Source organism: Crassostrea angulata, chromosome 1 (assembly GCF_025612915.1).
Source record: "Crassostrea angulata isolate pt1a10 chromosome 1, ASM2561291v2, whole genome shotgun sequence".
Taxonomy (NCBI): Eukaryota; Metazoa; Mollusca; class Bivalvia; order Ostreida; family Ostreidae; genus Magallana; species Magallana angulata.
Window position 1 is genome coordinate 19,534,801 of NC_069111.1, and position 56,567 is coordinate 19,591,367.

Here is a 56,567-nt window from a genome sequence, read left to right on the forward strand (position 1 = left end):
CAGTGTCGTCTGCATATAGAAGTACAAGCAGTTTTATATATTACATAATTCATTTTCTATTGATGTGGTAAAACTTTGCAGACCAGCAATATTTTTTTCAACAAGATAATTTTCTAAATCATTTATGTACAATGAAAACAAAAATGGTGACAAATTTTCTCCTTGGCGGACTCCAACATTAAAAGAAAAAAGTCAGACACCGTGCCATTCATCTTGATGAGTGATTTAATACCTATATACATATTAGTAATATGTTTAAAATATTTACCATTAATACCATAATTTAAGAGCTTGTACCATAAACCATTTCTCCAAACTGTGTCAAACGCCTGTTTGAAATCTATAAAATGGCAGAACAGTTTTTTCTTACACTTCATCAACGTATTGGATAAAAATTGTAAAGTGAGAATGTGGTCTAAAGTAGAAAAACCTTTCCTGAAACCCGCTTGGTTATTATAGATCAGTTCTATCTTTTCCGAATACAATTCTAAACGCTTACTAAAAATGGACGTGAATAATTAACCCAAACAGCTTAGTAACGTGATGGACCGGTAGTTTTCAGGAGAAGTGGGATCACCTTTGTTCTTATATACTAGACTTTGACCCGTCCGTGCACAGGTTGACATTGCATATCGGACATTTAGGAAATAGGTATATCGACACACCTTATTATTGACATTTACATAACAAAGCTATCAGCCTACAATAATGCTATTAATTTCACTACACTTTCCTTAGTTTGAATAATCTAACTGTGTCTCGGGAAAGGCTTTCACCACAGTTATAATGCCTCCCTTATACCCGTAATGTAGCAGAAAATTGAAGAATCGCTCCGGAACGATTTTGGAGAAAGATAATGAAGTTGCCTTGAAAATAACAGTCAAATTCATCACAACAAACCTTTTTGAGACTGCAAATACCTTTCAACTAAAAGTTTTAATCCATAGAATGGAAGAATTCAACACCTTTTCACCAACATACACGCAATTTCTTTGTAAAACTGGGTCCGTAGGACATTATTTTTTACGATAAAACATATTCTATCTTCACACTCATAACAAATATAATGTAACTTTTTTGCATGTAATCAAATATTTTTTGTCATCACGAAGACAAAAGTAAGTACTTAGTTGAAATGTTTATTGTTATTTTCTACTTTCTCTCATAAGAAATCATAAATATATATGAACAGACTATAAAGCAAAAGTCCAATGAAAATTTACCCGTATTTGTATTATCATTTCTGAGTTTATTCATGCAGATGTGATATTTTGGAAACATAAACTAAAGATCCCGTTAGCGTGAATGTATTGCACAAGCGCAAGATTGTAAAATCCAAAAAATCCAGGTGATTTCCGGGATTTTTTAAGGAGTTTTCGTTGATTATTAATTAGCGAAGCTTAACTGAGAAAAAATAAAATCAAACTGGTAATCTTCAAGTACCATTGATGTTTAAAATATATAAAACAAAAGACAGTATTTTTCCGATTTCTCGGTATTAAAGACCAAAAATTCGAGTCTAGTATTTTAATATAGTAGTATAGATAGGTTTAATAATACTAACTAGCCATTCCTCTGGTACCAGCCCACTATCAAATACAACAATAAAAAACAACTTATAAATTGTTAGGAATGTATTCAAAGTAGAGGCAATGTGCTCATTAACAATATTATCATAGCTTGGAGAGATTTTACCATTTTTTAGTTTCTTTATAGCGTCGTTTATTTCCGACTCGTTAATTTCGCAGTTCAGTAATTCGTTAGAGCTTCCATCTACCTGAGGTTCGTGAAAAGTAACGCTATCAGAGGACAGATTACCTTCATTTATATTTTTAATGAAATCAAACATATCTTTGGTATTTACCGGGCTCTTAGAATCCCTTTTTGAAGAGTTCAGGATATTCCAAAAATATTTTGTATTTGTTGATTGCAATTGCATAAGTTTACGTATTTTATGTTTTTACAGCATTATTCATGTGCAGTGTATCTCGGTACAATTAAATGGCCTCAAAAACGTTTGGCCGCGAGGAAGGGTACCCAAATGGTCCCACTAAATGCTAAAAGAACAATAACCAAACTACAATGGTGCAAAATCAGAAATTTATTAGAGAAAGAACTTATTTCACAGCGTTGAAATATTTCATTAAAAATAAAGAATAACAGTAAAATGCGATAAGAGTTCACTTAGTTTTGCGTTCAAGTTATTTTGCTCGTCATCTCCTCCAACTAAATGACTTTATACAGAGCTTCGTATTCCTTTGATTGGTGTTCTTTACCGGCGAAACCCATGTAGGCAACCTTGAAGCCGGTATGGATCTTGCAAGGAATCAGACTTCCGGAGTAAAGAACCCGTCCTACGTAGATGCCGCTGGCTGTGTCGATGGCGTTACCCGGCACGTCACCATTGGATGCCTGTTGCCAGTCTAAGAACCCCAAGGCGTTGATCGGGTAGACTAGAACCTCGTAATTCTGGATAATATGCTCTTTGCCAGCGAAAGGAATGTGTGCCCCTTCGAGGTGGGTTCCGCATTTTCCGGGGGTCATTTCGCCCGAGACTACAGCCCGGGCAATAAACAAAGCCTTTTTGTTAATATCGTACCCAGCACGTATCGCATTATCTGGGATTGTATTTCCAGTCGTTGATACCCACTCTGCCATCAGGATGCTCTAAATGATGTATAATTCTCACTTAATATTAATAAAGCAGCAGAAATTCGTTCACAAGAAACATCAAGAAATTATGAAAGCTAATACGTCAATAAGTAAATTATGTCAATGCTACATATCTATAACTTGTTTGTTTTTAGATTTATCATTTTTTCTTAAACTTATCTAATTTCCAAATCCCAAATCCTGATTAAATGTTTATATTAATAATAACTGATTTCTTTGTGTTGTCGTCTAAAAGAATAAGATATAATAAGATATTCAATTTAATTTTACCTTCATTGATTAAATTTTTTTTAGTAAATACAATTTTTCAGATGTGATGGCATCTACTCGTGAATGCATTAAGAAAAAAGAGAAAAAACTGGTTAATTCTCGAAAGTTTATCTATGTTTCGTAATGGATTTTGCAATAAGACTAAGTAAACAGTAATTATTAGAATGACTTACCTCAAATTATGTGCAAAAGTACGAAGGTGAAGTTGCGAAGGAGCTTAAGTCAAGCACAACAAAAAAGACGCCTGTCCCTTACAAACAAAAAAGGAACACTATCCTCATTCAGTAAGTCGCCCGAGTTTTAACAAAACAAATGTAACATGTACTTCCTCTGTAAGGGCTGAATCAGCAAGTCGCCTGATTTTTAAGAAAACAAATGCATCATGCACTTTCTCGGTCAGGGCTGAATCAGCAAGTCACCTGACTTTTAACAAACCAAATGCAACATGCACTTCCCCTTTCAAGGACTAGTCAGCCATTCACCTGATTTTTAAGAAAACAAAATATTAATGCATCATGCACTTCCTCGGTCAGGACTGAATCAGTAAGTCGCTCGAATTTTAACAAGAGTCCGGTCGGTGTAAAGAAGAATAATGACGCTTGTAGATGATGACCGGGGGTTATTTTTCGACGTAGAATAATGACCCCACCCCTTTGCTGTAGAATAATTGGATTTTTCTGAAGAAAAAAGACCCAGGAGTTTTTTTCTCATGTTTAAAATGAAGAAAAATGACCCCCGTAGAAAAAATGACCCCTGTTGTAAACAAGAATAGAAATGGTTTACCCTGTATTCAAGATATGTGACATTGCAATTACTTGAATTTCCGTCTGTTCGGCTGATTTTGAAGTTATGAACACCGAACTCGTAAAAAAAAATAGTTGTACATAATTTTGCATATCCGTAGCAAACACACACAAACAGTTTTATTGATTGTCAACAGTTACATCTCTTCTCTCGTCGACTTATGGCGGGAAATGACGCTGCTTTTGTGTAGAAATCTGCTAAACCGTACTTGATACTTTACCATGAATAATTCTTAACAACATTTTATATAACTTTATTATTTAAAAACCATATTTGATTTACAAAATTTATGCACAGCCTGCTGACTTTATTTATAGCGATTTTACAATTGCATCGGCAACAAATTGCCAGGTCTACACGTGTGTGTTTAGAAATCTGTACAGATATTGCTACTGTTGCAAAGCCATTCCGTAATTAAAAAAAAAGAAAACAGAAGAAAAACAAATTCATACACAATGAGTAATTAACATTCTCTCTCAGAGGATATTGTGTGATAATTGACGAACAATAATCATGAAAGAATATTTGTTAAAATCAAAGTACTGAAGTACTGACGGGAGTTGATTTTATCGATTATTATCTATCTTAAAATCAACGATATGTTATTTTGCTTGGCAAGTAGTTTATAATCTATACTATGGATTCTCGGACTTTTCCGACAGGAATTTCGAGAAAACCTCTTATGAATCATGTTGTGTAATATTTAAAAATAGAATTTATTTCATCAAACTATCTATCGGTATTCGAAATATTCCAAACAGTGTATGGATCCAACCAATAATGAACTCTAGTCTCGTTCAACCAGGTGCTCGGCTGTCTCCGTTAATCTCCGACAAGTAAGAGATACCAGGTCACGTGATAGCTCGATGATGCGACCTCTAAATATAGACTGACTCTCTGGTTGTCGGAGATGTACGGAGACAGCCGATTATTTAACTCTGGCGTAGGAATACATACGACAGCAAAAAACTTCAAAATTGTTCGTACTATTTAAAATCTGACTATTTCTTAGGTATTTAGAAATAGGTTTCCTTTAAAAAAAAGTGCTTCAGCGTACATTACATCGAATTTATCGATTATTTTCCAAGAACTAACTCTTGTCAGCGGTGATGATTTGTGCTTAGGTCCAAACACTGTTTCAGTTTCGGTTTGCCAGAGTAACTGCATAGGAGAGTTGATTAAAATCAACTCCCAATGATATAAGCAATATTTATTAGTGAATTAAGTGTCAATATTTCGTGAAAAAGACTAAGGAAGCAGATAACTAAGGAATGTGAATACTTCTTTTTTAAATTTCTGGGAGAAAGTGATTTTTGACAAAAAATAATTTGACGTTAATTTTGTTTTTTTTTTCTACGTAATACATATACATCGATGTTCTAAACATTTGTTGTATTGTTGAAATTGTGATCATGAATGGACTTTCTTTAGAGTAATTGGTGAAGAGTACTAGTACCTCACATCATAGATATATAATTAACAATAATTGAATATAATAAAAGTGAAAAGCTGTCATTGTGACAGCAAACCCGGTTTTCTTTTTTTGTAAATTGTATCTATAATCCACGTCAACCCTGAATTGATAAACACTACCTATCGTATCCAGAGAAATAGAGTATCTTATATGCAATATTTTGCCCAAAAATGACTAAGTGTTAAAGCTGGTATTTTTTCATTGATAATCAGAAATCAAAATCCGAGTAATATGCACGCCTCTGATATATGTACAATTGATCTGCAAAAGAACAATTTCCTATCTTTAAAACTGTAGGGGTACTCTTATGGCGCCCACCCGCCCGCCCGCAAATCCACCCGCAATTTTCACAATTTCAATCACCAGATTTTTTCGTTGCAAAGCCTGGTTAAAAAGAGATTATTTCTAAAAGCGTTGAGGGGTTTATACCCCCTAGCTTGACTTTGATCACACGAACTTTCTAGTATCTATTTATAACAAGCGTCTGAGGTATCATATCTAAATGTGTATGTTCAACTCACTAAAACTTTGTCATTTTTTTTCAAAGTTTGCACAACAATATTGTAGTGAATGGTGGGCCGTTGTCTCCCTTTTTCTTTATGTACATCAACCGAATTACAGCGCAGTGCAGGAGACCTATAGGGCTAGTATTTCCAGGTCTCAAAGGGCTGTACAGGTATACCCAGGTGGTTCCGAGGGGTTTATATCTCCCTTGATTATGATCACTAGACGTATTTTTATTTCTTATCTAGCCGATCTTTAGCACCTCCGAAATTGTCAATGCTCCTACAAATTATTGATGCATTAATCATCTTGATATTAATTAAAGTATGCCGATGATAAAGTAAAATATATTTTCTGTTCGAGTACTCTCAGTGCTTTGATGATTTTCCTTATTGGCCGTTAGCGTAATGGCTGCGAACTTCGGCATGGTTATAATGCCTAACAATGGAGTGAACTTTTCATAATTTTGGTTTCATCATTAAAGGAAGTGAACATGAAAAAATTATCAAGGGCTCAAATGTGTCTGTTTGATGTGTATAGTGATATCTGAAAAACGTTTAGACACAGCTTTCCTCAGTAAGAAGATATCACTTAAAATAAGTAATGTATGTACGCCGGTTCTGTTTATGCTGTCAGAAGAATAACAGACCTAAGGCACTTTTTAAAAACCAGGATGCTGATCAATGCACCTTGTGTGCTCATTTATGTTGCACACACAATGTTCAAACTCATAAACAAGAAATTCCCGAGTGCAAGAAAAAATAGGTCACAATAATACTGATCCATTGACATTCCATTCTAGTTACATGTCACATTAACTGCTGGTGGGAATGTATGGGCAGCGGAAAGGGCATCAACGATAAACTAAATTCAGCAATCTAAAATAATATTATCATGCAATGACCGTAAGTGCAAAACCAACAGTCTTCTTTGCAAAATAAATGTACATAAAATCAACCAAAGATATTTAAATACAAATCAAACACAAAAAGTAAAACCAACAGACATAAATGTAAAACGGACATACATTAACATGAAACAAGCGGACGCACAAATAAACGCCAGGTGGCGTTTTTTGGGAAGCAATATGCGTCATTGATTAATGGAACCCGGGATGGTTTGCACCTATTCTGTTTCTCCCTGAGATGTTTCGCACCTTGATGTTTCGCACCTGCCTCGGAGCAAAACATTCGACTGTATTATAATGTAATGTATTATTATGCCTTCTGTCGGTTTGTCACTATTACATTCAATACTCATCTTTTTTCGCATAGTATCAAAGGAGTTATATAGACGACTTTTTTCAGTTATTTCCCCTAGTAGAATTTCATCCCGATAGGTGTCGCGGAAAACAGCCGCCATTGTCACAAATCCTAATTCGTCCGAACAAATCCTAATTCGTCCGAACAAATCCTAATTCGTCCGAACAAATCCTAATTCGTCCGAACAAATAGCTATTGCGGCCGAACAAATAACTTATTTGTCCGAACAAATCCTAGTTCGTCCGAACAAATCCTAATACGTCTAAACAAATAACTTATTTGTCAGAACAAATAGCTTATTCGTCCGAACAAATAACTTATTTGTCCTAACAAATTGCTAATTCGTCCGAACAAATCCTTATTCGTTCAAACAAATAATTTATTTGTCCGAACGAATCCTAATTCGTCCGAACAAATCCTAATTCGTCCGAACAAATAGCTAATTCGTCCGAATTTTTTTTTCATCTGGCCCTTCCACGCCGCCGTAATTTAGATATCTTTTCACGACAAAAATAATCAATACGTCGTCTTGATACAGATAGCTTTCCTTGTACGGATTTTCTATTAAAATCAGGTTCGCTCGATTCATCTAAATCACAGTACAAAATGCACTCCAGGTCAATTATGACTGTAACTTAAGATAATTTGTTTGCACACACCGTTGCAGTTATGAGACCACATCTTTTTTTTTTAAATAATGTATGCTTATATTTACGTTTTTAAAATTTATTTCCTTCCCGCAAATATCATTTGTTTTTAAAAAGCTCCGACTTATTCAACGATTATTGCGAAATTAACGGAAGAGCCATTGGAACAGCCGAATTATGCTGACAAAAATAGTGCACGGCGTTTTAAGGTAGTCCTATACTCGGCACTAAATGGGCTCAATCATTAAAAGCTTAGCTTTAAATGATAAATATACATTCTAGCAATACATATACAAAAGAAAATATGTATATTTACATGCTTGTTTGTTTGTTATCAACTTTCAGACGGGTACACCCCCTTGCGAAATTTATTGACAATTATGAAATTTGCCAGACGTCCGTTTTTCCTAAAATTAATTACCAACTTTGGGAAAATTAGAACTGAACATACAAAATAGAGTATAAATATTTATTTAAGCCATATCTTATCAATAATTTTGCGCAATTTTTGTAAGTAAGTACGCTTTATGGACCTGATGTATCAAAATAGAATACAAAAAATGCAATGCTAGTATCGCGTTTGGTAATTTTTTTACTATTTTACTATTTGACTCAAACTTAAATTCATGGTGTTTATTCTACAGATTGACATCTTAAAAAAAAGATTTGGTAAAATAAATTATATGTTGACGGAATACTTTTCACGCTATAAGCTCTAAACCAAGTAGACCCTGACGAAAAAACTCGTAAAAATCACATTTTGCTACAGTTTTCTGCACAGATCTGTCAACAATGTTAGATATCATTTAAACATTAATTAATTGACGATTGATTAAATTCGAAATAGCCTCTGTCTCTAAATTTAAACCGGTTTTAGTACAAGAAAAAGAAAAATTCGGGGGGGGGGGGGGTCAAAGCAAAGAAGATATAAGCATACCTGAGATCCTGGTTAATCAGAAACTTCGTTTTTCATTTTTCTTTAACAGAATCGAGTTTCTCAACATTAATCATTTCTATCTCTCAGAGAATACATATATTAGAGGGCGAAGCCCTCTCACGGGCCCGAAGGGCCCGTGAGAGCGAAGCTCTCCCTATAGACAACACGTGTACATATGTCTAAAAATAGAAATTACACTCTAAACCTATGAAGTTGAAAAACTTTTCCAAGATGGAGGAAAAAAGAATAACTTCACGCGCAGTGACATCACCGGAATCCATGTTGAATTCGAATCTCGTACTAACTTCACGTTTGGTGATGTAATGTATTATTATGCTTTGTTTAATGAGTGATAAATACATTCAAACTTACCTAGTGTGTTCTTGAAAAATTAATTCCTAATTAAGAAAACAAATTTTCGTTTCCTACAACTTTCAACAGTTGCATAAGATCCGATCAAATGAATTTCAGGACATCTGATTTGACAAAAAGCATGTCTCAACAGTGAAGCAGTTTTAATTCATTGTTATTAAATATAACATCATGTATTTGAATTAAATTTGCTTTCTGATTACTATTTTAAAACACCAAATACAATTTTTCTCCAAATTTCAATTTGAAAATTCGTTTTTAGTTTTCATCTCAAATCGTAGCCTAACATACTCATACCCAGGTCATTTCGTACCAAGAATTCAAATTAATTATCAAAATCAAAAAAAAAGTGAAGTTACGACCAATAACTATTTCAATATAAAACAAAAGATAATCAAAATTTAATTTTGTAGACATCCTAATCTTTGACAGACACACTGTAAAATATTTCCCCATTCTTATTCACCCCCCCCCCCAAATGTGTAAACTATTTGTATATGATTAAAAATACAATAAATGTTCAAAGTACTCACAAACCGCCATAAAAATAAAGCAAATAGGGAAATCATTTGGAGTAATATGCATTATAAATACTTAAAATTATTTATAATAGAGAGTACTGATCTGCATTCACAATCACAATTTATATGCATTGAACACTAAATGTAAGACATTTGTCAGCCAAAATCAGATTAAATTATACAGCCCGGTATGTACAATATACATGAAGGTCATCATTTGCACCTTATGATGTGAATTAGCTAGGGTACTATCTCAATTCTCTAGTTTTAATGCACAAATCAATCATTGAATGTTTAATAATTCAGTGTTTGGGTGACAAATTTTAGTGAAATTAGGGACCAAAAATAATCTTAATATCTGTCCATACAAGTGAAATATTCTCAAGATAAATTGATTTTCTTATTTTTTTTTTAAAAATACGTTATTACTCTTTAATTCATGTTTTATGCATACATTTAAAATAAGGGAGTAAAAAGTTAAAATACTTCAAGCTGAGAAATTATCCAGAGATCTGCGATGTAGACACTACATGTAGCTGCAGCCAGGTATTATCCAATATATGTATAATTACTTCAGACTAGTCAATAAGACATCAAAATAATACACAAGTATAATGATAGAATCAAAATAACAACAACAACAAAAATGCAGCTAAAATCTGTCCCAAGATTTTTTGCTTCATTATTAGTTATTCATAAATACCTTCGCTAGCCAAGGGTGTGTGATCTGCAGGAGCGGCGCGGATCAGAAACCCTTGGCTTACAAAGATGAAATATTTCAGTGTTTAAACAATATTTATTTACATACTGGTTCAGAATGAATATTTGTTTACAGGTTTTTATATTTGAATACCCCACTCTCTCTCTCTCTCGCTCTCTCTCTCTCTCTCTCTCTCTCTCTCTCTCTCTCTCTCTCTCTCTCTCTCTCTCTGACTTGTTCGGCTAAAAAAAGCGGCTGTTGAAATAAAAATCTATAAATATTTATATTAAGCAATTAATATAAAATAAGATTTGGATGATAGCATTTGAAAATTGTGTGAGGTGTTCCAAGAAACTTCCAAATGAAAAAAAAGATAATCAAAATCTCCATAAGAAGTTAGTTTTTCGTTCCTGTGAAAAAAAGCGATAAAGTTTTAATTAATGAAGGATGTACTTTTTGTTTAGCTGAGTATGTTTCCATAAAAATTGTCAACATGTGATGGAAACAATAGCTTGGGACAGACTATAGTCTATAGCATATCAGGGCTTGTATATGAAATGACAAACCAGAGATAATGAAAGGGCATATCTAGCCTCATTGATATTGGCTTCGCCCTCCAAACTGTTACACCGTAAAACATATTACCATTCTATTATTGCCATTGTTTACAACAGCGATGTAGAGCAAAATCAATACCGGGTATCAAAAACGCTTTGTAAAAGTCGAACCAACATTGTAAAATCTGTATTATGACGTAGTGCGATATCGGACGACTTTAAATTCTAATAACACAATTTTTTTTTTACTTTCTGTGATTTAATGAATTTACTTTTGGTACACTAAGAAATTAATCAATTGAATTCAATGAACCGTCAAAATTTATTTACATTAATGAAATATTAATCAGTATAAGTATAATATCAGGTCGTGATCCGGTTTGAAGTCGCGAGAAGAGTCTTCTTCGAGGAAAACTGAAGGAATACTGAATGTATTCATACGCACCAGATTTGGTGAATGGGTCTTATGTGTTATGCGTAAATATCACTCAAATCAACCAATGCAATTTAATAGAGGGAAAGAAAGTGAATGCAAATATTGGTTCTTGACCCCGAGGGGTTCTGAAAGCCAAGGAAGAAGTTAAATTGTCCCGGCATATAGATCTTTGTGGTTGCTATTAATAGCAATTAAGAGAGCTCGATGGTCGCGGCCATTTTTAGACTGTGTTGATCTCCTTCAGAAGAAGAGCTTTTTATAAAAATATACGAAAATACCCACAATTAAAAGGTAAAATAAATGGATTTTTTCTTTACTAAACAATAGTTTATGGAAAAATCGATCATATTTAAAAACATGACGTTGATCTGATGGTTAAATTTTTGACCATCCAACTTCGTTACCATTTTCCTCATATTGGCTGCACTCGGGTTGACAATCGACCTCGCTGCAATTTGGGCATCAAGATATTTCTTTTGGTCAGAGGTGATATGTCGCTTTTGTGTATCGCTTTTTGGGTCTCTAACATCATCATTTTCTATGGATAACTGGAGAGAAATCCAACAGAAATGAAGTAATTCGTAACAGAGGTAGCCTACAAAGGTTTTTTTTCCAATTTTTTTAAAACTGTAATGTATAAACTACATGTTAAACAAAGCGCAAATATCAAATGATAATTCATACACAACATTTTTCATCTTAGACAACAAAAATTCACCAGTTATTAAATTTAAAAAACTGTGCAAAACATTCATACCCATATATTACAAAAATAATTTACCTCAAGGTTGAGACTGCGCAAACACTGCACCAAGGTTTCCCTTTTCTCATGATTCCCATCCGACGCTTTCAAGGACATATCACAACAAATTAACAAGTAATCATGCATGAACTTCATTGTAAAGTGGAGGCTACATGCAATTCACCGGAATCTCTTAGTTTCTGTGGCATTTATCTTTAAATAGAGGCCTGCCCGAAGCAAAATATCGACGTTTAGGTGGATCTCGTCGATATAAGACATCAGATATCGATGTAAAATATGTTTTGAACTCTCTCGCCATGCAATATCTGGCGACAATATATATAAATATCACCTCTCTCTCTGTCATCTCTCTCTTATCTCAGTCTCTCTCTCTTATCTCTCTATTATCTCTCTCTCTCTCTCTCTCTCTCTCTCTCTCTCTCTCTCTCTCTCTCTCTCTCTCTCTCTCTCTCTCTCTCTAATGGTGACATAGTGTGCAGGTGTTAGCCATGCAATATCTGGCGACAATATATATATATATATATATATATATATATATATATATATATATATATATATATATATATATATGATGCACTTTAAAGCTTCTTTAGTGGTGTTAGTTGTAATGCTAGATTTTTTTTCTTTGTTTTTACCCTTTTTACCTATGTAATTCATTTCTTTTGTCCTGAAGAAGGGACTGGTTGTCGCGACATTTTGACAAGATCAATTGTTCGTGTCGTTAGCCATTTTTGGTGCTTTATATATTCAGTTTATTGGCGTAGTATCTAAATATTGTTCAATATATTGCCAGTAATAAAATGTATCGCTAGCGCATTAATAGTCATAAAATGGCACAAAAACATTGTTAAAAGCAATGAGAAACAGGTAAGAGAGAGTGAGAACCGCTTTGAGTGTCTTCAATACTGCTTTTAAAAACATATTCTAACAAAAGTATTGAAATAAATTGAAAAATTAATGTGTACTTTTTCTTCGTTTCTTCGTTTCTTCTTTGCCTTGTTTATCTCTGAACCATCAGAGAGTGAAATTGTGTTTCATCTCTGAACCATCAGAGAGTGAAATTGTGTTTCATTTGTTTGTTGATGCATAATTTGCACATTTACTCCAATTATGAAGGAAGGGGGTAAGGGATGCATATCATTAAAAATTACAGTGAAAGATCTGGCTGCTAAACTGTAGCTCCACGGGAAATTCGGGCGGATAAAATCCATACACTTTTCCGTTTCCGCACTGTGCTATCAGAGAAATACTAAAGTTTTATTGACAAAATGATTACATGTACATCACATTCAAAGATGATGATTTCCCACATAAATTTCATCTCATTTGTAAGTTATTATACGTGTCCCTTTTCCCTTTCTTGTGTTTTCACACAATGCTGAATCTCAGAAGTGATAGTGAAACAACAAATACTTTGTATCATGTGGTTTTAGAGAAACTTGCTTACCTAAAGACTCTATGCTGTTAATTAAGTAATCATTCTCTGAGTATTATGGGGTGATAATTTCGGTCGGAACGTGATCAAATCCAATAAAGCCCCAAGGACTTTAAGATAGATCTGATCACGCCCCGACCGAAAGTATCACCTCATAACATTCAAAGAATGATTCCTTATTAGTTATATATTTATAAAAGTTTAAGCCATGATTGTACGATTAAATACTTAAATATAAATAAGCAAATCCTGCCGGCGCCTCAATTTGGCGTCTTTTGAAGTTTAGGGTTTTATATACAAAATCGATCCGTAGTGTTATCACAGGCAAAGACACTGGGAAATGCAAATATTTTACTTTATTATATTTGAGTGAGTCAAACTATCATCATGTTTAAAAGCTCTTTCACATTACTTAAATGTTACCAGGTATAGAGATATCCATTTTTGGCATTTTCTTACCTCTAGGAAAACAATGAATTCCAATTGTTCCAAATAATAACAACAAACACACCTGTAAAGATCATATTACCGCATGTAATTTGATTTGTTCATATTCTACAAACAAAAATAACTTATTCGTCCGAACAAATCCTAATTCGTCCGAACAAATATCTTATTCGTCCGAACAAATCCTAATTCGTCCGAACAAATACATCTAGCTATTTCGTCGGAACAAATCCTCATTCTTCCGAACAAATAACTTATTTGTCCGAACAAATAGCTTATTCGTCCCAACAAATCCTAATCCTCATTCGTCTGAACAAATCCTAATTCGTCCGAACAAATCCTAATTCGTCCGAACAAATAGCTAATTCGTCAGAGCAAATAACTTATTCGTCCGAACAAATCATAATTCGTCCGAACAAATAACTTATTTGTCCGAACAAATCCTAGTTCGTCCGAACAAATCCTAATACGTCCGAACAAATAACTTATTTGTCCGAACAAATAGCTAATTCGTCCGAACGAATAAGATTAATTTTTTTTATCTGGCCCTTCCACGACGCCGTAATTTAGATATCTTTTCACGACAAAGATAATCAATACGTCGTCTTGATACAGATAGCTTTCCTTGTACGGATTTTCTATTAAAATCAGGTTCGCTCGATTCATCTAAATCACAGTACAAAATGCACTGCGGGTCAATTATGACTGTAACTTAATTTTGGACTCTACTGTTACAGTACTCCATATTTTTTAAAAACATTATTACAATGTATCAAGAACACATAATTAAGGTGATTGATTCAATTAACAATTGACACTATTTGAACTCGACGTAATTACAACAAAGACAGCGTGCTATGTCTCAGAAACTGTGAATCTCTTTATACAACACCTTCCAGTTTTCGTTGTGTTTTGCTATTATTTTTTGTTGTGTTTGTTTGTTTGGGGGGTTTTTTCGGGGGTTTTTTTGTGCATCTTTATCTTTCATTTTTAGTACTTCAAAATGTCAATGAAGTGAGTTTATCATTATACCTATGAATTTTTTACTCAGTTTACTTTATGCCGCCATATCACGTCATTATTTACCCATTGTTCTAATATATTTATACATGTATTTATTATTTAGTAAAATTGTCGATATCAAGTTTGGAATACGGCGACCAGTCTCGGTCATATCCGACTCACTAAGAGTCTGAGTTCCGAGGTCAATACTAGTCATGTCCGACTCTGTTAAAAAATGTCTGATTATTCATCATGTAAACTGTTGCCATCGTTAAGACTCGTCCGATATCATCACTTGAATTACATTTTTATGAAACTTCTCGGGTACGACACATGCATGAACCCTTTGTTTGCCCTTGGCGCGCCTCAGCCTTATACCTTGAACCCTTTGCCCAACCTTCCCCAAAACAGTTAGTTAGATGTCGTTCCATATACACATTCTCTTGTAAACCTCTTATATATATATGCGGTCATACTTAATAATGATGGTTTTTTTTACAGTTCAGTTCATTTATTCGCTCAAAACCATTTCAAACATATGGTACATGAGGACAAAAAATAACATTAAAATATACATATAAATTATAAATTGGTCAGAGGTAAACATACATAAATATAAGGGTTAGAGAGTTATGAAAAGTTATGCAAATGAAATTCATGGAGGAAAGACTACCTCGCATATCTTTGTTATAAATATACACAATTTTCTCAACAATTTCATATTACATGTTGTCATAAGATACGAAAATTTTAACAGATTTGGTCTACCCGAACATTTTTGTCTATAAACTTGTTCTGGACTTGTGATATTGCATCACATTCTAAAATATAATGAAATTCATCGGCTATACGTTTTGTGTTACAGAGAGGACAAAATCTTTCATTTAATGGGATACCCTCCCATCTTCCCAGTTCAACTGGTAGATGTTGATTTGAAGTACGAAATTTACCAAGAATTTTTCTGAATTTAAGGGGTAAAATATCTAAATATTTTTCACATCCAAAATTTGTTTAAAAGATTTTATGTATTACTCCTTTTGATGAATTATTTATATCAGCATGCCACTTTTTAATAAATTTATCTTGCCGTTAAAACCCATTTTTGGTTAACAGTATTTAAAAACTGACTATGCCAAACATTTGATAAACCACATGAGTTAAAAACATGACGAATGCAATCAATCCAAGGGTTAGTGCTGGTTGTATTTTCAGTCTGATTTAACAAGTACCGGTGTTGTATAGCAGATTTTCCCCCATAGTAGCTTTTCCCCCCGGAAAACCTACTATATAGTAGCCTTTCTCCCCGGGGGGAAGAGCTACTATATAGTAGCTTTTCCCCCATAGTAGGGTTTCTCCCTCACGTTTTTTGGTTCTGGCCCCGAGGTTATAAAACTTTTTTCATACTCGAACTCATACTCATACTCCGTACTCCGAGTATGTGCTCCACTGAGTACGACTTTAAAAACCGAGGTTATAAAAGTTTTGGAGTACGTTCTCCGCTGAGTACTATTTGGAGTATGCTCCAAAAGCCGATCGATGAAATTTTACGTCTCTGGAGAAAGACAGAGAACAGTAATTCATGTAAATAGTCCTGGCATGTAGGCAAACTGTACATATATTCAGATTGATTATTTATCAACAAAATGTAACACATTATTTACATGTACATATTACCTTCTTCATCTGCAAGCATGGAGATGTGTCTGCATCTATAACTTATGAATTTTTTAGCAACAAAGACGATAAATCCAGTGTAATTGGTAAAATTATCAACAAATTGTGTTTATGTCAAATCTCTCTCTCTCTCTCTCTCTCTCTCTCTCTCTCTCTCTCTCTCTCTCTCTCATGAGACTCAGATAGTGATTCATGCATGTGATGATTAAGTATAATTATGTTGTAAGGAACGATATGAATATAACAGAAAGAAGTAAGAATTTACACGGATATGAAGAGAGTATTTCAACATATAATTTAGTTCGATATATCTTAAGTTTTCCTGCCCCAAAGTGGATATCTCTTAAGATATTAAGTGAGCAGTTCCTGTATTAGGAAAATCAGGGAAGAGTTTAATTAAAAAATAGAAACATATACTTGAGAAAATCACAAAAATACTGAGAAGATCCGTTTATTTTCACACTCAGAAAGTATACACTAAGGAAATTATATGGATATTCCAATTTAATTGCAACATACTATATTTGCCTTAATTCTTGTGAGAAAAAAACATCTATTATCTTGAAGGGTTGGGGTGGGGGTTGGGGTTGGAATTGCATCAATGAACATATGCCAAAAGCCAAGTACACACGTAAAGTTTCTCATTTCAATATTTTTGGGAATGTGCACGACAGTTTAAGAAAATTCACTAATTGAAATATTTTTGAAATTTCCAATATGAGGACCACGTTAAACCGAAACAACGTGTTCAAAGAAACTGTGTACTAAAGTTGCTGTAACCCTTTTTGTGGGGTTTTATTGACGGTTCAAGTTTTTCTCACTTAGTCAAGGCTTGAAAATGTGTGTTTAGAATTTAGACATACACGCACTGTGTCATTTTTAATCTTAAGTAACGTCATTTGATTTTTTGAGCAAGCCTTTTCCTTTTCATCTTTAAAATTCGAAATACATGTGTTAATTTTGATGCATTTGACATAAATATTTGGTTACTTTAGATAAAAAAGGAATAGCTATATGAATTATCTAAATAGTTACTTGCTAATAAAATTAAACAATTGAAGAGATGAATATTCCCACAGCTAAGCTATATAGAAAAAAATCTCTCACATGAAAATGCGAAGAAGCTATTTTAAGTAGTACATGTATTTTCAATCGATTGCATAGAATAACAATAATCCCCTTCAAATCTCTCTCTCTCTCTCTCTCTCTCTCTCTCTCTCTCTCTCTCTCTCTCTCTCATAAATTCTAGCTTTTATCATGCGGGTTATGATTAATTTAAGTGTTATCTTTTTTTTTTCTTTTTTTTTTTACATAAACAAGCTTTTAATTAACTGCAAATTACCCGAATTCTTAAGCAGAATATATACGTCGATCATACTAAATGTTTTTCCATAACTGTGTATTTAAGAATAAACTTTGATGTCATAACACCAAATTTTATTTGTAGAAAGATACTAATATAATACTTAAGACTATGGGGTCACCGGGACCCACCATCCTTATATTCGAGCGTTTATAATCAAATGTTAAACCAAACAATGCATTTCACCTTACGTATACTTAGACATGTCTATGCTCTCGATGTTTTAATTCGAAATAAATAATAAAGATCGTAAGGTAGGTGATGTTCCATGGTAAATTTCTTTAATATTTGGAAAATAAAAATCAAATACTGGTAGATGGTTCGGAATGGATACTCTACCTTCCCGCAGTAAAATTAAAAAGAAGTTGCGGCCTATATTAGACAAAGAACACATCTAGATCTCTGCAGCTACATGTAGTATGCATAGTCACCTAGGAAGCCAAATATGTAGGTCATAATTTTAAAATATTGCCAGTACAAAACTTAAAAATTCGAAATATTATCTTTATGTTTACATCTAACGCCCTTTAACCTGCGTTTTAATTACTTACTGCTGATTCTTGATTACTTTCTATATTTCCAAGTAAGATTGCTTTTTGTTAACTTTCAAAATAGGTTTTTATTATCGATATTTCGAGATAAAAAGAAATGAACCTTGTTCAAAATTACTCTAAATTTCACAGCGTTTTTGACACTACAGAGGAAAGGCAATTTATAAGCCAATATTTTCCACATGCAGACAGTAACTGTTTTATGAAAATTTAAAAAAACAACAACAATCGTATAGATAAACCACAGTAAGTAGGATTGCCCCCCCCCCCCACTCACACACACCAACACCAATTCCTCTTTAAATATTTAGTTCCAGGGGTAGATCCAGAATGTGAAGTTAGAGGGGGCGTCAGTATAAGACAGGGAGTCTGGAGAGGCCGCTTTGTGGCCTCCAGATGGTCCAGGGCAAAGTCCTGTTGGTGACCAAGGGGGCAAAGCCGGCCCCAGAAGCTCCAGGATTCTAGAGATTTTGTAGGGTAAAAAGGAAGTCTTTAAATAGACGTTTGAGATATTTCTTCTCGTAATTACCGGTATACTTAAAGTAATAAAATTATTTACAATTTTTAAAGGTTTGTAGATTTAAGACATACAGTCATCAAATTCCTCTGTCTTGTAGAAATCCAAGAAACATATCCTTTTATTTTTTTCTTTCGAATGACTGTAAATTAATCAGTTTAAAAACCAAGTTCAATGGGACAATGTAAATTAATGAAGTTTTAATAAAAGATAACTATATATACCAGCTTATATCATAATAACAATGGAAGAGTCGTTAAAACACTAGTTAGTATAACCAATTACTTAAAGGTGGGTATATGGGTGACTGGTCATATTTGAACACAAGGACAGCGTAACCAAAATGTTTTTTCCTAGGTTTTTTTTAGATACACCATTGAACACACGCGTTTTCTTCATATTGCACCATTGAAATCAATCTAATGTAGAGAAATCCCCCAAGTTAAAAAAAAAAGATAATTAAGACTCGCAAGTTGTACATTTTCTTTGCCAGAGGGAGTATGATTTAACTTTATTTGGACAATTTTTTTTAGGGCTGTGGGGGGGGGGGACGCCGGGTGCGACCTCCTTTACTTCGCCACTGATTTACCGCTTATTCTATAAAATGTTTCCCTTTCCAAGTTTTGTGGCATGCAACATAAATGATAATCGATTAATAAGTAAGTAATAGAAAGCGTTAGACTTTTATGCATCCCCCTTCCTTTGTAATGTTTAGAACTAACCTACATTTTCACTATAATTAAAAAATGGACCCAGCAAGTACATCTGATTGAAATTTATTAATAACGATACATGTACATTGATTTCTTTGTTTTAAATGATGGGGTGTATGGGTCGTATTTGACAAAAAACAGAATTCTTATAAAGTCGAGCTATTCAACGGTAGTATTTTGTACGTAGTTATACATGTATATGTACATTAATTAATGAAGCAAACTATCTAAAAGTTATTTTGATAATATTGCTTGCAGTTCGCCATTACTCTTAAATTCACCTCCTTTATATCTAGATATGTCATTAATAAAATGGTAAAAACTTTCCATTTTAATTCATATACATGTAAATATGATTAAATTAGAGCGTATAATACAGCAATGTTACAATATGAACAATATTATATGTTTGCACTGCATTTTATTTAGATTAAATGTCTTGAGTACGACTTTGAGAAAGCTTCAAAGCTTACTCAGAAAATCGCATTTTTGTACTCAGCCGGAGTACGAGTAGGAGTATGAAAATGTTTTATAACCTCGGTATCTTGAGTAGGAGTACGATTTGGAGCACGGAGTACGATTTGGAGTACGAGATCGTACTCAAGAAAGTTTTATAACCTCGGGGCCAGGTTTTATCAAAAATATTTATGGAAATCCAGTAAGGATTAAAATCATTGTGTCTACACTCCCAGGTTGCATACATGTATATCTGCATTCATCTGTACAGGTTAAGTTTCGTTTTGCCGATTTATTATTTCTGTAGAAAATGCTGAAAAATTGAACATGTGTGTAATGGAATTACAAATAGAACCGATTTTTTAAATCCTATTATAATAATTATAGTGCATATTCTTTAGGGTTCAATGTCTCCTTAAATAGAGATGACCATATCACCATATTTTTATAGTGGCAGTGGTTTACCAGTTGAAGATGACTCTGAAAATTTCAGTCCTCAGGGTAGGGCCCTTGATGTTTCAGGGCCCGATGTTTAGATGTATATCTTGATTTATATGGCATCGTTTTCAAAATTGTATATTTATAAATCACGTTGCAAACTTAAAAGTGGAAAAGTTAACAAATAGTGAGTGACAATATATACATAAGGTTAGTTCAGGCTCCATTTCACATTTACCAAAATAACCAGCAACGATACCGACATTGTTCTGGTTGTGAAGACATTTCATTTTTTTTTTTAAAAATGTTTACATCATAAAATCTCGCGTTTCGTAAAAATGTGCTAAAAAATATGAATATGCGTAACTTTAAAACGAAATGGTAAACACTAACTTAACACATGCTTTTAATACATAATTAAAATACCCCTTACCCATGATTTAGAACCCCATCAATCAAAGTAAAACTAAAACATTTCAGTTTCTTATCATATCATTGCACCCCGTCTCCCATTTGATATTTAGAAGAAGATATATATAATATTTTTGTTAAGATCGTCAATTCTAACGGTATTAATTTAAAATTTCCCTTTCGGTCCAAAGGAGTAATATATATTTCTACTTTTTATTCCCTTCCTCTACAAAATTAAGTCAAGATTGGTCAGTTAGTTCCCTGGGAGAAGCTTATACATTGATGGTAATACATTGGAAAATTAAAGTTCCAAACCGGCGTATTTTCACTCAAATGTGTTCTCACGTGTTCATAACGTCGAGGTCAAAACTGTAAGCATCGATTAGATGAAAAAGATTCGAGGTATTCCGAAATCCGTGTAAAAGGTGTTCCAAAAAGGTGTGAGAACAGGTGAAATGAACGATGATGACACATGAATGTTATGAAGGCGCATGCCTAAGTTCATATTTGGGCTTGAAAAACCATGTATTTTATTCCGTGTATTGATAAATGCCGTAATTATCCTTTTTATGAGAAATTAATATCATATCAGTTATTGCAAATTATTGTCACGAATGTTCCGCCATAAACATGGCCGGAAAGTAAAAATGGGGGAAATCCACTATATAGTAGGTTTTCTGTGGGGGAAATCTGGCTATAAAAAGGGGGAAAGCCCACTATATAGTCAGGTTTCCGGGGGGAAAGATGGCTAGGGGGAAAAGGCACTATATAACACCGGTATAATATATTTGTAATGCATATCTTTGTTATATACACAATTTTCTCAACAATTTCATATTACATGTTGTCATAAGAAACGAAAATTGTTTAACACATTTGGTCTACTCGAACATATTTGTCTATAAACTTGTTCCGGACTTGTGATATTGCATCACATTCTAAAATATAATGAAATTCATCGGCTATACGTTTTGTATTACAGAGAGGACAAAATCTTTCATTTAAGGGGTAAAATATCTAAATATTTTTCACATCCAAAATTTGTTTAAAAGATTTTATATATTACTCCTTTTGATGAATTATTTATATCAGCATGCCACTTTTTAATAAATTTATCTTGTAATCTCTGTTTAACTGCCGTTAAAACCCTTTTTTGGTTAACAGTATTTAAAAACTGACTATGCCAAACATTTGATTAACCACATAAGTTAAAAACATGACGAATGCAATCAATGCAAGGGTTAGTGCTGGTTGTATTTTCAGTCTGATTTAACAATACCGGTATAATATATTTGTAATGCTAGTATTAGTACTAGAAATTAATTTACACCAGTATGATACCAATCTAGTAAAAACAATTACAGATAAAGGAAAACGACTTGTTTCTCCGTAAACCATATAGTTTGGAGTACTACTTTTTAAACATAAAATGTGCTTTAAAAACTATAAGTGAACACGTTTAAGGTACTTAAATTCTTTAACAATTTCTAAAACTCTTGTTAGAAAAAAACCTCTTTTACACATTCGTCCTTTGGAATAAATTAATACTTTTGTTTTATCTATATTAACATTTAATTTCCACTCTTTACAATAACATTCAAACTCATTCAGTGCGTTCTGCAAATCATCGCCAAATTCCGCCAAGATAACAGTATCGTCTGCATATAGAAGTACAAGCAGTTTTATATATTACATAATTCATTTTCTATTGATGTGGTAAAACTTTGCAGGCCAGCAATATTTTTTTCAACAAGATAATTTTTTAAATCATTTATGTACAATGAAAACAAAAATGGTGACAAATTTTCTCCTTGGCGGACTCCAACATTAAAAGAAAAAAAAGTCGGATACCGTCCATTCATCTTGATGAGTGATTTAATGCCTATATACATATTAGTAAATAAATATATTTAAAATATTTACCATTAATACCATAATTTAAGAGCTTGTACCATAAACCATTTCTCCAAACTGTGTCAAACGCCTGTTTGAAATCTATAAAATGGCAGAACAGTTTTTTCTTACACTTCATCAACGTATTGGATAAAAATTGTAAAGTGAGAATGTGGTCTAAAGTAGAAAAACCTTTCCTGAAACCCGCTTGGTTATTATAGATCAGTTCTATCTCTTCCGAATACAATTCTAAACGCTTACTAAAAATGGACGTAAATAATTTACCCAAACAGCTTAGTAACGTGATGGACCGGTAGGTTTCAGGAGAGGTTGGATCACCTTTGTTCTTATATATAGGTTTAATGATACCAACTAGCCATTCTTCTGGTACCAGCCCACTATCAAATACAACATTAAAAAACAACTTATAAATTGTTAGAAATGTATTCAAAGTAGAGGCAATGTGCTCATTAACAATATTATCATAGCTGGGAGAGATTTTACCATTTTTTTTAGTTTCTTTACAGCGTCGGTTATTTCCGACTCGTTAATTTCGCAGTTCAGTAATTCGTTAGAGCTTCCATCTACCTGAGGTTCGTGAAAAGTAACGCTATCAGAGAACAGATTACCTTCATTTATATTTTTAAAGAAATCAAACATATCTTTGGCATTTACCGGGCTCTTAGAATCCCTTTTTGAAGAGTTCAGGATATTCCAAAAATCTTTTGTATTTGTTGATCGCAATTGCATAAGTTTACGGGTTATACCAGTATTTTATGTTTTTACAGCATTATCCATGTGCAGTGTATCTCAGTACAATTAAATGGTCTCAAAAACGTTTGGCCGCGAGCAAGGGTACCCAAATGATCCCACTAAATGCTAAAAGAACAATAACCAAACTACAATGGTGCAAAATCAGAATTTATTAGAGAAAGAACTTATTTCACAGCGTTGAAATATTTCATTAAATATAAAGAATAACAGTAAAATGCGATAAGAGTTCACTTAGTTTTGCGTTCAAGTTATTTTGCTCGTCATCTCCTCCAACTAAATGACTTTATACAGAGCTTCGTATTCCTTTGATTGGTGTTCTTTACCGGCGAAACCCATGTAGGCAACCTTGAAGCCGGTATGGATCTTGCAAGGAATCAGACTTCCGGAGTAAAGAACCCGTCCTATGTAGATGCCGCTGGCTGTGTCGATGGCGTTACCCGGCACGTCACCATTGGATGCCTGTTGCCAGTCTAAGAACCCCAAGGCGTTGATCGGGTAGACTAGAACCTCGTAATTCTGGATAATATGCTCTTTGCCAGCGAAAGGAATGTGTGCCCCTTCGAGGTGGGTTCCGCATTTTCCGGGGGTCATTTCGCCCGAGACTACAGCCCGGGCAATAAACAAAGCCTTTTTGTTAATATCGTACCCAGCACGTATCGCATTATCTGGGATTGTATTTCCAGTCGTTGATACCCACTCTGCCATCAGGAAGCTCTAAATGATGTATAATTCTCACTTAATATTAATAAAGCAGCAGAAATTCGTTCACAAGAAACATCAAGAAATTATGAAAGCTAATACGTCAATCAGTAAATTATGTCAATGCTACATATCTATAACTTGTTTGTTTTTAGATTTATCATTTTTTCTTAAACTTATCTAATTTCCAAATCCCAAATCCTGATTAAATGTTTATATTAATAATAACTGATTTCTTTGTGTTGTCGTCTAAAAGAATAAGATATAATAAGATATTCAATTTAATTTTACCTTCATTGATTAAATTTTTTTAGTAAATACAATTTTTCAGATGTGATGGCATCTACTCATGAATGCATTAAGAAAAAAGAGAAAAAACTGGTTAATTCTCTAAAGTTTATCTATGCTTCGTAATGGATTTTGCAATAAGACTAAGTAAACAGTAATTATTGGAATGACCTACCTCAAATTATGTGCGAAGTTACGAAGGCGAAGTTGCGAAGGAGCTTAAGTCCAGCACAACAAAAAAGACCCCTGTCTCTTACAAACAAACAAGGAACACTATCCTCAGTCAGTTAGTCGCCCGAGTTTTAACAAAACAAATGTAACATGTACTTCCTCTGTAAGTGCTGAATCAGCAAGTCGCCTGACTTTTAAGAAAACAAATGCATCATGCACTTTCTCGGCCAAGGCTGAATCAGCAAGTCGCCTGATTTTTAACAAACCAAATGCAACACGCACTACCCTTTTCAAGGCCTAGTCAGCCATTCACCTGATTTTTAAGAAAACAAGTGCATCATGCACTTCCTCGGTCAGAACTGAATCAGTAAGTCGCCCAAATTTTAATAAAGGTCTGGCCGGTGTAAAGAAGAATAATGACCCCCGTAGATGATGACCGGGGGTCATTTTTCGACGTAGAATAATGACCCCTACACACACACAGTTTTATTGATTGTCAACAGTTATGTCTCTTCTCTCGTCGACTTATGACGGGAAATGACGCTGCTTTTGTGTAGAAATCTGCTAAACTGTACTTGATACTTTACCATGAATAATTCTTAACAACATTTTATATAGCTTTATTTTATTATTTCAAAACCATATTTGATTTACAAAATTTATGCACAGCTTGCTGAACTTTATTTATAGCGATTTTACAACTGCATCGGCAACAAATTGCCAGGTCTACACGTGTGTGTTTAGAAATCTGTATAGGTATTGCTACTGTTGCAAAGCCATTCCGTAATTTAAAAAAAAAAACAGAAGAAAAACCAATTCATACACAATGAGTAGTTAATATTCTCTCAGAGGATATTGTATGATAATTAACGAACAATAATCGTGAAAGAATAATTGGTATAATAATATAAGCAATATTTATTAGTGAATGAAGTGTCAATTTTTCGTGAAAAAGACTAAGAAAGCAGATAACTAAGGAAAATGAATACTTCATTTTTAAATTTCTGGGAGAACGTGATTTTTAAAAAAATTATTTGACGTTAGTTTTGGTTTTCTTTCTACGTAATACATATACATCGATGTTCTAAACATTTGTTGTATTGTTGAATTTGTGATCATGAATGGACTTTCTTTAGAGTAATGTGTGAAGAGTACTAGTACCTCACTTTAGTAAATCATAGATATATAATTAACACTGATTGAATATAATAAAAGTGAAAAGCTGGCAATGTGACAGCAAACCCGGTTTTCTTTTTTTTGTAAATTGTATCTATAATCCACGTCAACCCTGAATTGATAAACACTACCTACCGTATCCAGAGAAATAGAGTATCTTATATGCAATATTTTGCCAAAAAATGACTAAGTGTTAAAGCTGGTATTTTTTCATTGATTATTAATATCCTAGCAATATGCACGCCTCAGATATATGTACAATATGTACAATTGATCTGCAAAAGAACAATTTCCTATCTTTAAAACTGTATGAGGAATTGTCCGCACAATAGGGGTATCCTTATGGTGCCCGCCCGCCCGCAAATCCACCCGCAATTTTTACAATTTCAATCACCAAAACCTGGTTAAAAAGAGATTATTTCTAAAAGCGTTGAGGGGTTTATATCCCCTAGCTTGACTTTGATCACACGAGCTTAGAAACACACACGTTAAGTAGAGGAACTTTCTATATATTTATAACAAGCGTCTGAGATATCATATCTAAATGTGTATGTTTAAGTCACTAAAACTTTGTCATTTTTTTCAAAGTTTGCACAATAATATTGTAGTGAATGGTGGGCCGTTGTCTCCCTTTTTCTTTATGTACATCAAACGAATTACAGCGCAGTGCAGGATACCAATAGGGTTAGTATTTCCAGGTCTCAAAGGGCTGTACAGGTATACCCAGGTGGTTCCGAGGGGTTTATATCTCCCTTGATTATGATCACTAGACGTATTTATATTTCTTATCTAGACTATCTTTACCGCCTCCGAAATTATCAATGCTCCTACAAATTATTGATGCATTAATCATCTTGATATTAATTAAAGTATCCCGATGATAAAGTAAAATATATTTTCTGTTCGAGTACTCTCAGTGCTTTGATGATTTTCCTTATTGGCCGTTAGCGTAATGGCTGCGAACTTCAGCGTGGTTATAATGCCTAACAATGGAGTGAACTTTTCATAATTTTGGTCAAAATTAAAGGAAGTGAACATGAACATGAAAAAATTGTCAAGGGCTCAAATTTGTCTGCATGTTTGATGTGTAAAGTGATATCTGAAAACCGTTTAGACACAGCTTTCCTCAGTAAGAAGATATCACTTAAAATAATTAATGTATGTACGCCGGTTCTGTTTATGCTGTCAGAAGAATAACAGAAATAAGACACTTTTTAAAAATCAGGATGCTGAGCAATGCACCTTGTGTGCTCATTTATGTAGCACACTTAATGTTCAAACTCATAAACAAGAAATTCCCGAGTGCAAGAAAAAATAGATCACAATAATACTGATCCATGGACATTCCATTCTAATTACATGTCACATTAACTGCTGGTGGGAATGCATCATTCTGAGATCCTAAATCTTCCTCCATACACACTGTTTAAAAATGACAACTCTTTACATCAATTTCAAGTTTCAATTCACATTTTGATGATGGCATTTCATCTCTGTTACACTTTAAGCGTTAGGGGGGGGGGGGGGTCATTATTCTACAGAGGTCACTTTTCTTTCTGTAGAGTGTGCTTATTTTTAAGAAAATGACACTTATTCTTCAGGCAAAAGGGTCGTTTTTCTACGTAGAATAATGACCGGGAGGTCAATATTATACGTTGAAAAAATGACCCCGGTCACTATATTCTACGGGGGTCATTATTCTGTATATCACCGGACCTTTAAAGATAATGTTTAAAAAAGTCTGGAAATTTTTATTGAAAATTATAAAAGTAAAAAGTACAATTTTGTTTGCTTCCGGTTACGACTGGAAGTGACAGACAAGTTATTGATACGTATTCTGCACATATTCATGATAAGGTCTATTAGAAAGCAAAATTTGGATGCTAAATAAGTTACTTTTTTTAAGATTTCGCGCGTACAGAATCAGAAAAGATACATATTAATGAGATATCTGAAATATTTCAAAAGAAGAACTAGAGGCCCAATGGGCCACATCGCTCACCTGAGCAACACTGGTTTATATGGGCGTTCAAAGGATATTGTGTCGTGTGGCCCCTCGGTAGATTAACCAAAAATGAATATCCGAATTTTCACTTATTTTTGCATATATACTTAATCTTTGACATATTTACCTTCATGGAATACCATTTTTACCGAAAATAAGATCATATGCAATATAAATAGCTAAATTTTCAGTTGGTGTTCACGGTTCCAGTTCCCTTTATTTTACCCCCCCCCCCCCCCATCACTTTATAAAACGATTAAAATACATGAGAGCATAAAGGTACATTTTCTCCCTCCACTACTTGCTACTTATTGTATTTTTAAAAATTCTATATGTGAAAGAAGAAAAGTGTACCTCAATGCACCAGAATGAATGCGCTCAATTCCTCAAATAAAAAACATTGAAAAGTTAACTGGCCTTCTCCATTATAGACGATTGTCATTTACCAGATGAATTCATTTTGTATGACCTTTCATATCCTTACTCACTTGATTGAAGAAAATAAACATTATAACTGAAAATGTTGTCACATATGTTAAAGAGCTATAATTCAAATTAATGTATTGGAAGGCATGTCGCTCTATTGTACCAATGCCCATCCATTATTTTCATCTTTATTAAAAAAACAACAAATGTTTACAAACAAAGATGATTTTCCATTGCAATAATTTTTTAAGAACACAGATAATGCTTTTATCCTCATAATAATAATGTGTCAGGCCTATGGAAACTGTTTAAAAGGCATTGTTTTCATTTACTTGTGTTCAAAAAACTATCAAAAATTTATGTAGATTTTATGCAATTCATCGTTGAAGAAGGGGCACCTGAAAGTAATTACAGCATATCATCCTTTTAGCAAGACATTTCTATTGATCAACCAAAATTTCAGTGTCAATCGTAGAATCATAAGCAAGATACATAGCTTGGTTTGAGTCATGTTTTTGTTCACATGAGTTTATTACATTAAACTTGGTATTTGCTATTCAGCATAGCTGCATTTAAATTATTAACAAACTAAAGGATGAACTTAGCTGTGTGTACAAACATATAGTAGCATTGTGCGCAAAGCTCTGTATCTTGCTTATAACTCGAAGCTTGACTCTCAGGTTAGTAAAATCATAGGAATTTGTAAACAATTAAAACAAGAGAAAACTGCACTAAAACAAAGAGAAAACTCAATTTATTTTTTATCATATATATACTTTAGTTATTTATTTCTAGCAGCGAGAACAATCTCCATTTAGATTGAAATTGCTGAACATCTTAATAGAACATGTTGCATTAATCAACCATTACGTAGAGATAATACCGAATTACACGCACCACCATAATTTGATCCCCCATGGTGGCCCCACCCTATCCCCTGAAATCATGGTTTGAAAAAACTAGAATGAATCAACACTACCTGACAAGTTACAGCTTTTCTGGCCAATTGGTTTTTGAGAAGAAATATTTGTAAAGATTTTTCGCTATGTATTCCTATGTAAAATTCGACCCACCCATTGTGGCCGCACCCTACCCCCGAGATCATGGTTTGAACAAATTTGAATCTACACTACCTGAGGATGCTTCCAAACAAGTTGCAGCTTTTCTGGCCTACTGGTTTTTGTTGAGATTTTTCTCTATGTATTCCTATGTATAAATTTCGACCCCCCATTGTGGCCCCACCTTACCCCCGGGGATCTTGATTTGAAAAAAAATTGAATCTACACTACCTGAAGATGCTTCCACAGTTCCAGCTTTTCTGGCTAACTGGTTTTTGAAAAGAAGATTTTAATGATTTTTCTCTATACATTTGTATCTAAAAATTTGATCCCCCATTGGGGCCCCACCGTATCCCCGGGGATCATAGTTTGAACAAGCTTAAATCTACACTATTTAAGGATGCTACCACACAAGTTTTAGCTTTTTTGGCCGATTGATTTTGAGAAGAATATTTTTAAAGATATTTCTCTGTATATTTCACATCAGGTGAGATAATTATTTATGTCTCTGCTACATGTACACGCACTTAGTATTTCCATCAGCAAAATTAATCTCCGTTTAGACTGAATAGACGAGAAAATACTTACAACTTGTCTAAAACACATTGCAGTAATCAACTATTACGCAAAAACCATACCGTATTACCATTAGAATTTGTATTTTAGTTGTTAAAGTACCATACCTGTTAATGTATCTTATTTTCCGCAAGTAACAGTCAGCTGTCTTACTTTCCGATGTTTATATTTGATTGGTACGTAAAATTTACAAATTACAGGCGATAGTTCCCCTAAGCTACAAACCGTAATTCAAGAAAACGAAACGAAAATCAAAATAAGCTAAAACCATCGTCAAAGGTGAAAATGTCAACACATTGGAATATTTAATCTCAATTTACTTCACAAAATCGGCATTAATGTACATGTACCTTGCACGTTTCAAATATTCCTTTCGCACACAAACTGTTCCACAAAACCAAATTCATCTTTGTCAGATTGACCCATTTCTTATACGTTCAAAATGGCCGCTTCTTTGTTTCAAAGAGGGTTTTGAGATATGGAATATCAAACCCGAAGTTAAACTGATTGACCCTCATTCTCTCTGTCTTATTATCATTTCCGTAAATTACTCAAATTTGAAACAGAATTAGCCCTTAATTTTTGCAATTTATATTTTTCTTCCCATAAGGATAATTTATGCTAAACTACGTTGAATTTGACTCAGTAGTTCTTGAGAAGAAGATTTTTAAAAATGCACCCCCTTTTTCTACAGTTTCAAGGTTTTCTCAGCTTTGAATAAAGATAGGTCTTTCATTTCTGCAATTATATTTGCCTTACCATAAGGATGTTTTGTGCCAAATTTGGTTGAAATTGGATAAGCGGTTTTAGAGAAGAAGTTTAAAATGTGAAAAGTTAACAGACAGACAGACAGACAGACCGACAGACGGACAAACTGTGATCAGAAAAGCTCACTTGAGCTCTCAGCTCAGGTGAGCTAAAAAGTATATTTCATTCGAAAGGATCGAAAAATTGCCTTAGATAGAATATTTTATCAAAAAGCAAAAACTTTAAAAAGCCGAATTTTGGTTCAACCCCGGTGACTACTAAAGTAAATGGACTAATAACTGATACACTGTATCTATTCTGCACATTTAAATGTTAAAGGTCTATTTTATATTGCAATGATTGGTTGTTCAGCCACTAAACTTTGTTGAGATCTCGCGCGGACAAATTTACAAAAAATCCCAATATAAGATCTGAAATATCTCAACAGAGGAAAATTAATGCACTTTTCAAGTATTTACTTACATTGTACCATTTCAATGTTGTGTAATATTTTAAAAACAATCTGGAAAATTCTATTGAAAATTCTATTTTGTATGTTAGCGGTAACGACCGGAAGCAACGAGTGTCAATTTTCATAAATAGAATTTATATCGCATGGACATTAATAAGGACATAAAAACTAAATAATTTCCCTTTTCAGCTAATAAAAAATGCAAAAGACAAATTTCAAACATTTCTAACGGTTTCCATGGTAACATTATAAAAGAATTGTTTCCTCCATCAATTTTGTTTTATGGAATACGAATTGACAATAGAACACAAATTGTTTTATGTATGTAATAGTTTAGATTAGTGGGCAAAACCTAATAAAGCTTTAAAGAAGGTAAGTTTTGCTATTATTCTGTCAGTTACCATGGTAACGGTTGCCCCCAGCACCTAACTGTTAGTGTCTTTTTGCGTTTTGCACCTACGTATACGTGTGTCAATGTATGAAATATAAAGAAAATTGGTTACTATGGGTGACCAGATCGTCTTGTACACTGTAAATCATTGATTCTTACACAAAATTGATATTAAAGGAACATATATGGTCACTATTTGAGACAAAACTTATTATTCCCTTAAAATATACATTAATAAGGCATACCTAATGTGTAACAGAAATCTGTATGACTGTCTACATGTAGAAACAAAAGCTGAGGTACCATGGTTTTTTTTCCACTCTGATTGTTGCTACCTATACCCATTATAATCAATTTTAGCTAATCATCACATCTGATTTTGTTTTAAAGGGACTTAGACAAGGTTTGACTTAAAATGTTGAAAGTTTATTTTTCCAGTTTCAATGTTTATAATGATAAATACAGAAGTTAATAATGCTATGTCAAAATTTGAAAATCAAATATTAAGTTATAAGCAAGATACAGAGTTCATAATTCTTTAATTTGTTTTGTAAACAAAGCTAGCTCGAATATTGTCATTTTAACATATGTGTTGTATTGGTGTCAGTTTTAATCAAATGTATCTTTCTTTTGTTGATATACATGTAGTAATTATGAAGAAATTGAATTAGTTTAAATTAAATTGTTTTTTACATGTCATTTTGTCTAAGAAATGGCAATTTTCTACATTACATTATTGTAAACAACTATAAAACTCGAGCTTTGTTTACATGATAATTAATTCGTACCTCTGTTTCTCGATTGTAACTTGACTTAAACATTCAATATTTCGGTCAATCATTTAAAATGCACCAGTAAACCATTTCATACATAAAAAATGAAAATAAACTTTTTGATCTCAAATCGTGTCCAAGTTCCTTTAAAGGTACTATTTTTCAATCAAACAACTTAAATGCAAACAAACACAAGCCTAGTTTACGTAATAAAGAATGGAAATCTATGCTGAAAAGTTTCTTGCTTGAAACTTGACAACTGACATTCAAGTTTTGGTTAACAGTTCAATATTTAATAATTAAATAATTAAGCTCATTATGCATTATTTAATATTTATTTAATGTGAATATTCTCCTTCGTCATAGTCCGACGTTCTTCTATAAAGTGTGTTCTACACACGCGTTCCTATCATAGCGCTGATTGCGATACTGACCACTCTTTAGTGTGCTGTAAAATCAGGATGCAACCAAAAAAATTCCACTGTTCACGGAAACAGGGCATTCCTCGCATCAACGTCAGCAACATGTCGCAACCCAAGCTTACTCAGAAGTTTGCAGAAACCTTTGAGCAGGAACTGGAGTTCATACAGAAAGGGACCTCAACCGAGGAAAGGTGGGGAACCTTGAGGGACATCATACAAAGCTCTGCCCTGGAAGCCTTTGGTAAAAGAACAAGAGACTGGTTCGAGGCAAAGTCCCCTGTGATGATTCCGGCCATAGAATCTAAACGTATAGCTTTGGCGGAATACAAATGAACCCCAAGTCAGAAGAACCTTTTTTCGCTTAGAGCTGCCAGAGGCAACGTCCAGCGGATGGCTAGACTCTGTTCAAATGAATACTGGCAAGAACTCAGCGAGACCATCCAGACAGCCGCTATATCTGGTAACGCAGTGGCATCTACGATGGTATTTAAAGAGCCATATGACCAACTCAGTGCAAAACAGCCCCCTCAAGTCATCATCTGGCTAAATACTCTCAGACAAAAACCAACAAATGGAGAGATGGGTTGAACACTACACAGACATGTACTCTACTCAGAACACTGTAACTGTCTCAGCCCTGGACGCCATATTGAGTGCCTGCCAACCATGGATGAACTTGATGTAGAACCAACATTAGAAGAACTAAGTAAGGCTTTTGACAACCTGGTCTCAGGAAAAGCTCCTGGTAACGATGGAATCCCTCCAGACTTGCTTTAACAGTTCAAGAGCTCCCTGTTGTCACCCCTACATAAGGTTCTATGTGAGTGCTGGGAAGATGGGAGCGTGCCACAAGACATGGGGGGGGGGGTGCAAAGATCGTCACCCTTTACCAAAACAAGGGAGAAAGAAGCGACTGCAACAACTATAGAGGCGTCTCCCTCTTAAGCATAGTCGGCAAAGTGTTTGCTCGAGTGATCTTGATTAGTTAGCAGAAGCTGGCTGATCGTGTATACCCAGAGTCACAGTGCGGCTTTCGCTTAAAGAGGTCTACAATCGACATGATCTTCTCTTTTACGCAGCTTAAAAAAAATGCAGAGAACAACAGATGCCGCTATACATCTCCTTCATTGACCTGACCAAAGCGTTCGACTTTGTCAGTAGAGATGGACTCTTCAAGAACCTCCCAAAAATTGCAATTGGATGCCCTCCAAAACTACTGAGCCTAGTGACATCATTCCACGTGGATATGAAGGGGACAGTACAGTTCAACGGTAGTTCCTCGGAGCTATTCAGCATCAATAGCGGTGTCAAACAAGTCTGTGTCCTCGCCCCCATGCTGTTTGGGTTTTTTTTTTTTTTGCCATGCTCCTCAAACATGCATTTGGTGCATCGACTGAAGGAATCTACCTACGTACCAGGTCAGATGGTTCAACCTCTCTCGCTTTAAAGCAAAGCCTAAAGTTCGCGATAGACTCATCCGGGACATGTTATTTGCCGACGATGCAGCAGTTGTCACCCACACACAGGAAGAACTGCAAACGTTGATGAACCGCTTCTCAAAATGGCCTGTGGGGATTTTGGCTTGACTATTAGCCTAAAGAAAACAAACGTTCTAAGCCAGGATACTTCCACAGCCCCAGCTATACAATCGACGACTACCAACTGGACGTCGTCCACCAGTTCACGTACCTGGGATCTACCATTACCGACAACCTTTCTTTGGATGTTGAGCTAGATTAGAGGATCGGAAAGGCTACATCCACTCTCGCTCGACTTTAAAAAAGAGTTTGGACAAACCCCACACTGAAAACTAGTACCAAAATGGCAGTACACAACGCCTGCATAATCAGCACTTTGATGTACGGTAGCAAGTCGTGGACAACGTGTTCCAGGCAGGAAAAAAGGCTCAACACCTTTCATCTGCGATGTCTGCGCCGCATCCTGGGCATTCCATGGCAGGACAAGGTGCCAAAAACCAAAGTCCTGTCTCGGGCGAACCTTCCAAGCATGTTCACTATGCTTCGACAGCGCAGGTTACGCTGGCTCGGGCATGTGCGTCGATAGATGACGGAAGAATTCCAAAGGACATCTTGTATGGAGAATTGAGATCTGGGAAACGAAGCACTGGGCGCCCACAACTTCGATTCAAGGATGTCGTAAAAAGAGACATAAAGGCCCTTGATATTGAAGTGCGATCTTGGGAAGAGCTAGCAGCAGATCGACCCAGATGGAGGTCTACACTACAGATCAAGTCAGGGGAAGAAAAGCTTGTGCATGCAGCAGAAAACAAACGCGTACAACGAAAGCAGCGCCTAAACCCCGAAAGATCAGAAACCATTCACAGATGTGACTCTTGCGGAAAAGAATGTCTCTCTCGTATAGGACTTTTCAGCCACAAACGTTGCTGTCAGAGAAAGATAAAATAGGATACAATATCCCATGGTCGTCTGCGACCGATGGAGGCCTACTACTACTCTCCTTTTAGAAGCAATGTGTTAAGAATTAACAAGAAAACACTCAATTTTAAAGATATGATATATAGTATTTTTTACAGAGTAATATTTTATAGCTAAACATTATTTTAAAAAATAACGAAAAAAAGAAAACATTCGTTGAGTATTGTGAGGTGATAATCTTGGTCGGGACGTGCTCAAACCCAATAAAGTCCAAATGGCTTTATGATAGATATTACCACACACCAACCGAAATTATCATCTCATAATACTCACATGGATTACTTATAATATACTTATTATATTATTCAGTAATTGTACGATTAAATATAGAATAATAACACATTTATGTGATTTCAAATTTGTATATCTTTGCAAACCCCTCTTGCGCCCAAACGATGTCATTTGAATTCATTGGACTATAAATACAAAATCGAATTGTAGTGTTATAACAGACAAAGACACTGATAAATAAATTTATTTTGAACTGATGAATAATATAACTTGTTGACCGCCTAGCCCTTAAAGTATTACTTTTTCTCCTCAAAAGATTTGTTATGTTATACAACAGAACTCGAAGTTGTTTCAGTTTAATTGGATTTCTTGTATCCCGTTCATCAACGAAATGATATCTGCAACTAATTAAAACTCAATGTTATTCCTTCTAAAAATAAGTCGTTAAATATGTATTTCGATATTTAAAAAAAACACCAAAAATAATTTTGGCATTTTATTTGATCAACCATTTTTACAATATACAACAATTTTCAGTAATCACTGTCATGTATATTTCTATAGTAATAATTTTACATTCAACAAATATCATTACATGATCTGTAGAAAACAACAAATAATTGGACTTAAACACGTGATACAAAATTAAACGATGTGTCTGTTCAATGTAACATCAAACAATGATAGTTGATAGTTAATTACTCATTCAAAAACAAATACTACATGAAGTACATACATTTGTACAAAATTCTAATTTTCAAAATCGCATTTACTCAATATATTCTATAAGAGACAAGTCCTTGTTGACTTCTAAATATTTATAAAAATAATTATACTTTAATCAGTAAACGATTAATAGGGAATAAAACTATTTTGATAGTTTAGTAATTGTATCCAAGAATAAAAATGACTATATCAAACTCTTGGTCATGGAAATTGTCCACGTAAAAGGTTAGCAATTTGAAATCTTTGAATGTTTTTGACAACCATCGAACTGAGTTGACAACCATCGAACTGAGATAACGAAAAAAACAACAACTGAAAAGCCATTTTAAAAAAAGATTGATCTTATTATTTACAAAATGAATAGGTTTTATATGTTTATCAAACAAATGTGTTTTCGATTTTCATAACAATTAGGAGTTCATTAATCTGAGGCTGCTATGTTTATTTACATTTTTTGGAGTGTTTGTATGTTGCAGTACTTTTTATACCAATATTCTAGCACAAATGTAAAACAGCTGACAAGATTCTAAAAAAAGAAAAAAAAAGAGGAATCGTTCATTAAATCATTAATTTAAGGTCTACGATAGCTTCTATTTAATTTACTGAGTCAATGGTAATACTGCATACAAATACGACTTTGGACTAGCACAATGTATATATAGATAAAACATTTCATTAATTAGGGTCATGTTTTCAATAATCTATAAAAAATAAGAAATGGTGTGACATTTCCGAAGAAAATACACCAATACACCGACAGATTATAATCATGCATAGAAATATTGACATGTATATGTATGATACAGTGTCAACTGTTCCTGAATAAACATACAGTGCATGTACACGTTCATTAAATAATTATGTTAAATGTATCTTCGAAAGAAGTCGGAAGTAGATATGATTCCTGCATTCAGCGTAAAAAGGGAATCTTATTTTGAAGTCCATAGACCTGAAATATATAGACTTTTACATTAAGGCTATAAAATAAGATCGTTTTACGTTCAGTTTCGTGAGAATATTGCATAAAATCAAAATAACATATATTTATCTGGCATAAAAAAGACAGATTACATGAATGTTTCTTTGAATATTTAAACATTAAGAAAACTGAATTTTCATTTTCGACAAGCTAAAATTTAATAGCAAACAAAAAGTGATAGAAAATTCGTTGTGATCAAGAAAAAGCAGGAAGGAACACAGTCATGCAAATATACATATCGATGTGTAAAAAGCAGTACATAACGTGCACTTCTGATTTAGAAAAAAGGTAGCATATATGTTTTTTCTACTTTCTATTTCAAAAATAAAAAATGGATAAAAAAATCCAATATACCACAAATATATATAGAGTAATTAAAGCAAGATATTAGAATGATGCAAAAAGATATAAAAAGATTTTGTTTTCCTGTGACGATCAATAAACTTATAACTTTATTTACCTTGAATAATACAGCGAATATAGTTCCAAACAAGAAATAAGGAATCAGGGTTCGTATGCCTGATTTTTGGGGCTTTTTCTTCATGATCCATCTAACAATGCTCCCTTTTTTCTGTGTATATGGAGGATAGCGGATTCTGTGTAGAAAAGGAAAGTGGCCTCATCAGCAACAAATGATTGCTATGTAGATTGGTAGGTCATTGTGCACGAAGATTATTTCTATAGTTATGGGCATCTACTGATGCCAACTACGGTATTTATTCTCAAACCCCTTTCTCTTAAATGATTTAATATCAAAGTGTATACATAATGTACTCCTGAGTGCTTAACTTTTGTAAAATTCAGAGGAAAAAAAAACGTCGGTAGGGTAATTTCAGTATTCTTTTTTTAAATCAAATTCCAACAGTAAACGTTTGATTCAAAATAAACTGCATTGTGTTTTATTAATATATTGCAAACAATTCTACATATAGAATACAGTTTTTATTTATTTGGCTTATTGCAAAAAAAAAATAACTACATAGATATTTAGGGATTTTACGTTTACAAGGTACTTTTGGCAATTTGTGCACTTTCCCTTTACCTCCAATCAACAATACCCTCCCCGCTCTTTCTACTTGACCTGTACATGATTATGATAATCATTGCTGTTTCATAATGTTAATTGCAATGAAAGATCCCCCCCCCCCCCCAAATAAAAAAACTTTCTTATACAATATAAAATACAATAATACAAGGTCCTTTTTTCATAACCAGTCAAATGAGAGTAAAAGTCGAAGATGAAAAAATTTATTTATGCAAGGTGAAGTGTCAACACGTGTTCTTTGGTATACATTCTGTGAATGGACATACATACTTATCACTGATATTTCATAATATCTTGAAACTTTTCACTCATACATGTATGCATGTACAAAACCTTTGAAATGAGATTGGTTAGATGCAGAAAAATTTAAGTTTTAAGCCATTTTGCGGGAGTCTCTCGCGAGATGCGGCAAGTTTAACAGGTTTCTAAAGGAACATACCTCACACTACAGTTACTCCTAGTTAGCCATTCACAAATTCATACGGTAATTATAATTGTAGAGAGAAGATTATTGATTGCATTGAATTTTACGGTTCTGTCGTAGACAATTTTTTAATTTCAAATGCCATTGTACAAAAGGGGTTTGATACAATTTAAAAATTTGCATGGGAACACTAATTAAAAAAAATCTGATTCTGTCACAGTTGTTTTATTCCTAACATGAAAGAAAAATGCTAACTACATTTTTAATATTACTACATGTAGATACATTTAAAAGCTAAATAGATGTAGAAATAGCTATTTGTAGATATATAGATCTAGCAAACTATAATACTGCGAAAGGAGCAATATCTCCCTTCAGGGAATTTCATTTACCCTTACTTATAAGAAGAGTAAAGGTGTATAACTGAATGTAAAGTCAAACAATAAAGTACTTGTATCTATATACAAAGCAGTGCTTCATAAGGTTGTTTATGTGATGAAGATATTTGAATTACACTGAGATTAAATTGTTTTCATTTTCTCTCAACAATTTCATGTTAAATGTTGCATTTTTATAATCTGACTTAGAGGGAGATAAAAGATTTCACACATAACTGATCCATGTCAGAAAATAATGTTAAACGTCCTTTCAACAGGATCACATGTGAAGTTTGACTTTACAAGAACAAGTCCATCCATTATCAACATTGAAAAAAGAAGAATTCACTTGAATCTATGAGGCTATTCTCCTTTTCTACTGGAATTCCATCAGGTAAAAAAGTAAATGAAAAATACTATCACCTGTGAAATTTGAAATTGAGGATTTTTTAAAAAAAGGTGCCTTTATTAGAATTCAAATGAGTTCTAAATGCTGGGTTAAACATTAAAATAAAACACACAGTGCCAGGGATAGTTGAGCACTGCCAACTTACCACATACCAGGCAGGCTCAGTATTTAGAACCCGAACCAGGAAAGAAGGCCACCAGATTTGGGGGATTTCTTTGTTAACCAATGAATTGTGCTCAACTTCTTTTCAGTGTAGGGTGGGTATCTTATCCTGTACATATTATGGTAGATAATTTCAGGATAGAACAGCAGTTCGAAAATGATTTTTGTAAAATTTTAAACATGAATGAAATACTTGAACACTGATTAGTTCAAAGAGAGGTACATATGAGTTCCTAATAAAGCTATGCCCTAATCCCTATATTCCATTTTTTTCATATCCAGCAATTAAATTTTTAAAATTGTCCAATCTAGGGAAAACTATGTACCGTAATAAGATATATAGACAAAATTTCTTATCTAAAAGCATATTGGTTTAAATTCAAGACCTTTTTACTCTTGTCAATCATTTATTTACTCTTATCATTAAGAAAAAAAAATGTCTGCCAATGTGAGTTGTGAGTTGAGGATGAAACTCTTTGATTCAATCAACTGAAAAGTGACTGAAAAGTAACTTAAATATTCAGTCACCCCTCTAAGCTATTCAATTAACATTCAGTTGACTGAATGGTAGAGCTTCTCCCTGTGGTTATCACTCTGCTACATATAATACACATATACCGGTAGGTATATGTTAGCTGAATGAGCCTACTTAACCGATTCTTGTTTTTTATATAACTATCGATCACAAGAGTATTCAAGTTCTTCTTGAATTCTCTCAGAGTGATGGTAATGCTTCTTTTATGTGACATATCCATCGTATTTAAGAGAATATATATCCAGAAAATGTATGAGAGAAGTTTGAAACATTTAGTCTGGATTATTTGCCAGACAGAGAGATGAAAAATTTACATGAAATAGATTACGGTACATAGTACATACTACACCTTCATTTATACATCAAGACACTACATCACAAGATGGAGAATTGAATGTTTTGTTTAATTTTTCGTATTTATCGATTTATTTTAATGTCGCCTTAGCTCAGTGATTAAAGTAGCGGGCTTGTGAACCGCAGATCATAATTATTAAATTTGAATCCTCCTGGGGCTTTTGTTCACATTTAATGAATCAAATATTTAAAAATATAATTTTCTATCCATAATTGCAATAATTTTTGTCCATTTGACTTAATACTTCTTATCAATTATGATATCTATCATAATCAAGTAATTTACAGCTGATTTGAGGAACTAGTTTACGGTGTAAAGAGCCACCTTAATAAAGATCACATTTTATATCAAAGATTGGTCCAGAGAGTGAAAATTAAAAGAAACTACTTACGCAACCATTGCTTCACCCCCATGCTTTCTCTCGAGAACTGATCTTTTGTGACAGAAGGTATCAAAGGTATGGAAGCCATGGTAACCACCCATACCACTACCACCCACTCCACCAAATGGAAGGGACATTACTGTAATCACAAACTATCATTTTAACAGAAGTAAATCTGTATCTCAATACAAACTACATGTACCTGTACACATATTCTAAACAAAAACAAAGCACAGTACAAATGTATTTTCACTTGGCATGTAATTAAATAATATAGGAATAAATTCTATAGCTATAGAATATAAACTGGTATATGTAATAGCAGTTGCAGTTATCATACAAAATAACATACATGTATGTCCCAAAGAACCTTTAATTCATATAACTGTCCACTAAACTAACTTCCCAAAATTAACATGAATCATCAATCTTATACTAAACCTCATTTTAAAATGTTCAGATTGTTTTCAAAACCTAAACATATACATGTAATTCATAATGCAGTTTGCGGAAAAGAAACCAAAATGACCATGTTGACTATAAACTTACAGCCAGCATGCATCATGGTGTCATTGAAGACAAAGCCTCCACTACTAGTATTGTCTAAGAACTTCTGAGCTACTGCATGGTCCTTGGCAAAAATGTACATGGCTAGAGGTTTTTCTCTGTTAAGAAAAGCAAGAAAGTTGATGTCCATTATGCAAAGGATCTAATTAAGTGAAAAAAATATTAATATTATAATCCTCCACAAAATTTATTTTTTTTAATTGTTTCTAAGTTTCTCTTTGACCAAAAAAAATCTCATATTGTGTACCCTTTGTTAATGAAGTCGATAGCTTCCTCTGCACTGTTTACTGGCATGATGGGAAGAACTGGGCCAAACACCTGTAAAACAATTAAAACATTACAAATACAGCAAAACTGGAATATTATGTACACATGTTTTGCAAATTTACAGCTATAACAAATTCCTTTTCATGTCTGGAAAAAGTTGCTACATAAACCTAGAGAATTTACAGCTATATCGAATATAAAATTTTAGCATATTTATTTAACAAATATTCTCCATTAGAAATTTCATTGAAGATACATGCAACTTTAAAATGCATTAAAATACTCAAATATTATACAAATTTTTTTAAAAATGAAGTGAAAAGGTTATACTAATTTTTTGTGGTGAAGGATAGTAATTTTGATTTTATAACTTAAATATTTTGTGGAAATGTCAGCTGATTTTTTTTATAATTAATTAGTTATAAGATTTATAACAAATTTTATAACAAACTCGCCATAATCGTATAACAAATGATGGCAATTACAAAGTTTTTTCTATGGTCCCTTGAAATTTGCTATAAATGAGTTTTGCTGTCACAATATACAAGCCCAGATAGAAATTGGTTTTATCTGACTTATTTTTTATATGCAATGGGCATTATTAATATGCTGACAGAAAGATGCAAATCTCCAACATATGCAATTGATAATTTTCATGGTGGAAGTTTGAACAATTTCATCTTTGTGTGTTCTGTTTTTCCTACTTTGAGCCTGGCCCTACCTCTTCCATCATGACCGGGTCTGTGGCTTTGCAGTCAGTGAGGACTGTGGGGGAGACGTACTTCTCTCCCTCCTCAACCTGTCCCCCAATCACAACCTTACCAGACCCTTCGATCAGCTTCTTGACTCGACTAACAAAGACAACAAAACAAGAGAATATATTAACACTAATTAACCATGTATGTATGTACTTGTAAATATATGCAGTTATTTTCTTGGAATAAGCAGTTTCTTCTTATTATTATTTAAAATCATTCTAAACATTCTTCCATAAGAATCCATCAGCTCAATCATTTTCAAGCAAAAACCAATTCAAGTATTTTAAGGACTTTATCTCTGTTGTATAAACCCAGGCAGTGTGTGTGTGTGTGCATGTGTGTCTGCAAAGGCAGGAGGGGTATTTCCCCCATTGGCACCATTATTTTCCTAGTATCATATCTAAATCTTTTAACCAACACAACATATTTTATTTTCATTCTAAGCATATAAATCATTGCACCTACTTGAGATGTCTTTCATTGATGATTCTGCAGTAGTCCTCTGATTTGGCAGGATCTGGGTAGTACTCATCAATAGCCTTTTTGCACTCCTCAACTAATTTTTCCTAATAATTGAAATATTAAAAACAAAAAATGTCTTAGTTAATGAGTTGATAAAAGTTTTCATGATTTTTCATGATTTTCATCAATTTCATCGAATGAATGTTGCCAAAAATATGAAAATTCACTCCACTGACAAATTATTCATCTTAATTGTTTCTGTATCCTTCATCCAAAGATGAAGGTTATCTTCCCTATCTGCAAAGCAATAATCATAACAAGACATAATATCTCTATCACATTCCTTAAATACCTGAAGTTCTTTCTTGCACATGACATAATCAGGAGCGATGCATGTCTGTCCTGCATTCACTAATTTCCCCCAGGTGACCCTCCTGGCCACAAGATTCAGGTCACTGTTTTCATCTACGTAAACTGGGCTGAAACAGACAAAAAAAGATCAGCGTTTTTTAGTAATATAAGCACTCCTATCTTTAGTGAATAAAGAAACATTAACCTCTTTGTAGATCAGACATAAACATTAACTACTCAAAAAAGCCAAAATTATGTAAACATTTTCAGATTATAAATTCAATTTTAGCCACAAATAAAAGATTATGCATTGTTGAACCTTTGGAGTTTTTTTTATAAGCAAGAAATTAATTTCATGAACATATACACATAAAAAGAATGGTGACTATCATATAAATTGTAAAACCTTTTGCTATGCCACAGATTTAAAATCAGGTATTCACACCAATGTTAACAAAAAAGTAAACTGACCTCTTTCCTCCTAACTCTAGAGTGACAGGGGTCAGGTATTCAGCTGCAGCCTTCATGATTATTTTCCCGACCATTGTGTTACCAGTGTAGAAGATATAGTCAAACCTCTCCTTCAGAAGGGCTGTGGTTTCTGGGATGCCTCCATTTACAACCTTCACACAGTCCTTAAGCAACAAAGATGATAATTAGTAAAGTAAGGGGCAAATTGTCCGTAAGTATTTCAGTTTGTTTGTTCATTTATTTGTTTTTTGGAGGGGGGGGGGCAGAAATGGAGGGGGATGGGGATTTGGGGTTTAAACAGGGGGAAATTCTTGTTAGATACTGTATGGTTATATATATGAATTAAAATCTTAATAAACAATAAATGATAAAAATACATATATATATATATATAAGTATTAAAGCTATACACGCTATAATTTGCGTCAATTTTGAATAAAGGGGAAAATGTATGTGTTTGATTACTAATAAAAGTTACCCTTATTCTGTTAATTATAATGCTAAATTCGATCACGTAACAAATATATCAAATATTAAACAATAAAAAATATTTATTTTCCTGCCAGGAAAGTAATGCCTCCTCGTGAATATCGATCTATCACGTGATATCGACAGCTAAATCTAGCCTATCATACCAAAACTGGTGAAGGGTCAACATCTTCATAATTGTGATAGTTTCACAGAGGAAAAGATATTTTCAGTAAAGCATAAATTTGTCCGATATACGAGTACAAACAAAAGAAATAAATACAAGCCTGTGAGTAGATATGAATACTTCCTTTAAAAAATGACGTAGACCTGTGTTTTTCCCATATGTGCTATTTATAGATCCTATAAGTGTTAATGCAGAAGTAAGGGTATCGTGAATGGCAAGAGTATTTTACTCGTTATACATGTATGTATTTCAAATTAACAACTGTTATGCATATTAAAAATCAAGTTGGATATTTAATTCGGCAAACAATAACGACCACCTAGTTCTCCGCGGACATGCGCAATGAGGTCGGTTTGCTCTTCCTTCATCAATATTCATGAAAAGGTATATTTTCCTGGCAGGAAAATAAACAATTAAAAATCGATATCTTTGTAACGAGATGGAATTCACCCTTGTAATTTACAGATTAAGGATAACTTTTATAAATAGACAAACACATGCGTTTTCACTGTCATTCAAAATTGACGCAAATTATAGCGTGTATAGCTTTAACTAATTAACTATCCATATTTACATGTAAATAAATGTTGTACCACATACAACAGTATTTCCATATTGGTAATTGAGCTGAATGATTATATATATAGTTCATCTTGGGACATTTTTCTTGGGCAATTCCTCTAATTTTTTGAAATTAACAACAATGGATATTTATTTTTTTTTTCAATAATTTATAAGAACTTACATTATCCAAATATTTTGGTATCAGCTCTTCCAGAATTTTTGCTGTAGAAGCTGCTAGCTCTGACGGTTTCAGGACGACACAGTTGCCGGCTGCAATGGCTCCCAGAACTGGCAGCACAGTGATCTGGATGGGGTAGTTCCAGGCCCCCATCACCAGTGCCACACCGTAGGGCTCTCTCTGGATGTAGGCGGTATCCATGATGTTTAGTAACCCTTTCTTGACCTTTAGAAAAAAAAATTAAAATCAGCACATTTAATAATACTATAAGTAACAATGATGCAATGTCAGCTAGAGCACTAGGATAAAAGTTTAAATTATTAACTGTATTCCCTGTTTTTGTGATATTCAGATGATTTCTTTGAATAACAATATCTACATTATGATTTAATAAATGTAAAACAATATACATGTAATAAACACAATATTTTCAAATACAAGTAAATTTATTGCAATTTAGGTGTTTTAAGTATCAATCAAAAAAAAGTTCTGCTTATATAATATTTGTATGAGCAGTGATAAGATAAAGATGAAATGGAGATAAAAACTGTTTACATAAAAAATAAAATCATGTACAATGTATCAACGTGTACATAAGCACTGGATTAGGTGATTTTCCATTTATTTAGTTTCCTTTTAAAATGGCATTTCCAATATACCTGAGAGTACAGGTGTAAAAATGGCAAATGTGTCAAAAACTGAGCTACAGTCAGATGGTCAACGACCTTTCTCTACAGGAATAGAGGTTTACTAGGTTGCATAACAGGACATACAATGTCACGACTCAAACTTAGTAATAAACACAAGAGTTTCCTTTGTACATGAATAAAAACAGCTGATGTCACGGTAACCGATCAATGATGTAGTGATGCAACAACTTAACGAATCCTTGACACTTTACTTCCAGTTTATCATTTCTATATATGCTTTAATTTCCAAACATTTTTATAGAACATGCGTCTCTTTTTTTTTCAAAAATATCAAATTGACCAAATTATTTTTTTTTTCTGTATGGTTTATTTAATACTTTTGAGCGTCATACATTTATAATTAGATACATGTACCATATGAAATCTGTTATAAAAATAATCACCAGTACAATTATTTCACCCACATTGCATCTCACATAAGTTTTCTTCAGTACACACATACCCGGTAATAGTATATGCTTCTTTTTACTGTCCTACAGTGCTATGAGTTGTCATACATTAGGTATGCAACAATTCAAATTTTATTTTGTTTTTCACCTCATAAACACCAATGATTACAGGTAAAGACAATGGCTATACATCTCATAGTTCTTTACCAGTGATTTCTCTATGTACGAACCTTTTCGGGTTTCATCCAGTCCTTTAAGTTATTCATTGTCTCTATCAAGTCATTTCTGCAGAAGTCAATTTCATAGACAGCTGCCTCCAAGGAAGACTATATGAATAAATATATAAGAAATAAATAATACAGATTATAACACTTGGCTGCTTGTTAACAAACAGATATATGAATATACAATAAAACTTTCTGTATATAATTTCTTTTGATGAATTAAATGAAAAAAAACTATTTATTAGGTTAAAAAAAAATTTTTGCTAACTCCTCTGGCCAATTTTTCAAAAAGTCATTTTCAAATTAAGACAGGCAGGTATGATATTTTTATTGCAAGATTTTAAAAAAAGGGAAGAACACAAAGTAATTTCTTATTTCTAATAGCAGTAACATTTATTTAATCAATGTGAATTTAATCTAATTGATGCTATGTAGCAGTGCTGGAGAACTCAACCACTAACCGCCTGTACAAGTGTGTTATTTTACTATTGATTTGTAATAACCATTGCATTACATGTTTTATTATTTGACGTCAAGAGAATTTTTTATTACACCTAGATGCCGGTACATGTATTAAAGTGCACTACTAGATTAGATTAAAAAAAGAGATATGCTCGTACAATATTACTGACCTTGAGTAGTCAGACTTTTAAAACAAACTTTATCATTTACGTTAAACAAAACTTAACATGTAAAGTTTTTAAAGATTGTCTACCTAGATTGATAAATTAAAAGTCATTTTTTAACTGACTAACTTAACTAAGTATTTATAACTGACGGAAATTTGAACTCTAGTCTTGTATTTAACTGATCTAGCAGAATCAATTTCATGCATGTTCAAATAAACATGCATGCATTTAAGTAAAACACAACATTTAGAAAATTATTGTTTAAGGTGGTATGGGACATTTGTCAATATTAATGTTGATTGAAGTACATCATAATTTAAATACTTTCACCAGTTTAGAATTTTCTAATTTTACAAAATTTCACCAAAAATAAATGTTATAAAATTTTTTGAAAATGATAAAATTTTGAAATGCCCAGCAGGAGTCGAACTCATCACTTACAGGTTCGTAGTGAACTCTCTAACCCACTGCACTATGTTGTTAGGAGACAATAACGCGAAAGAAACTACCGTTATATATAAAATTACACTTGATTTTATTGTTTATTTCAATAAATAGTACATCACAACATGGAAGTGTCCCATACCACCTTAAGTTTCTCCCAAATTGCTATATACATTGTACCTACCTTATGTAGATCTTCTTTCAGGCCTTGAGCAATTTTGTCTCTGTTTTCCTCTAAAAGCTTAAGCATTCCATCCAACTGCTTTTTTCGCCATTCATATGACTTTGTTACTCCACTGTTGAATACTCTGCGAAGGCCTTCAATCATCTAAATAATATGGCACACACATTGAATCAAGTGAATAACTTAAAATTGTCATTCATACTTGGTGGTTAAAACAAAATGAGATAGGATTGATTTGCAAAACAAGAAATTTTAATGTTAAACTAAGATGTTTTAAAATACATGTAAATATCAGTGGTTGAGTGGTTGTGTTAAACTGTTTTTCAGTTTCATGTCTGATGTAATTGGTGCTTGATTTATAATTATTGGCATGATACACTGAAGGAAAAAATGTGTATTTAAAATAGAAATGCCATTGAAAAATGAATAATTTACTTCATTTTGACGCTTTAACATATAAATTGAATTATAATAAAGCTTAAATTTTACACCATAAAAACATAAATGGGTTGTAATTAATATCAGGGACGTATGTATATTAACCATGTTATATATATAGTTAACCATTGCTTATCATATTACAATACATTCAACCTCAGATACTGACCCATTTGCGAGAAAAGGTTTATAATAATATTCATGTACATAAATACGCATTACAGTGTTTTCAATTAACGAGTAACGATGTTAAACAAATAAAACATACATATGAAAAACACGATCATCATGATCATTAAGATAACGGTTAACGTTATATCATGTCCATAACAAAGGCTAAAGGTTACTAACTGGAACGAAAATTATTTAATGAAAGAATGATCAAAATAATCGATCACACATAATATATGGAAGACGAATACATCCCTATCCATAAGCTTACCTTACTGTAGTCTGCCATCGTCGCAAATTGACAATTTTGATTACTTTACACGAAAATTGTCTTTTTTCATGTGACGGCGGCCAGATCAAAGTACACTTAAACTGTAATCCCGAGCCCGATGTTAATTTTAATTTTCGTTCCAGTTAGTAACCTTTATGTATGTTTTATTTGTTTAAAACGTAGATAGGGCGAACGAACAGCCAATCACGAAAACTCAGCACAGCTTACATAAGACGAACGGCAAGCTACATCAACTTTTTTACCCAAATAATAATGTAAAAGGTACGACGGCGTATAAGTCCCATTTCAAAATGAAATTGACAGAAAAAATAAAGTTTGTACGATTTTTTAAAATCGTTTAAATTTAAACGATTTCTCAGATCGTTTGAACGATTTTTTAAATCGAATTAAAACGAACGATTCAATAAATCGTGCATTTTGTTCAAAAATCGTTAATACGATTTTCTTAATCGTTCAGACGATTTTCTAAATCATACAAACGATTTTCTAAATAGTACAAACGAATTTAAAAATCGTTAAAATAATTTAAAAATCGTACAAACGATTTTTTAAATCGTACAAACAAGTTTCTAAATCGTTCTAGATAACGATTTAAAAAATTGCCGTCATAATAAGGTTACGTTTTATAATACAATTGTTGTTGTGGGTTTTTTTTATCTGTCCCAAGATATTTATGCAGCAGAATTTTTTAAATATTTCGATTTTTCTAAATTAATAACTCAGGGTTTAGAATTAAAACGAAGTTCATTCGATACGGTAAGAAAAAATTCCCAGATTTCTCTTCTAGCTCGTAAGTTTGAATGTACATGCAGGATTAAAAGTAAAAAGTCTACAGAAACTTTCGAATTGAGGAAAGATATGTCAATACTAGTATTTCCCATCATAAATCTCCGTAAGAAATCTGTTTCCGTTCGGAACTTCCAGTGATTTTTTCACAGTTCAAAGATATCTTGGATAAGTTTTTCCCTACATCGATTTCAATTGCAATTAATCTATTTTAATAAGTATTTTATTCAAGTATATAACAACATGCACAAGGAGATTTTTTGAGAGATGAAGTTTCAGATGCTGGAGGGGATTAATATTTGGAACAAGTTAAGGTTTTTAATGCAGGTGCTTTTTGATGGCCATACTTTTGCAAGTCTGAAGACGATTTCTTGACCAGTTATTAACCGCCCAGCCTTCATGAATTTAAACATTTCAGATGTCATGGAGTGGGGAAAAAACACTTACACCAAAGAAAAAAAAGTCCACACACTAGAAAAGTACTGAGTCCAACCTACACTTTATATTGCGCAGTACTACTTGCGGAGTCAATGATAACACACGTGACTTTAGAAACCCTGGGAGCAGCGCATCCTTGCTGATTCAGCTCTGACTGAGGATGGTGGTGGGTTTGGTTTGTAGGTATAAGACGACTACCGACCTACTGGTTCAGCTCTGACTGCATGAGGACAGAGTTCGCTTTAGTTTTTAGGAGACAGAGATCTTTCTATTTGTGTTCGACATAGTTTGAGGTATAAGTCATTTCAGTTATTTAAGACTCTTAACTTAGTCTTATTGTAAATTATATAGTATTTAATTTGAAAGATAGACTTTCTCTTTTAAAACGGTATAATTCAATGTTCAAATGGTTCACATGTTGTTGATTGATTAATAGAGAAATAAACAGAGAGAACAAGAGATGGGCTAAAACATTTTTAAAATAAAATTTACATGTACTTCCATTATATGCGCATACAATACTTGTTTTTCTTAAATCGTTTACGAAGATAGATAATCATAATTCAGAGTTAAATCACCTTCTTCTTTTTTTTCTTTCCGCATGCATGAGTACATGTAGATGTCATTGGATTTAAAACATGCAACATTCTCAATAATGTTAACCAAAGAAGGTAAAATTGAATTGACATTAGTAATTATAATTATATTATTTCTTAATCTTTTATACGACAACATAAATAAATTGTTATAGTATCTAAATATACCAGTTTTACATAACTCAATCCGCTTTAATCCTGCAGGATTTGAGATTTGGATTCTAAAAGGTAATAAGGAAAAATAATGAAAAAAAAAACTGCCAGCTAATTATTACTTTCTGACATTTAATTTTTTCACTCATTGGCTTACTTTTTTTCTTTGTGTCGCTTGTATAATATTCTTTCTTCCACTTTATCCTTAGCCCTATTAAATGATAATTATATATCATTCCGAGATGGCAGAGTGGGTATCCACGTGTGGAAGTCATATCCCGGACAATGCGATACGTGCCGGGTACGAGACGGACGGAAAGCCTCTGTTTATTGCCCGGGCCATAATACAGGGCGCAATGACCCCCGGAAAATGCGGAATCCACCTCGAAGGGGCCTATATTCCTTACGGTGGGAAGGAGAATCTTTTCCAACACTACGAGGTTCTAGTCTACCCGATCAACGCCCTGGGACTCTTAGACTGGCGACAGGCATCCAATGGTGAGGTGCCGTGTAACGCCGTCAAAACAGACAACGACTTGTACGTAGGACGGGTTCTCTACTCCGGAAGTCTGATTCCTTGCAAGATCCATACCACTCACAAAGTTGCCTATATGGGGTACTACCTGAAAGAACACAGCAGTAAGGATTACGAAGTCCTCTGTAAAATCATTTAGTTGGAGGAGAAGACGAAAAATAATTTACTTGAACGCAAAACTGAGTGAACTCGTACCGCGTATTTTTATTACTTTTTTTGTTCCAATAAAATATTTCAACTTTGTTAATTAAGTTCTTTTTCTAGTAAATTCCTGATTTGCACTATTGTTGTTTTGTTATTGTTCTTTTAGCATGTCTTCATTTTGTGGTAGATGCTTTTAACTGCAATGCAATTGCGACCATTCGTGTAGCCTTGCTTGCGGACAAAAGTTATCAAGACCACTTAATGGTGCATTGAGATAAACTGCACAGCATTATTAAGTGTAAATACATTGTATATATGGGCTACACAAGGGATTTTTCATGGAACTGCATCTAACTAACGATGTGGGGCAATGTTAGTGTAAAGGGTACAAGGTATATGGTTGAGGAGCGCTGGAGGCAAACAAAGGGTCTGTGCATGTGTCGTATTCTAAAAGTTTCATCAAAATTAATTCAAGTGATAAGGGATTTCTTATTTATCGGACGAGCAGACATCTTACAAAAGAGTCGGATATGGCTAGTTTTGACATGGTATAAGCTGGTCGCCGTATTCCAAACTAAATATTGACAATTTGACTAAATATAAGATAACAAAAATGGGTGATTATTGACAGGTGGTGACTAATGTTAACTGAGTAAAAGATACATCGGATTATTAATTAAATAACTACAATGACTTTTTGATGTCCTGGCCCTAACAAAACTGCACAATGTTGCATAATACATATAAAGAGATTCACAGTTTCTGAGTCATAGCACGCTGTCTTTATTGTAATTACGCCGAGTCCATTGAAGATTCAAGATTCATTTATTACAATCCCAGAACCACTTTACAATGATAATAGAGACTATAAAATACATTAAATTTTAAGATTTTCTAATTAAATAACAACGACATACGTTGAGTATTGATTGTACGAAGGGGAATATAATTGTACTTGATTCATATACTGGCAAACTCTAAGATCCAATTTGTTTTCATAATTCTTGAATATTGTTTTAATTATCTTATATTCGCACAACCAGTTATTTTTGTTTATTAATATGTCTGCTATTTCCTCGGGCGATTTTAAAGTTCCTGCCTCAGAGTATAAGTCTTTAACAAATAAAATATTACTTTTAAGCCAAGTTTTGAAAAATATTGTTTTCCCTTTGTATAAAAACATCAGGTTTGACCATATCGGTTGCTTAAAAAATGTTTCAGGGCTTAGTTTGTTTTGTAAGTCTTTGCATGTGTTAAAACATGCAAAAGCTTGTTTATAAAATAGCGGCATAGTTTTTAATATTTCATAATTTTCAATTTTATTTTCAGTTGTATTAATTAAATAGTTTATGTCTATGTTGATTGGAGTGCAATAACTATTTACATAACTTTTAATACAATGTTTTGTTTGTTTTAATCTGGGGACCCATGAGGCTTTTAATGCATTAATCTTAGATTCGACGTCAGTAATACCTAGTCCGCCTTCTTTTACGTGACCAATTAAAGTATTTCTTTTAATCCTATCAGTTGTATTCCAAATGAAATTATATATCAACTTATTAATACTTTTGATATAGTCTTCATCGGGAATTTCAAATAATGTTAATTTTCTTCTTTTCCAAGATTCGAATAAAGTATCTATATCATGAAAAATTTTCATCCAATTTTTATTATAACATTCAATTTTATCATGACCTACATGAATTCCTAAACATTTTACTGCTTTGTTCGTGACTGATATACCCTCGATTTCTGTAAACATGTTTTTGAAAGGACCAAGCACAATACATTCAGTTTTACTAATGTTAACCTTAGATCCCGCATGAATACAGAACTTGTTTATTGTTTCTAAAGCATGCTTAAGTGATTCAATATTCTGTAGAGTTAATGTCATGTCGTCGGCATGTTGTATATTTTCATCCAATTTTTATTATAACATTCAATTTTATCATGACCTACATGAATTCCTAAACATTTTACTGCTTTGTTCGTGACTGATATACCCTCGATTTCTGTAAACATGTTTTTGAAAGGACCAAGCACAATACATTCAGTTTTACTAATGTTAACCTTAGATCCCGCATGAATACAGAACTTGTTTATTGTTTCTAAAGCCTGCTTAAGTGATTCAATATTCTGTAGAGTTAATGTCATGTCGTCGGCATGTTGTATATTTTTTACTTCTTTTTCCATGAAGTTAGCTTTAAAGCCTTGTATATTTTCATTATTCTTTATTTTTTCAGATAAAATTTCGGCAACAAAAAGATATAGAATGGCTGATATTGGATAGCCTTGTCTTATTCCCCTTTTCATCTCGCATGTTTTTGAAATCCATCTGTTATTCTTTAATCTGAATACATGTATTGGGCTTTGATATAAAATTTTTATCCTATATATCGGCCTTTTATATAAGCTGTTTGCTCATTACCAATTTGCTTTGAAATAAAGGTTTGTAATCTACGTGCAAAAATAAATGCTATGATTTTGTTATCTGTATTAGTAAGACTAATCGGTCGGTAATTTTTCAAATCATTTTTACTTCCTTTTTTATGTATAAGGGAGATAACTGCAAGTCTTTGAGAAAATGTCATTTTTCAAAAAGATTTCTTTTAACATGTTATAAAATAAGGAGAATAGTTGGTGCCAGAAACATTCTGGTCCCGTTGTTATGAGTACCGGGAATTCTACGAATACTTATTTGTTTTATTTTTATCAACAAAGATGTACTTATAAAGATATAATCTATACGGCTTTTTGGTATATTGTTTGCATCGCACCAGGTGTAACCACTACTATTTACATACTTATCTTTCCATAAGTCATTTAAATGTAAACTGACAATAATGTCGCTCAATATTTTTGAACTTTTATCAGTATTTTCCCCATCAAGATGATAGTTAAAATCTCCACATAAGATAATATTTTCTGTGTTTATAGAATTCTTAATGATAAATCTTTTCATTCCTTTCAAAAAACCAATTCTGCAGGTTTCTTTGTTCGGTGCATTAATATTAACTAAACTATAGGAGATATCACCAATATTAAAATTGACCAATATTTTTCTACCATCACTGGTCTTATGTATATTTTTTATATCAATATCTAACCCCTTTTTAAACAAAATAGATACGCCTCTACTAAAAGGTCACTGGTGAGTCAGAAAAGCAGTGTATAGATTTTCCATTCCAAGCATAGTCGTATTGAAAAGCGTTTTTTTTCTACAAAATGCGTTTCTTGAATCAAAATAACATCGATATTTGTATCAATTATCCAACTGTAGAATTTATCTCTTTTTTCCTTAGAGTTTAAACCCCGTGTATTTATTGAAATAAATTTAAGCATAGCCATAGTTGTTGTTTAAGATAACAATAAATAGTAAATATGTATACCTATGCAACAGTCCACACAGGTATCTTCTTGTAAGGCCATTTTTCTCAAGTGATCAGATAGTCGGATTGACACTATTTGTAAAGGTTCACATGAAATGTTAGCCATCACTGTTAGCTTGTTTGTGTGACTTTGGTGAATTTTTCCTTGTACCGGAGCAATCGCGTTTTCTCGGGGCTCTGAGCTCGCTGAGCATACTGGAGATGGCCCGCTGGGAGCTCTCTTTGGACATTCGCGGTGCTGAATTCGAGCGCTGAGTGGTTCGATTGTCGTTAGAATGAGATGTAGCGACGTTGGTCAGGATTTCCCCTAACTTGTTTTGACCGGGCCAGGCAGTGGGATGGGTGTGGATCGTTCCCTCTTTGTCAATACCGGACGCCCAGAAATCATCGTAGGTTGCCTCAACGAAGATTGTTGATTTGTTTGCTTTATGCAAAGCCTCACGGAACGCAGATACCTGGTCAAATTTCGCTTCTATTATTTCTGTCATCAAAGCTAATTTTTCAGATTCAAAATTTGTAGAGTTCGAGATGGTTTTTCCAATTTTTTTTGCATCTAATGCAGTAGTCGCAGACTGAATTGCGTTTGCTTTGGGAATATCGCCACTTCGTACAGCTTTCACGTATTGAAACGCGTGTTCCGACGATTTGTGAGCAACACCAAATGCTTTTATTTCACATGGGAAAAAATTGGATAGGGTATCAGAAGCCCCCGCAAAAGGTACAACTAAAGATTTCTATAATCATTTTATAAAGAAGAAATTTCAAAAACCAACCATGCAATCAAAATACAATAAAGAATTTGATATTCTCAAAAGCGATTGGGAAAATATTTATATGAATAAAATCGTTTTGTTACAAGACAAAAAGATTTCGGAATTTAATTATAAATTGTTAAATAATTTACTTTCAAATAATTATTTTGTGAGTAAGATAAATAAAAATTGTGATTATATGTGTAAAATATGTACAGAAAAAATTGAAAATCCACACCACCTTATTTTTGAGTGTGTGAATGTACAACATACATGGAAGATAGTGAGCAATATTTTTGGTTTTGATGTTAAATGGAAACACATAGTTATTGGTTTTTACTCCGTAACAAATGAAACCACTGCCATGTATAATTTACTTTTATCTTTTGTTGCATTAAAAATTTACAAATATAAGATGTTTTGTAGACTAAAAAATATTGTAGAAACATCAGAAGGAATCGTATGTAATTTGAAATTATGCATTCAAAAATACTTAGAAATTCTACATTGTATCGGAAATACTAGATATTATTCATTCTTCAAAACGCTCTTGGATAAATTGTAGATAATTTTATGTTGCCATGGGTGACCTGGCCCGTGGTTTTTCACATAAATAGGGAGGTAAAAAGAGACTGTGATGACGATGGATCTACCTCCCTACAAAACGCTTTTCTTATTACAACCTATCAACTTCAATATTTCTGTACACTTCTCTTTATTCAGATCAATCAATAATAATATTATCTTTGTAAAAAAAAAAAATAACAGTGATTTGTGTAAAATATTATTGTAAATTTATATATATATATATATATAAATATATGATAATTAGTCAGATATAATAGCTGTTATTACTACTACTATTACTCTTATTATTATTATTATTATTGTCACTAATATATTATTATATATTTGTTACTACAAATACATTTGAATATTGTATTAACATGTACTTTTGTAAATAAATTATAAGTATATAAAAAAAAACAAAAAAACAAAACAAAACAACGACATACGTGACTTCAGATGCATGTACAAGTATAAAGAAAGGTAGCCTCGTGTTTTGATAAATGTAATGTATGTGTAATTAACAAATAAAACAAAATGTTATAATACCACATAAAATTTAGAATTAGCTGCC

The 56,567-nt window shown here is 33.2% G+C and overlaps 4 protein-coding genes across 8 annotated transcripts; 1 reads left to right on the forward strand and 3 right to left on the reverse strand.

Annotated features, from left to right (window-relative positions):
• Nucleotides 1–2,083: 2,083 nt before the first annotated feature.
• Nucleotides 2,084–3,301, reverse strand: LOC128170771 (natterin-3-like). Its single transcript, XM_052836544.1, has 2 exons — nucleotides 3,117–3,301; nucleotides 2,084–2,667 (listed from the first exon to the last, which is right to left on the reverse strand). Exon 2 carries the CDS (start codon nucleotides 2,656–2,658, stop codon nucleotides 2,227–2,229), a length of 432 nt encoding a protein of 143 aa, XP_052692504.1. The 5' UTR covers nucleotides 2,659–2,667; nucleotides 3,117–3,301; the 3' UTR covers nucleotides 2,084–2,226.
• A 20,424-nt stretch (nucleotides 3,302–23,725) lies between these two features.
• On the reverse strand, nucleotides 23,726–24,981 carry LOC128170759 (natterin-3-like). Its single transcript, XM_052836536.1, has 2 exons — nucleotides 24,757–24,981; nucleotides 23,726–24,308 (listed from the first exon to the last, which is right to left on the reverse strand). Exon 2 carries the CDS (start codon nucleotides 24,297–24,299, stop codon nucleotides 23,868–23,870), a length of 432 nt encoding a protein of 143 aa, XP_052692496.1. The 5' UTR covers nucleotides 24,300–24,308; nucleotides 24,757–24,981; the 3' UTR covers nucleotides 23,726–23,867.
• A 10,986-nt stretch (nucleotides 24,982–35,967) lies between these two features.
• LOC128170570 (aldehyde dehydrogenase family 3 member B1-like) lies at nucleotides 35,968–48,735 on the reverse strand. Of its 5 annotated transcripts, none has more exons than XM_052836352.1 (13): nucleotides 48,613–48,735; nucleotides 47,733–47,876; nucleotides 46,482–46,577; nucleotides 45,156–45,377; nucleotides 43,756–43,919; nucleotides 43,286–43,412; nucleotides 42,937–43,037; nucleotides 42,435–42,564; nucleotides 41,694–41,764; nucleotides 41,429–41,544; nucleotides 40,889–41,018; nucleotides 37,651–37,786; nucleotides 35,968–37,160 (listed from the first exon to the last, which is right to left on the reverse strand). In XM_052836352.1, the coding sequence occupies exons 1-13, from the start codon at nucleotides 48,628–48,630 to the stop codon at nucleotides 37,122–37,124; spliced, it is 1,494 nt and encodes a 497-aa protein (XP_052692312.1). In that variant the 5' UTR covers nucleotides 48,631–48,735; the 3' UTR covers nucleotides 35,968–37,121. The 5 variants fall into 5 exon arrangements, with proteins under 5 accessions (XP_052692312.1, XP_052692324.1, XP_052692316.1 ...); XM_052836364.1 differs by lacking the exon at nucleotides 37,651–37,786 and adding an exon at nucleotides 39,598–39,716; XM_052836356.1 differs by lacking the exon at nucleotides 37,651–37,786 and adding an exon at nucleotides 39,591–39,716.
• A 2,066-nt stretch (nucleotides 48,736–50,801) lies between these two features.
• On the forward strand, nucleotides 50,802–51,426 carry LOC128170748 (natterin-4-like). Its single transcript, XM_052836529.1, has one exon. It carries the CDS (start codon nucleotides 50,825–50,827, stop codon nucleotides 51,278–51,280), a length of 456 nt encoding a protein of 151 aa, XP_052692489.1. The 5' UTR covers nucleotides 50,802–50,824; the 3' UTR covers nucleotides 51,281–51,426.
• Nucleotides 51,427–56,567: the final 5,141 nt, after the last annotated feature.

What these genes read in the sequence shown, in the direction of transcription:
- LOC128170570 (XM_052836352.1), bottom strand. An exon ending in ATCAATGAAAGACATCTCAA is followed by an intron (nt 42,565 to 42,936) that starts GTAGGTGCAATG and finishes TGTCTTTGTTAG; the next exon opens with TCGAGTCAAGAAGCTGATCG. An exon ending in ATCGACTTCATTAACAAAGG is followed by an intron (nt 41,545 to 41,693) that starts GTACACAATATG and finishes TTTTCTTAACAG; the next exon opens with AGAAAAACCTCTAGCCATGT.
- LOC128170748 (XM_052836529.1), top strand. Translation starts at nt 50,825, where the DNA reads ATGATAATTATATATCATTCCGAGATGGCAGAGTGGGTATCCACGTGT.
- LOC128170771 (XM_052836544.1), bottom strand. Translation starts at nt 2,658, where the DNA reads ATGGCAGAGTGGGTATCAACGACTGGAAATACAATCCCAGATAATGCG.
- LOC128170759 (XM_052836536.1), bottom strand. Translation starts at nt 24,299, where the DNA reads ATGGCAGAGTGGGTATCAACGACTGGAAATACAATCCCAGATAATGCG.